Source organism: Mercurialis annua, linkage group LG4 (assembly GCF_937616625.2).
Source record: "Mercurialis annua linkage group LG4, ddMerAnnu1.2, whole genome shotgun sequence".
NCBI lineage: Eukaryota > Viridiplantae > Streptophyta > Magnoliopsida > Malpighiales > Euphorbiaceae > Mercurialis > Mercurialis annua.
In genome coordinates this window covers 27,420,563-27,478,340 of record NC_065573.1, presented here as the reverse complement: position 1 = coordinate 27,478,340, position 57,778 = coordinate 27,420,563, and the positions used below count along the sequence as shown (strand labels likewise).

The 57,778-nt window shown below is 31.4% G+C and overlaps 4 protein-coding genes across 7 annotated transcripts; 3 read left to right on the top strand and 1 right to left on the bottom strand.

The window, feature by feature from the left end:
- The first annotated feature begins 11,511 nt into the window (after positions 1–11,511).
- On the top strand, positions 11,512–15,348 carry LOC126677145 (zinc finger CCCH domain-containing protein 30). 3 transcript variants are annotated; one of them, XM_050371626.2, is made up of 2 exons: positions 11,512–11,730; positions 12,796–15,348. In XM_050371626.2, exon 2 carries the CDS (start codon positions 12,819–12,821, stop codon positions 14,985–14,987), a length of 2,169 nt encoding a protein of 722 aa, XP_050227583.1. In that variant the 5' UTR covers positions 11,512–11,730; positions 12,796–12,818; the 3' UTR covers positions 14,988–15,348. The 3 variants fall into 3 exon arrangements, with proteins under 3 accessions (XP_050227583.1, XP_050227584.1, XP_055961379.1); XM_050371627.2 differs by lacking the exon at positions 11,512–11,730 and adding an exon at positions 11,757–11,861; XM_056105404.1 differs by lacking the exon at positions 11,512–11,730 and adding an exon at positions 11,919–12,321.
- An 8,805-nt stretch (positions 15,349–24,153) lies between these two features.
- LOC126678522 (uncharacterized) lies at positions 24,154–31,933 on the bottom strand. Its single transcript, XM_050373416.2, has 16 exons — positions 29,987–31,933; positions 28,858–28,890; positions 28,639–28,726; positions 28,471–28,565; positions 28,047–28,168; positions 27,388–27,588; positions 27,029–27,204; positions 26,485–26,620; positions 26,197–26,293; positions 25,960–26,060; positions 25,671–25,834; positions 25,428–25,499; positions 25,233–25,349; positions 25,017–25,112; positions 24,751–24,872; positions 24,154–24,649 (listed from the first exon to the last, which is right to left on the bottom strand). The coding sequence occupies exons 1-16, from the start codon at positions 31,885–31,887 to the stop codon at positions 24,607–24,609; spliced, it is 3,564 nt and encodes a 1,187-aa protein (XP_050229373.1). The 5' UTR covers positions 31,888–31,933; the 3' UTR covers positions 24,154–24,606.
- Positions 31,934–33,447: 1,514 nt separating this feature from the next.
- Positions 33,448–46,876, top strand: LOC126677419 (uncharacterized). 2 transcript variants are annotated; one of them, XM_050372019.2, is made up of 23 exons: positions 33,448–33,841; positions 33,931–34,147; positions 34,250–34,331; positions 35,356–35,626; positions 36,425–36,527; positions 36,622–36,758; positions 37,558–37,599; positions 38,186–38,388; positions 38,497–38,640; positions 38,735–38,823; positions 40,091–40,238; positions 40,406–40,458; positions 41,309–41,364; positions 42,224–42,387; positions 43,152–43,342; positions 44,270–44,324; positions 44,402–44,474; positions 44,871–44,972; positions 45,108–45,204; positions 45,430–45,555; positions 45,870–46,093; positions 46,210–46,350; positions 46,574–46,876. In XM_050372019.2, the coding sequence occupies exons 1-23, from the start codon at positions 33,569–33,571 to the stop codon at positions 46,754–46,756; spliced, it is 3,174 nt and encodes a 1,057-aa protein (XP_050227976.1). In that variant the 5' UTR covers positions 33,448–33,568; the 3' UTR covers positions 46,757–46,876. The 2 variants fall into 2 exon arrangements, with proteins under 2 accessions (XP_050227976.1, XP_050227975.1); XM_050372018.2 differs by having other exon boundaries at positions 37,558–37,731.
- Positions 46,877–48,361: 1,485 nt separating this feature from the next.
- Positions 48,362–55,825, top strand: LOC126679347 (protein S-acyltransferase 10). Its single transcript, XM_050374361.2, has 12 exons — positions 48,362–48,594; positions 48,827–48,928; positions 49,043–49,157; positions 50,154–50,228; positions 50,312–50,374; positions 50,475–50,597; positions 51,015–51,048; positions 51,877–51,986; positions 52,647–52,733; positions 53,186–53,269; positions 55,194–55,259; positions 55,431–55,825. The coding sequence occupies exons 2-12, from the start codon at positions 48,838–48,840 to the stop codon at positions 55,594–55,596; spliced, it is 1,014 nt and encodes a 337-aa protein (XP_050230318.1). The 5' UTR covers positions 48,362–48,594; positions 48,827–48,837; the 3' UTR covers positions 55,597–55,825.
- The last annotated feature ends 1,953 nt before the right edge of the window (positions 55,826–57,778 follow it).

Genomic DNA, 57,778 nt, shown 5'->3' with positions numbered 1-57,778 from the left:
ATTCCCTGCGACATTATGCATATTGAATTGTCCATGTATATTCGTTTCACGGGTATGATGTTAAATTTTAAATAGAGTAGCTTTCAGTAATCAAAAGTGAGTAAAGAGAAAATTAGTTGAATTTTTTTTTATCAGTCAGTTCAATAAATGTTGCGTGTGTAAGTGTCATGGTTGGTGCTCGGAGGAGTTGCAGAAACTCTGTTAATGGATATAGCGGCTTGAGATTCCATTTGCTTCTTTATTTCTTGTCAGCCATTCCTTTTTTTAGGAAATAGTAAAAATGCTTCATAGAAGCTGGAGATTAAAAATTCAGGATTGTTTATAGAAGGGATGATGTTGAAAATTTGCTTACGCGATGGTGTATCATTCATCATTTGATGTTATATATATTTTGTATCAATCTAACTTGTCTAAGTACTAGCAGAAATCTGGAGGTAGAGACCATGTGATTTCCATGACGGATCCGAATGCTAGTACTCTGGAGGTAGAGACTATTGCATTGATTACTTCCCAAAAACAATAAAGCTAATTTAAGAATAAAAATATTATATAAAAGAAAGAAATAGTTAATTATTATAGAAGGGCAGTAATGTCTCAATTTTAAAAACTGCTCTGGCCGTATCAAAACTTGCTCTGGAAATATCGCCACCATTTTTATTTGTGTTAATGTATTCCTTCCTTCAATAAATTGATTGGAAGTAAACTTAAAAAAATAACAATTAATGTTCTCTTGGTATGATAAAGTGATAAATATTATGGATCATCAAATGCGATAAATATTATGAACCGGACTGGAAGAGTAATAGATAATTTATTTTTTATATATATAAATAATAATCAGTTATAAAATAAAAATGTATCACTTAATACATCATTTATATCGGAGTGAAAGTCTAAAATATGTTTATAATTAACATTTTGTTGTTTTTTTATGCAATTGATACTCTCAATTAGATAAAATAGCTAGGGAGCATTTATTAAAAAAATTAAATTAATTAGTTGTTAAAATTCAAACCATTTTTGCAGCATTTTTCACGAGAGACACTAACATCAATGAATAATCTTTTCATCCTAGATTGATAGATGATTTATGATAAATATAGATAGTAAAATAATAATTTATTTAAATAAACTGAGTAATTTTATCAAAATATATAATTATTAATAGTAATTTATATTTTAAGCAGTCTTTTATAAAATTTATTATAATTAATAATAAGAGATCTCTTATATTTAATAGCCAAATAATTAGTATATGTAATCTAGAATAAATTATTATGATTAATATTATTAATTTACTATGAAAAAAATTATAAATAAAGAAAATAATAAGATAATAGAGTTCTCCATCCACAAATTTTAAAAACTAGAATACAAAAATCTACATTTGAGAAGTATTTAAGATAATAAAACATTTTTAAAATATTAAGATTAATTTATTTTAATTTTATTATTTTTAAATATTGTACTTTTAAGGAAATCATGTATTATTTAATTTTATTATTTTGGTTTTCAAAAATTGAATTGAATTAAAATAAGGCCAAATGTGTTAAAAAAGGCCAAACCTTTCATAAAAGTTTCACAAAAATCCTGATCTTTCAATTTTATCGATTTTGGCCAAAAATAAATGATTTGGTTTCAATTGTGGCCAACTCTCAGATTGATTTCAATTTGCCTATGTGGCGCCTATGTGACGCCTACGTGGCATGCTAAATATTGAAAGGTCAGGACTTTTGTGAAACCAAATAATTCATTTTTGGCCAAAATCGACAAAATTGAAAGGTCAGGACTTTTGTGAAACCAAATAATAAGTTTTTGGTCAAAATCAACAAAATTGAAGAGTCATGACTTTTGTGAAACTTTTGTGAAAAATCTGGCCTTTTTACAACATTTGGCCTAAAAATAATACATATTTCTAGAAAAATAGTTTTCTAATTTTTAATATAGAACACCTCCTTAATCAAGTTTTCTTTATTTTTTGTAATACAAAAGGACGGAAATTCTAATTTTAATTTTAGGAAAATTTCTGAAATTTAGGAAATTAACCATAGAAATTGTTTTTTAGTATATAATGTAAATAATTTAATTCAAACAAAATGACAAAAATAAAAATGCAAAGTTCCTATTTTTGGTGCGTCACGTTTTATTTCCCTCGTGATTTGACTATAAGTAATAAATTGGAATTAATTAGATCCTTCAATTCCGTTCTCGTACACTTACAAAACCCAGGCCATTTGCTTTTGTATTTTTTAATCTCTGCTTTTTATTGGCGGACCCCAACGCCCACATTCAAATCCAGTTTATTGAGCAAAGGACTAATTCACTCCCTCAACTTGGTATGAAATATAAAAATAATATTTTTAAATTTTTTATATCAACAGACCCCTAATTTAGCACTTTAGCAACAGTCACCCCTAGACACCAAAACACAAAAAGGAGAGTGAAATTGCCTAATTATAAATTTAAACCTAATTTAAGATTAATTAAACCTAATAAAAAATCTAATTAACAACCTAATTAAATCTAAAAAAACAAATGACCAACGCGCCTCCTGCACTTGTGACACGGGTTCATTTAATTCAATTTGTACTTTTTTTAGCAACTAACTCCAAAACTCTTTATTTTTGGGTTAGATTACCCGATAATTTATATTTTTGTTGCAAAAAATAGATTTAGGATAATTTTATCGAAACAATTAGAAAATTCTCTAATTTTTTTTTTGCATTCCTTGCCTCCGATTTGTATTTGACGAGTTATAAAAATATAATTTATGGGTAATTTGATCCAAAACTGAAAAAATTTGGGTTAGTTGCTTAAAAAAGTTTAAATTGAATTTAATGATCCCGTATTACAAATTTAGGGATCACGTTAATTTTTGTTCAAACCTAAAACCGCAACCGACCATCGTAATCCATCGCCGGATGCCTAATTGTCGGACACCACCTATTCTGGTAAGAAGGTGTTCATCTTCAAGGACAAACACTATTCACCCTCAAAGGATGAGCATATATGTTCGTCCATTGAGGATGAATCGTCTTCAATGGGATGAACAGACATTGTTCATCCCCTTGGATGGATTGTGTTCATCCTCGAGGATGAAGCTTCTCGCCGGAGTTGGTTTTTGAAGTTTAATGATATTATAAATGAATATTAAAAATTATTAGATGTCAATTTAATTTTTTATATATTTTAAAATGAAATTGTGTCTTGAGGGAGTAAGAGTGGGAGAGGGCCGGCCTATTTGATGATAAAATATAAATTACGGGTCTGTTTGATTCAAAAATTTTAAAAATATTTTTTTAATATTTCGTGCTAAATTGAAGAAGTAAATTGATCATTTATTCCCGGTTTATTCAACCCCACTGTATGCACCCTATGTCTTATCACCCGCTTTTCTTGTCACCTTTCTCAATTTTTGACATGATTGAATTAGGTGAATAAGAGTAATGGAAAACGGAGAGTTTTACATGAATACTGAAAAATTAAAAAATAATTATTAAAATATTATCTAAAAATTTTCTTTACAAACAGTGTTATTTTTTAAAAAATATTTATAAAAATACTACTCTCTATTCTATTTTATTTGTCCTATTTCTATTAATACATATTAAAAAAAATGAACATATTATTCCTTTTAGGCCAAATGTCGTAAAAAGGCCAAACCTTTCATAAAAGTTTCACAAAAGTCCCGACCTTTCAATTTTGTCGATTTTGGCCAAAAACAAATTATTTGGTTTCAATTGTGGCCAACTCTCAATTTGATTTCAATTTGCCTATGTGCCGCCTATGTGGCATGCCAAATATTGAAAGGTTAGGAATTTTGTGAAACTAAATAATCCATTTTTGGCCAAAATCGACAAAATTGAAAGGTCGGAACTTTTGTGAAACCAAATAATCAGTTTTTGGCCAAAATCGACAAAATTGAAAGGTCAGAATTTTTATGAAATTTTTGTGAAAGGTTTGATCTTTTTACAACATTTGGCCTTCCTTTTATACCTTTCATTATGTTTCTTGGTTATTGAGTTATGATTTAATATTATATATTAAAAAAAGACAAGTGTACTCAATGCAATAAAAATAGCACTAAATTATTTTTTATATAATAAAATACTTTAAATTTCTGCATTAAAAATATAAAATAATCAAACACACTTATTTACTATACACATTAATCAATAAACTCTATCCAAAACATGTCCAAGTCCACATTAACAGGCTTAATAACATAAATACAACATCAGTTGCAACTATTGTTGCAACTGATATTGCTCGGAGAAAAGGGTGTCACTCGTTATGGCTCGAGTGCGCTTCAACAACATGATGCGACTTGTTTCTTTCCAAAGTCAAAACGAGTTCATCGAGAGTTTATACGTGGATTAATGTCAAAAAAAATCACGAACTTTACACGTTTTCTCATTTTAATCACGAAGTTTGAATTTTCTCATTTTCATACACGAACTACCACTTTTTCCCAAATTCATACACGGTGCTGTGGTGGCACTCATTCATTGGTGTAAAATGACCTCCACCTCATCGAATTACACCAATGGAGCCGTGACACCTCAGCACTGTGTATGAATTTGAAAAAAAGTGGTAGTTCGTGCATGAAAATGAGAAAATTTAAAGTGCATGATTTTTTTTATGAATATTATGTATTACAATGAGAAAACGTGTAAAGGTCGTAAATTTTTATGACATTACCCCTTTATATATAAATGATCCATTTATTTTCGTCAAGTTTTTGTATGATTTTTCAAGTGTCTCATATTTATAGAGAAGGGAATCATGATGAAAATATGCTACCCAGATACATAATTTATGTTATATCGCATATTTGTTGGCGTTCAGCTCCAACTTTATGTAATTATGTTATCTATCATAATTTTAGTAGACAGACTTCCTATAAATTCTGCTACTTTGTTTTATGTTTTTTGTTGGTATAATTTTTTTATTTTTTTAATTAATAATACTTTTGGATATTAGAACTGTGATGCAAACACTGAGAGGATGTCAGCCATGTTGAGACATTTAGGTACATTTTTCAATTTTTATTTTCCAGCATTATACTTTAAAAATTAATATCATTTAAGTTACTGTAAACGTGGATTGTCTAAAATTATTTTTGATATAAAAAAATTGAGATCATAAAAAATATTATCTTATACTTTTATATATTCTTTATTTATTAATTAAATGTGAAATGTTTATCTGTCTTCTAACTGGGTTTAAGAAATTCTGCAGTACTAAAGACGCATCTCATTATTTTTTTAATAATTTTGAAAGGGTTATTTATGTAAGAAAATTCAAATTTCTTATATTCGTAGCGATTTAAACACAACGTTTAAAAATTGACATAACAATCTAATTTTTAAATTTTTAGCGTGGTACAGTCCAAAATAATTATGTAGTTTAAGTCATTAAATACCGCCAAAACAACATTGTTTGGTAAAAAATGGTTTGTGCTTTAAAACGTTAAAGAAAAAAACGTTAGATTTTTGTGTTAAACTTTAAACGTTATGGTTAAATCAGTACAAACATAAAAGGTTGAAATTTTATATGAAAATAACTTTATTTAATAGTGGTTCATTTGAGTTATACCTACTTATTTTATACCATTTTTAAAAAACTATTTTTAAAATAAAATTAAAAAATATAGCTCAAAGAATATTAAAATTAATGAGAAAAATCTTATAGAGGGTCGCCTATATAAAAATACATAGACATAATCACTCAAAACCCTCCACCTTTATTTTTTTTTAATTGCACCTTGACGTTGAAAAACTCTCTCAAAACCTCTCCTTTAAATTCAATTCCAATTTCACTCTGATGTAGGAAAATCCTCTCAAACACCATCTTCAGATTTTTTTTTCTATTGTATTCTAAATTGAAATTTTTTATGGTTTTGATTTTAAAAAGTCATTGGATATAATTTTAGGAAGAATGATTTTTTATATTATTAATAATATTAGTGTTTAATTAGAATCTGGATTAAAAATGAAAAAATATTTTAAATTTTTTTCATATGAAAAAAGAACAATTTAATACTTTAGGAATTAAAAAAGAATCTAAAGGTGGGAAGGTTTTGAGAGAATTTTCCTACGTCAGGATACAATTGAAAAAAAATAAAGCTGGGAGGCTTTTGAGTGATTAAGCCGAATATTTATAAACCAACTTTATTTATCATCTTTATATTCTCTTAATCCTTTTATCTTATTCTTCTTTTATTCACCATATAGTGATTTGATTGTTGGAGTTCACTATTAATCATGCATTTTACAGTATTCGATCCTTTGAAGTTTGTTCTTATTTTGCAGGATCCAGACACATGTTAGTCATCCAAATTATTATTCAGGTATTTTCTTTTGAATAATATACGAAAAATAACAAAAAAAAGTAGAGTTTCTAGCAAATTCTCGAGAAACAAACAAGAAAAGTAACATTTTTGATTATAGCCGTCTGGACAACAAGAGAGTAACAAGTGTGCAAAATGAAAAATTAATGATGGGATCCACAATTTAGTGTCCATGGTAGGGAGCCAATATAAGCCGGCCATACACATTTCCATGTCATTTATGCATCCATCAATTTACACATATGTTAGATAATCTGTCCATTATATTTTTTCATAAGGAATAAAAAAGAAATAAAAGTCACTTTCTCTCTTTCTTATGGGTCTTTTTATTTTTTATTTTTGATGATATGGGTTTTGTCTTAAAATACTTTTATATGAGTGTATAAATTTTCTTGAAATAGTATATAAGTCCAAGAAAAGTTGTTTTAAGAGAAATTGAAAAGAGTGCAATCCCATCCCTACATAGGACCAAATCTTTCAAAGTTAAGAGTATTGGGGACCATATTCTTATCTTAATACATTGCAAAGTGAACGTGTTTGTCAATGTAGAACTTGTTCTTCTTCTTGTCTACGTCCTTAGCCTTTGAAATTGATAGATTGTGAAAGCAAATATAATAAAACCAACAATTATTTTAAAGAAAATTTTTATTTCTTTTTTAGGGCTATGATCTTTTAGGTTAAATGTTAATATCAAATTTTAAGTCCTTGAGATTTGAATTTTTTTTAGTGCCATACCGCTAGACATCGAGAGTTATTGTCTTGACTAATTCAGATATAAAATTGTCTACTTTCAATCAAACAAAGAATCAGTTTACCCCCTCAACTTGTAACAGAGTATCAAAACAGTCTAAATTGGTAAAACCGTATCACTTATATCTCAAACTTGTCAAGACTTCCTATGCTGATGTGGCACCATAATTGAAAAGTGAAGTTTATAAAACTTATAAATTATTCTAATTAAACTAACCTAACCCTAAATCTTAATTATTTTCCTCCACTACCACCATCGTCCCTCCTTCTCCTTCTCCACCACCACCAACCACCGCCCAAAGTCTACTGCCCGATCTTCTACCTCAGTCTGTTGTTCTTCAGGAATAGATGCAGGGGGTTTGTATTTGAAGAAGAAAAGACATGCCAGTTTGTTCTTCAACGAGGAACGATCTGCTTAAGATGATGCTGCTCCTCACCGGAGCATCAACTATTTCTCATGCGAGTCTCCTCGCCTGAGAACAACATCTTGGTGTGTAAAACGTACAATTTTCTTTTTTATAATTTTTTATCTATTCCTATTACTATACTAATTTATTGAACGAAACAAAATGTGAAACAATAATGTTCATTGGCATTTCTTCCCGTTCATATATTCATATCGATTTCGATTCCCAATATTGGACCAAACGTCCCCTAAGTATATTCCTATCCAATTGATACAAATTTTCTCTTTAAATATTTCATTTGAATTTTTTATCTCAATTAATATTGTATTTTTAGTTAGGTTCTTTTTTTATTATACACATTAAATAATCATTTTGATACGGTAAAATATATTTTAAATGTAATATAAGAATATATAAATACTAACAGAATGCTATTTTTAGGGTTAATTACTTAAAAAAACCCACCTTTTAATATTTTTTCGTTTATACCCCGACATAGGAAAAAATTCATTTGTACCCTTTTTTTGATTTTTCGTTTTCAACTGTACCCCAAAATTTAATTTTTTGACAATTTAAATAATTAAAGGATGCAAATATTAAAAACAATAAAATAGAAGGGTTATATTATACTTTTTTCAATTTGTACAAATACAAATAAGTCCTTTAACTTTAAAACTATTCAAATAAATCCTAAAAATTTAATCATTTTAAATTCTTTTTATTTAAAAAACTTTCGACCTACCATTGTATTTCTTCGATTTACAAATCCGCTACCAAAACCCGATGATTTTTTTACAAAAAATAAATATATTTTTTTAAATTTTTTTCGGGAGGGATATCTGCTCCTCCTCACATGAAGGAGGAGCAGATCTGCTGATCCTCCTCATGGAGGAGGAAGAGCAGCAGAATAGAGGAGGAGCAACGGGCTCTTTCTTCGGAGATGCAGCACAATGAAGGGCAGTGCTCTTATCAAGACCACAACAACGGTTAACATCAGCATCTGTTTGAGAAAAAATTAGCTTTATAACATCAATGCTACCATAAGCAGCGACAACCATTAACGGGGTCCTATGTTCATTAACCATATGCTTTGACCCTTTCTTACGACCATTCCAAAGTCCAACCTCATCAACACATGAAGGGTTGCGTTCAAGTGATTGTTTGAAGTCTTTAACATCATTGTTAGCAGCAAGCTCAAGAAGGCTACCAAAATTGTCTGTAGTCTCAATGGTTAAGTGATTCATTTTTGCACTGATTTGTAAACTTTCTTTATGAGGAGAAATCAGAGGCACCGTCGGAGATGGTGTATGATTCAATTGCTCCAACTCAAAGCACATATTTTACTTGCAACAAGTACAGCCAAAACTGTGAACCGATCCCATTAAAATCAACCTGCACATACATACATCAGTTATATCCTGATTACGTAATCAAACCACAGAGCAACAAAAACTAAAAACATAGGAACAAGAACACTTTAATGGACCAAATTGCACAGTTAAAAAGTTCGAAAATTTTCCCGAGAAAATTTTGTCTCACTGAGAAAATGAAAGCCAGAGTCTTCACATATAGAGAAGGAAAGAGAAAGAAAAAAGCTTTTTGCTCTTCCTTCTCCCATTTCTATGCTTTCTCTTTTTTTTTTAATTCAAAAATTAATACTAATATTTTTCAGAAAATTTAGAATATGTCTAGAAAATATTTAAATACTAAATGGAAAAAGGAAATTAAAAAAAGGCTTAATTTCTTAAAAAACCCCCACCTTGCATTTTTTTTTCGTTTATACCCTGACCTTGTAAAAACACCATTTGTACCCAATTTTGAGTTTTTATGTTTCATCTCTACCCAAAAGCATTAAATTGTACTCTTTTCATTTGAAAAAAAGTTTAAAACAATCCTTCATTTTTAACTTATATACGAATTAGATATTAATGTTATTAATAGTACAAAAATACCATTTTTTTCAAAAAATTAAAAATAATAATAATTTTTTTTAGTTTTTTTAGAAAATATTTCGAATTTTTTTTAATTTTTTCAACTTTTTTAAAAATATTTCCGACAAAAAAAATTAAAAATAATAATAATTTTTTTGAGTTTTTTTAAAAAATATTTCGAATTTTTTTTTAATTTTTTCAACTTTTTTAAAAATATTTCCGACAAAAAAAACTAAAAATAATAATATTTTTTTAATTTTTTATTATTTTATCAAATTAAAAAAATTAATTAATTATTTGGATGTATTTGATTATTTTTTAAGTTTAAGGATTTATTTGTATATTTTAAAATAGAAAAAAGTATATTTTAAACTCTTTTCCAAATGAAAAAAGTACAATTTAATGCTTTTGGGTAGAGATGAAACATAAAAACCCAAAATTGGGTACAAATGGTGTTTTTACAAGGTCAGGGTATAAACGAAGAAAAAGTGCAAGGTGGGGTTTTTTTTAAGGAATTAAGCCTTAAAAAAATTAAATAAGTAATGGGGTTTAATGAATATTCATATGATATATACTTACCTTTTTAAATTTTTAACATACCAATAGTATTCTGATAGAAACCCACTTAGGGTTAGAATGGTAATTTCAGGAGTCAACCACTGACATATTAGTGGATAAGAAGGTAATGATATTTTACTTCATAATTAAATAGGTAAAGTAAAATGAAAGATAAATACTATCATTAAAAAAAATACTGATCAATTATATAAATAAATATGTATACAAAGACTATGTAAATATGCAACTTGGATATCTTTTTCAAAAATAAATCTATTAACTTGGATGTTGTAATAATTTAGGTTTTTTTTTCTTCTCAGTCCCTCATAATTTCAAGGTTTATGTTTTATTAATTTCTTAATATATGCGAAATAGGTAAATGCGACAAATATTATGTATCGAAGGGAGTACTATATTACATTTAGAAATAGAATTGGCTAAAGTTATTTTAGGGTCTTTAAACTATACGATTTTGGTTAATTAGCTTCATCAACTTTTACTTGACTTCCTCAGATCCTTAAACTTTCGTTTTTGGCCTATCGGGTCATTTAATTTTTGTTTTTTGATTCTTTGGGTGTTTAAATTTTTGTTTTTCTGATTCATTTGGTCCTTAAACGGATTTCCGTTTAAGGATTTAAAGGATCTAATAAACCAGAAAATTAAAATTTAAAGATCTAATAAACCTAAATAAAAATTGAGGGATCTATGAATCAAAAGAGTATAATTTAAGAATCTCAAAATGGGTTTATATCCAATGGTTTTTTTTTTTGAATCAACTACTCCTATGGGTTAACATTAAATTATGACATAAGATAACTAATCAAATGGTTACACCTCAGCTCATATGTATGAATGTATTTGTCATTTTGCAGGGGGAGAAGATACACAACACTACACACAACTGGACAAACAGTCAAAATTATCCTTCATTTCTTCCTATTTCATGTGAGGTGAATTTAGTTTCAATTTCTATACCATTTTGACCCTATCACGCCATTTGTAATAAAACTACAGGAAAAGTAAACAAAATTCGAATTTCAATCATCACTGGCCAATAATATTTTGCCACCTAACACATACTTTCAGTGTATTCAGACATTTTTTTACCCCTTAAATAGGGGGTATATGAATGACGTGGCAGAAAATTTAGGATGCGAGTAAAAGAAAAAAATATCCAATTTTAATAGTAGTATTATTTTCTAAATATTGATACAGATTTAATGTTACTCCATATTTAAATAAAAAATCAAATACATATATTATTATTTAAAATTAAATTATAAATTTTACGAGCTTGTGATGATTTATTCGAACTCCATAATAACTTTACTTAGGATTTCACTTTAATATTTTTATATTGTAACTATTTTGTATTTATTAATTTTAAATTAAATTAAAAATATCTATAGAAGACTTCTCAATTTTTCTGGTATTTGTTAATTAAAATAAAATCAATTTAATTAATCGGAAAAATTAAATTTCTTTTTATAATTTCGAGGAAAGAAAGAAGAAAATGTATAGAAATTGGAGAGGCAAAAAGCAGCAACAGCTGAGGAAATCTCTCTCTGTATTTTCTTTCTCTCTCTCTCTCTCAATTTTCTTGGAAAACAAAATTTTCCCGAGAAAATTGTTTACTCCGTGAAGTTAAAAACAGTGGTCAAATAAGTAGTAGATCTGTAAAACTTGAGTTTGTCGTTTTAACTACCTTGTAAAACTGGAAGTTTGTGAAACGGTAAGATGGATTCTCCCTCTTCTCTCTCTTTGTAAACCTTAAAAACCAACTCACATACATTTGTTGTACTTTTGATGTCTCTGCAATTATTTATATATTTTGATCACATGAACTCAATATCTTTGTCACGGGTCTGTTTTATGTTTATTTTTCTTAGTTTTCTTTTGGGTTTTTTTTAAAGTTTTTTTTCCCACCAAAGATTGGATCTTTATATTTGTTGATCTTTGTTGAAATTACTTGTGTTTTACTATACTGTTTAGTCTTTGGATCCTTGTTTTGGGTTTTCTATATTTGGAAATTTGGTCTTTTTTTGACTTAATTTTCTTTTTCTTGTTTGGCGGCTGGGAAAATTGATACATGTGAAGTTGATCTATGAATAGATCGCTCATTTCTTACTTGACTTAGCTCAGTCAGTTCTTTTTAGGTGGTTTGATTTCAGATTTTTAAAAAAACTCATAATAAAAAATAAATTCAAAGCTGTTGAACTCTTTATATTTGTAAAGTTTGAGTCTTTGTTTTGGATATGAGATTAGTTATTGTTGCAACAAGTTAAATTTGTTTTGATCAGTTATAGACAAAGTAAAGAGTACTGTAAGTATGAGTTATTTTTAGGATTTTCTTCATTCAGTATATTTGTGGCCAAATCTATGAACAATTTTATCCTTGTAATGAAAATAAGTTCTTTATCTGGATTTTCCTTTGGTTTGTTTACCTTGACTTTGATTTGTTCTTGTGTCATGTAGGATCGTATGTGGCAAAGTTGTGCTATTGCCAAAATTTGTTAATACCTTGTACTATGGTTTTTATCCTAATAGTTCAATAGATATGCTTCATGACTTACTTTTATTGTGTGTTTCTTGTGGTTGTAGTTACCATTTGTTTTGATTGTGTGAATTAGTTGGAAAATAATTGATCGGTTGTTTAAATTGTGTAATATGGTCGGCCGTAATATGTGTCCTTTGCTGTTGTGGTTGTTAGAAATTTGGTCTTTGATTGTGTAAAAATATTAGTATTCTTGTATATATCTGCAGGTTGATTCTAATGGGGGTTGGTTTTCAATTTCAGTTGTGTTTCTAGCAAATGAAAGTATGTACTGTGGATTGGAGCGGTTGAAAACACTTCCTCGGATTTCTCTCTATGATAGTAGATCTGCCAACATAGATATGAATCACTTGACAGTTGAGACAGAAGATACTTTTGCAAGCTTGCTTGAGTTTGCAGCTAATAACGATGTTGAGGGTTTCAAGCATACAATTGAGCGTGACCCTTCTTGTGTTGATGAGATTGGACTATGGTATGGTCGTCAGAAAGGCTCTAAACAGATGGTTAATGAACATAGAACTCCATTGATGGTTGCTGCTACTTATGGCAGTATCGACGTTATAAAGTTGATTCTTTCTTCGTCAGATGCTGATGTTAATCGTTCTTGTGGCCTAGACAAGAGCACCGCCCTTCATTGTGCTGCCTCCGGTGGGGCAGTAAATGCTGTTGATGTTGTGAAACTTCTTTTAGCTGCAGGTGCTGATCCTAATTTGATAGATGCTGACGGTCTTCGGCCGGTTGATGTCATCATTGTTCCGCTAAAGCTCCAATATGTGAAATTTAGTCTTGAAGAACTTCTCCGCAATGACGGGTCTCTTGCTGAGTGTCATTTGAGGGTTTCTACAGCCACATCAAATTCAACTTCTCCACCGCTTTCACCATCTGTAGAGAATGGCTCGCCACTGTCTTCGTCAGATTCCCCAGTAAAACTAAAGCTAAATGATGCAACTCTATCTACTACTTCAGAGAAAAGGGAATATCCCGTTGATCCATCTTTGCCGGACATCAAAAACAGTATATATTCAACTGATGAATTCCGAATGTACTCATTCAAGGTCCGGCCTTGTTCTCGTGCCTATTCTCATGATTGGACTGAATGCCCATTTGTTCACCCTGGTGAAAATGCTAGAAGAAGGGATCCTAGGAAGTTCCATTACAGTTGTGTTCCATGTCCCGACTTTCGTAAAGGGGCTTGCAGACGAGGGGATATGTGTGAATACGCTCATGGAGTTTTTGAGTGCTGGCTTCATCCAGCACAATATCGAACTCGGCTTTGCAAAGATGGTACAAGTTGTGCCAGGAGAGTTTGCTTCTTTGCCCACACAGTGGAGGAACTCCGTCCATTATATGTATCTACAGGCTCTGCTGTTCCTTCCCCGCGCTCCAGCACTTCTGGTGCTAGTGCTATGGATTTTGCTGCAGCTATGAGCCTCTTGCCAGGATCCCCTTCGTCGGTATCCATTATGTCTCCGACACCATTCACTCCACCAATGTCTCCATCAGCTAACGGCATGTCCAATTCTTCTGTAGCGTGGCCCCAACCAAATGTTCCAGCCTTACATTTGCCTGGAAGCAACTTCCAGTCAAGTCGCTTGAGATCTTCCCTTAATGCAAGAGACATTCATGCTGACGATTACTGTATGCTGCCAGATTTTGACGCGCAGCATCAGCAGCTTTTAAACGAGTTATCTGGTCTTACTCAACCACCTTTGAGTAACAACTCATTAAACCGTTCTGGTCGTATGAAACTAGCTCCTTCAAATCTTGATGATCTGTTTTCTGCGGAGAGCTTTTCTCCTCGGTTCTCTGATCAAGCACTGGCCTCTGCTGTTTTCTCTCCAACACACAAGTCTGCTGTTCTCAATCAATTCCAGCAGCAGCAAAACATGTTATCACCAGTCAACACAACTTTTTCTTCTATGAATGCTGACCACTCTCTGTTGCAGGCCTCTTTTGCATCAGGCCGGATGTCTCCTCGAAACATGGAACCTATCTCGCCTATGAGCTCCCGGATGAATATTTTGGCTCAACGCGATCACCAACAGAAGCTTCGCAGCCTAAGTTCTCGGGAACTAGGCTCCAACTCTGCCGCCTTTGTTGGCTCCCCAACAAACTCTTGGTCAAAATGGGGCTCTTCAAACGGGAAACCGGACTGGACTGTTAGCACCGATGAACTTGGTAAGCTTCGCAGGTCAAACTCATTTGAGCTTGGCAACGGAGAGGAGCCCGATCTATCATGGGTGCAATCCCTCGTTAAAGAATCTCCCACCGAGACGAAAGAAAAAGTTGCAACTCCTGTTTCGAGTAAGATTGCAGCTAGTGCCTCATCAAGTGAGAGTTCAAATACGAGCTCCCAAATCGATTCAGTTGATCATTTGTTGGGGGCATGGATGGAGCAGTTCCAGATTGATCAGCTTGTGGCTCAGCAAAACTGAAACCAAATTTTCAAAATGCAGAGATAGAGCAAACAGGCAAGGTTTTTGGTAAATATTTTCATCTTCTTTTTGGAGTTATCTTGTTAGTGGTGTTGATGGTAACAGTTACAGAAGACTAGAAAAAGTGAACAAATTCACTTCGGAAAAGGGAAAAACATTCATTTTCACCATTTTTATTGTTACAAAACACAAGTTAGAGAACAAAAAAGGGAAAAGGGTGAGATAACATTTGGTCTAGAATCAAAAGAATTGAGCCCTGGCTAGGTCTATTAATTCTTTACCAATATTTTCCAATTTTTAAATTTCTATTATTATTGTCATTTTTTTAACATTCTATGAAGAATATGTTATTGTAACTAAATTGCTATGTTTGTCAACTCTTAATATGTCACCATGACCATGAGACTAGACTTTTCTTGAAGGTTTATACTTATGCAACACTTCTTTGATGTACTACTTAGAATAAGGCAAAAGGTGACTGCAAAATCGAACTCGAGACTGAACCGAAATGCTATAGCACGTTTCGGTGCGATAATAAAAGTTAATAAATAATATAATTAGTCTATTGTTGATATCATTTTCATTACCTTTATTTGATGCATTAGCTAGTTATGCTGTATTTTGTTTAATCTCTTATCTCTTGTTAGTGGGTCTTTTGGAGATGGATTTGGAAGCTTTTGTGCTGTTTGTTGGATTCCAAACCCAAGTAGTGGGATTTGAGAATTTATGTGAAATTAGCACTTTAAATTTTTAAGTAGATTTTATCCACCACGTCATCGCATTTTCGGAAGATGGATTAAATATATGTTTATAAAAAGAATCTTTAATCCTTATAAAGCAGATTAGCATTGTTTTCTAAATGTAAAATTAAGAAACATTTTCACTATTACATTTTACTTGAGCAACAGAAAAGTAAAGTGAAAATGTAATAGTTAAAGTTGTTAGCACAAACCTTCTATTTCAAAGACATTTTTCTAGCTATGTGAAAGAACTTGAAGTTAATGATTCTTGATATATTTCTTTTTCTTTTATGGGTTTGATTGGTACAAGTGACTTTCATTTAAAAGTGCGAAACTAATTTATTTATAAATAATTATGATATTCATGTTTGATGTGTTCAAATTAATTAAAATATTATAGAATTGATTCAAATAGATTTTTTTTATATTAAAATATTTCTGAACCAAAAAAATTAGGTGTTTCGTTTTGTTGGTCTTAACTTTTAAGTACTGGATTCAATTAATTTGAACTGAAATTTGATTATTTTAGAAGGAATTATTGGTTGATTTTGTTGATTTGATTTGTATAAAAGTTGAATTTATTTTTGTCCTGAAAATTAAATCAACTTGAATTGACAAATTAATTTTTTTAAATTATGTCAAATCGAATTGAATTTGTTGATTTTAATTTGATTTGATTTTTGCACTCTCTATTCTACACACATAATCTTCTTTTCCTATAAAAATAATACATCAACAAGATGATAAAAGAAAAAGCACTATTAAGGTGGCTTTCACCTTTCGGTGGCATGGTTGATAAGTAAACTTCAGTTGTCATCTTTTTATTGCTCTTTTTTACACTAGCTAATTAATAAATACTAAAACAAATTAAATGTGTCAATGCCTAGTCTTTAAAGCAGAAGAAATTACTTGTGTTTTTCCTTTTGTTGAGTTTTAAATAATGAAGAGCAAGAAAAAAGTGTCTAGAAAAGCACAAAAGATGAAGTAGTGCATGAAATAGACATAAAGAAATCAAACAAAAGAAAAAACAAGAAATGTATAGAGAGGATGTTTTTGATGAAATACTTTCTTTTAGAACAGACTGGTAATTTTGCTTCTACCAATGGTACCTATAAGATGTTGACTCATTTAGGTTTTGAAAATGAGTTTTATAGGTTGTATCATCACTACTTTTGTTTGATTGTTACAAAAGTTTGATTTGGACTCATGACATTATAATTTAATAATATAAAACTCAATAAGCCCGTGCGGATTTGATCTATTGGTCTAAGTCTCAGCCATCTGACACCAAAAGTTGCGGATTCAGCCCCGCGCGGCTTTACTCTTTCTTAATATAAAGTGGTTGGGGTTGGATTGATAGTCATTATAGTCCGAAATTATTAGACATGTGTTTGCGGGCGGTGGAATGACTATAATATTGAATCTCGGCTCAGTAAAATGAGTTCTCGTCATTAAAAAAAATTCAATAGCAAAGAGTGAAAAAGTTGGGATATTTGCGTTTTATTAATCCCCTTCCAAGAAGAAAGTTATGGAAAAAGTTGATTACATCCCCATTATTATTCTTTTGTGCTTATTCCTCCACTTGTTTTTACTACTTCTATTCTTTCTTCTTTTGATGCTCATATTTTATTTTCTTATTGGAAACTTTTTTTAGGTCAAGTTCTCTAAACACTCATTGCACATAAATTTTAATATCCATAACTTATAACGTGGCGAATGTATTTATTGTACAGGAGTGAGTAAAAATTTGGTTAAATCAATATCGAATTGATTTATTTCGCTTAAATTTGATTAGAAATTTATAAATTTTGATTTTAGGTTCATTCAATTCGAAAAATGATAAGTTTTAGTTCGATGCTGTTTTAGGATTTTTGAGTGGCTAATTATCTATTTATTTTAGTTCATATTCTTTATAATTTTATCCATTTTAGCCAAATTGACTGGATATATGGATTAATCCGATTGATTATACTTTGTACTTTTAAAGTTTTGGTTCTTCGACTAATTAGGTTCAGTTAGAAATACACAATTTAATGGTCTTGATTAAAATATCAAATATGTCGGGGGTCTAGATGTACCCTTTATTTTGTTATTGTATAATCTTCCAAATAGGTCCATCCAAGTTTAATTAAAGTAGTGGATGCATATTTTAATCAAGTCTTTAAATACCTACCTCTTGTTGAATTGAATGCCATTATGCTATCATTATCATTTTATTTATTTAATGTAATGCTGTGTTGGTTTTTGTACATCTTAATTTTGTTTAGAAATTGGAGGTTAGATTTTGGTGAGCATCATGGGAGGTAGTTTTGGTTTAATTAATTTACTGGTTAGTGGTTAGAAAATTTCCTAATTGGAAAATCATTATTACAGTTCAATGCAATCAACTAATTTCTCTGTCAAATGTAGAATTAGGATTAGTTTAAGTGAGGTCGCGGGTTCGAACCGTACTCATGTATGCAGCCGTTTAAAATTTGGGGTCAGAGCTTTGCCTCCCGTAAAGGACCTACCCGACTCGAGTGGGGATTAGTCTGAATGTGAAAGGTTTAAAGGTGCCGTTTCATAATTGAAACCCGTTCAGGACACCTCATGATCAGATAAAAAAAAATATAGAATTAGGATTGTGAAATTTAATAAATTCCTTGGACATGATCTTTACTATGCTTGGTGTGGTAGCTCAGAGTCATGTTGTTATTTTAAGGTATTCTGATTTTTATAGATAAGTTTTATTATACATATAAATTTGGACAATTACAGAATAACCATAAATTTTAGCACATTTTGTAATTTTTAGGCCAAATCTATTTTTGGCTCTTGACTTCTACAGTCTTATATATTTGGTTTGTTTTTAATTTTTGTTTTTATTTAGTCTTTGTATTTAATTTAAAATTTTATATCATGGTTTGGACCAAAAAAAAAGGAGTGTGTATTACGCTCTCTGTGAAATGCACGTGAGACTGAATTTGAATGTTCACCTAACTCAATATATTGGTAAGTCCGGTCGCATTCAACTTAAAAAAGAATCGGATAAATAAAAATGTACAAGTACTACTGTCTATTAATTAAAAAAATTAAAGAATGGACAATACAAACAAAAACATAGAATTATTAGAATTTTTTGATATTTTTGATGAAGAAATTGTTAATCATCAACGGCGATTGAACCATGTGCTCACAATTTATGTACATAAAATGATCCATTAAATAGAAAACAAATATTCTATGTATTTGTTGAATATCTAACTTTTAAAAAGAGACCATATAAATGAAAAATTTAAAACACAAGAGTCTTATGATAGGTTAAATTTAAATTTTATAACAACTTTCAATTTTAATAATTAAATCGACAAATTGCTAATATTTTTAAGATTCGATATACAATGGTATGGTAATATATTTTAGCATCGACATTAGTATTTTATTATCAAAAAAATTACATAGTATTTTCAATTATAAACAAAAATAAAAGTTCGTATTTGAAATTACCGAAATTAAAAACTTATATTGAAGTGCAAAACACGTAAAACTTTCTAATTTGTTGTAATAAATTATGTAAATTTTCACCCTCCTTTTTATAGGTAATCTACAATAAGAGTTTATGAGCTATAGTCTCGTTTTTCCTACCGTTTTTAAACTTTAATTCTAATTCCAATTATTCTTAAATTTTTATTTAATACCTTGATTGCTCTTGCCATTATTCCTATGCCGTTTTCGTCGATTGTAATGAAATGGAGTGCCAACTTGAGTCTTATGAATGTCTAAAGCTGCCACATGACGCTTCGCGGAAAATCTAAAAAATTTAGACGTTTATAGAGGAAAATAATTCCCACATCTCATTATTAAAAATTGACAGAAAATATCGATGAATAACTATAAGAATAATTAAATAATTAAATAAAAGTTTTAAAACAATTAAAATATAAATTAAATTTAAAGAACAATTAGGTAGAGAGACGATAGTAAAAAAAATACAATTGATGTAAATTACCATATCTTTTGTTTGCTCTTTAAGTACTAAAAGAAAAAAAATGTATTATCAATGAAATTTCAACATTAGCATCCATTTCAGTTAAACTTTGAAGGCTATATTTAAGTTTTTTTTTTCTTTTTTTTTATATTTTGTTAAATGATAATCATCATTGAGTGGGTGAGAACTGAAAAGATAATTATTGAGTGTAAGAGGTAAAGAAAAACACACTAGATTTCATGAGTCATAATATGAGTGGGTGACTATCTTTATCTCAAAACTAGACCTACCAAAGAGTACTCTTTAAAACGATTTTAGATTTTTGCAAGAATTGTGCAACTCAGTGGAATTGCCAGCACTGTAAATTAAAGAAGCAGATCTCCATTTTATATTGAACCATTTGGTATCATATCATTATATTATATGTATATTAACATAATTTAAATTACACAATAAATGTTCTTCTAATACCCAATTAAAAGAGCTTTATGACATTATATAAAGAGAGGAAATTGCGTAAAAAAGGATCGTTAAACAAAAAAGGAGGCCGGACGAGATGATTGAAGAGAGAAAATAATGTCGAAAAAGGTGAGAAATAACTAAAAGTAATTGTTGAATGACGGCTATATAAATATTTTATTTCTCCTTTATTTATATAAATATCTTATTTCTCAATTATAAAGTGGAATTATGCTTTGCCAAAGGAAAAAATAGTAAAAAATGGTAGTACATTAGTCAATGGAACCCAATTAATGTATATACTTATATCTATGTTTTTAGGCTTAATTCCTTAAAAAAACCCCACCTTGTACTTTTTTTCGTTTATACCCTGACCTTGTAAAAACACTATTTGTACCCAATTTTGGATTTTTATGTTTCATCTCTACCCAAAAGCATTAAATTGTACTTTTTTCATTTGGAAAAGAGTTTAAAACATACTTTTTTCTATTTTAAAATATACAAATAAATCCTTAAACTTAAAAAATAATCTAATATATCCAAATAATTAATTAATTTTTTTAATTTGATAAAATAATAAAAATTTAAAAAAAGTATTATTATTTTTAATTTTTTTTGTCGGAAATATTTTTTAAAAAGTTGAAAAAATTAAAAAAAATTCGAAATATTTTTTAAAAAAATTTAAAAAAAATTATTATTATTTTTAATTTTTTGAAAAAGATGGTATTTTTGTACTATTAATAACATTAATATCTAATTCGTATATAAGTTAAAAATGAAGGATTGTTTTAAACTTTTTTTCAAATGATAAGAGTACAATTTAATGTTTTTGGGTAGAGATGAAACATAAAAACTCAAAATTGGGTACAAATGGTGTTTTTACAAGGTCATGGTATAAACGAAAAAAAAATGCAAGGTGAGGTTTTTTTAAGAAATTAAGCCATGTTTTTATAATGAATACATGAATATTTATGTACAAATTTGAAACAAAAAATAGTAATAGTAATAATGAAGAGTGAGGGTGGGTGGGTGGGAGGTTGGTATGGTGTTAGCCATATAACCTAACAAATTTTCACATTTGATAGTCATTAATAAAATCCAGAGATTAGGTTTTGGTAACCAAATAAATGCCCTGCTATTGGGAGACCTGTCCTCATGAGACTTGGAATTATGTTCAAATAACATCTTATTTTGAGACATGCCCTATTTTCATGATAGGGATGTTTCATCTTATTATATCAGTGAATAAGGATAGATTGCTGAATATAGATTTTCATTTTTCTATCTCCCAAACTTAAAACATTTTAATTTTACTCTTATAATTAGAAGTAATGAGTGGCATTTACGTCGACTTCCAACATGTGCATTCGTCTAAGGTTAAATGTTTACAAATATTACGTCTTAACACTCTATTATTTTGTTCGGAGGTGTACCAACGAGCGTTTTTAGGATACATTGCTCACATCGGCATAGTAAATCTAAAAAATGAAAAAAAATCTTAGATAGACCGAGTTTATCACGTCATCCGTAAATTAATCCAATCATATGATAGCACCTCATTAAAATGATAGCAAATTGAAATATTATCATTAAAATCTGAACATATTTATTACAATTTTGCCATTATTTTAATGCGATGTTACCATGTGATTAGTTTATTTTACAGATGACGTGATAGATTCAGCCTCCTTAAAAATTTCTGCTAAAAAAATATGTATAATTTTAGTATTCATAAATCATCAAAGACGAAATGGATTGTCAAGTTTGATTCATATAACATACAGGCCAGTGGTGTAGCCAGAATCCGAAAATAAGGGGGACAAAATAGAAAAGAAATTCATAAAATATATACAATCTAATTTCTTTTATAACTTCAATATGTAGTAATTATCTACATCACAGGTTAAATTTAGAAAAAAAATTACTTTAAAAATTTGTAATTTTGAAAAAATAAGAGGGGCAAATGCCCCTCTTATCTACGACGTGTCTCCGCCACTGATGATACAGGCTATGTTTAGTTCATGCAATAGATCCCGAAATAGAATAACTATTCCGTATTGAATAGTTATTTCTCAATTTAATATGGAATAGTAACTCCATGCAATTGCTATTTAATGATTTTATGGAATAACTACTCCTCTCAAAAAGTAAAAAATAGCTATTTTTTTTAATAGAGATAGATATTACATACTACTACTACAAACAAAGTTACAAATCTACAAAGCTACAAACAAAGCTATATATATATACATACTACCCTTTTTATAAATATGTGCAAATCCGCCATTCACGTCATCCACACCGTTTACGTTGAATGTATCTCCGAGCTCGCCAATATGACGGAATGATGCCGCAGCCGCTGCTTCTGACGTGTGAGCCTTCTCCAGATGTCTTCTCCATAAATCTTCTTCTTTTTTGTTTCTTTTTGCAAGGAGGTTTGAACGCAGGATTCTTGGGACTTATACCTCACTCCTTAGCCAACTGAGCTAGAGATCATTGGCAAAAAAAAAAAAAATAGCTATTCCATTTCTCATGGAATAACTATTTTATTTCATATTATTCCATTTTATAAACCAAGCATGGCCAAAGAGTAACAAACACTAAAAGAGCACCAACAATGAATTTTCAAAAGTCCATTTGGGGAGTTAATTCGATCAGGGGCGGAACCTGGCTATATGCCTGAGGGGGCATCCGCCCCTGCAATTTTTTTAATAAAAATACTTTTCAACTTTTTTATTTTTCAAAAAAATATAGTTATCGTTATATATTTCACTCCCTAAATTTTCTTTGTATAATTTCGTCCTTCTATTTTACAAAAAATAGTTCCGCCCCTGAATTTGATAATATGTAAGTAGAGAACGATAAAAATGGGACAGTAAAGAAGTATGGAATAGAGAATAATAAAAGATAATGTTTAGAGTTTGTTTATAAATATACAATTGATGTTATTTAACTGTTCTCTTTGTCCCTCTTTGTTATACTGCTTGATATGATATTAAATAATAAAGTGATTCAATTTCTTATTTAGACTATACATTTTGGCAAATGAAAAATTGAAACATAAATAAGAATGGATTTGTGGTACAAAAATTAAGGGTTAAATAGTGTTTTTCTAAATGTATTTAATATCCTTTGCTCGAGCAGAAACACTTACGAGTAATAAAGGGAACCTACCACATTCTCTTAATGTTTTTTTTGGATAATTGGGGAGGGGGAGCGCTTGTGGGAGGATATGAACCCACGACCTTGGCATTTGCTGCCGAGCGCTTATACCATTTGAGCTACAGGTCGTTGGTACATTCTCTTAATGTTAGTTCAGTTTGATTATGATTAATAATTTTAATTTTTTTAGTTAATTTAGTTAAGTCTGGTATTTAATACCATATTTTTAAATTAACTGAATCAATCGAATTAATCGAATCATATATATACATACATAACGTTATTTATTAAATAAATTAGAAATTTAAGATATTTTGTAATTTTTTAGAGGACTTTAACATAAAAATTAATTATGTTATTTCATTTTTTTCATTTTTCATTTTTAATAATTAATATTAATGAAATTCAATTGCTCGGTTAACCAAAATAAACAAATCAAATAATTAATTTAGTTCGGTTATAATTTGGTTATCTATTTACAGTTATGAATTTTTATTTTTATTTCTATTGGATAAAGTGTATGCTTTTTAGATTGTTTTGTCTCCACCCAAGGAAATAAATTTGCACATGTGACCCCTGTCTACCTCATATATTAAAATGCACTAAAATTCAGTTAAATGAAGGTAAAAACAAGGTTGTAGCCATGTCATACTAACAAGAAGTCAATGCGCATCCGCAATAGAAAATCTTTCAATTATTATTTATTTTTTAATCATTAAAAATTCCATATGGATAACACAATTAAATTGTTGCACAAATGATATAACACAATGGTTGTATACTTGTATTGGATAATGTTCCAAAAACAAGCCCTAATACAGCAACACAACACCAACTATTACAGTGGTAACACAGTAACTCCTTGTATACATATATTATGCACTCAGTTTACAATTTTAAATAATTTCTATAGCTATTTTGCTGTCAAATGCAGCTTTTCTCAGATGGAACAAAGTTTGTAAAGAAGTTCAATATTTACATAGTATTAGCTAGTGAGGATCAAATACATGTAGGGGTAACCACTGGCTTAATAGTCAACAATGGAGTGCTCGATTGCATCGCATAATGCATGAGGTCGGATGTATAAAATTTGTAATTTCTCTAATCGTGTAGAAACGAGCCCAGACTCATTGATGATGCCGGGCTGCATAACATTTTGTATTATGTACCTTTTGGGACTCGAACTGCATAAGCGATGTGCAGTCATTGCTTCTACAATTAAAGCCTCTTTGATATGCAAGTAAATATCATGTCAAATCATATGGATGAAAAAAACAAGGAGGAAGTTAGCTTAGTTCTTAAGAAACGTCCACGGTCCCATTCCAGTTCCTATCCTGCATATATATATATATAAATAAAAACCTCAGATAATGATCATTGATCAAATGCACCAAACTAAGATCTCCTCAGGATTGCTAAGTTATATTTTAGTTACCTCAAAAAGCCAGCGAATGCACGTAAAGCCATAAAAATGGTTAATGCAACCCAGATGCCAACAAAGCCATAATGTGAAGATAGTGTAAATAAGCATGCAATGCTTGCTATTGCCACCAAAACCTGGATAAGATTTGAAGAAAATTTACTCGTGATTACATATATTTAGTTCAGTGATGCCTGGAAGATCATGAAGCTTGCTTAAACATTTCAAAAAGAATTGCTAAGCTGAAGAACAATTTCAGTATGGTAAAAGTTAAACAATACCATTGAGTATGCAGAATATGCAAAGTCGGATGCCCCATAGTTAATTCCGTCAAAGACGAAGGCTAACACATTAATGGGTTGAGTTGCTGTAACAAACTAATTAGCAAACAGGAAAATAGAAAAAGAAGTGTTAATCCCAACTTGGTCAAGAATCCAAGCCATGAAAGAGCAAATACCCTATCCTTAGGAGGAAATGAGAACAGGGGCGGGATTTACCGGTATGCCCACACTGATAAGGTTCAGCACATTGACGTCTTCTGTAAAAAATGCTGAAGCAAACTGTAATCCTACTAAAATGATAATTGAAAGCAGTAGCCCAAGGACCAAACCTAACTGCGTTTAAGAAGGTAGCGGATAATTACATTATTTAAAAGAGAGGTAAGTAATTCCATTGATAAGTAATTATCGTACCTGCAATACGCGAGTAGCTGTGGCTTTAGCCTTTTCATAGTCATTTTTTGCAAATGCACTAGCAAGGATTGCCTGGAAAATGTGGAAATAGGTTTAGAGGACGATTATTATGTTTATTTATTATAACAAACAGAGCCGAAATGAATTAGCACACGCGACAACTGCTAAAACTCAGGACACGATGGAGATGACGTTGTTATGGCTAATGCAGATACATTCTCTTTAAAATAAAAGATTTCTTACTTGTCCAGCAACAGCCAGCCCATCTGCAAGCAAAGAAGTTGACATGCCCATCTGCAAGCAAACTTGAAATGCAGCCATTGTAGTAGATCCATGTCTTGCAGCAAGTGATGTTGCCAGGGTGACACAGAATGTTGCAGCAATTACCCTCATCAACAGCAAAAATCCTTGATGGAAGCACATACATTGTCTACTATAGTTAATGCTAGTACCGCATAGAAAGAGGAAGCTACAAGTTCACATTCATAATCATAGACGTAGAGAAGTGAGCAAAAAAGAAAACATGGCCTACCATTTTTAAGAAATCGACTAAATTGTAGATCTTTAATGCTCGGAGGCAGTAGGTCAACATGTTCAAGTAACTTCAACAGCAATATCAATGAGATCAAGTACCTGAAACGTCCATTTAGAACGGTGAACTTTTGAGCCTAACCAATTAATTCTCATATACGAATATATGCACAGGCAAGAGACCAGAATTAGAAAAAAATGCAATTTCATAACAAAAATATAGTGCATAAGAGCTTACTGAGAAATAACATGAGCAATGGCTGCACCACTGACGCCAAGCCGGAATAAGAATATAAAAATTGGGTCTAATACAATGTTTGCTAAGTCTCCCACAACTACATCAATGCCAACAGAAATAATTCATAAGAACTACAACCATGATTTTGAACTAGTAAAACAGCAGATATAATGTGATGTTTTTCTCTATTTTTACAAAACTAAGCATGTGCTGGTGATGTGAAGACTGAAGACCTTATTTGCAGAGAACAACTTAATAAGAGAATGCATCAGATTAAGTTTCTCTCACCAGTTGCATACAATGGAGTTTTTGTGTCTTTAATTCCTCGAAAAACCCCTTGCATGGCTAAAGAAAGAAGAACAGCAGGAGCACCTAGCGATCTCAATACCAAGTATTGTTGTGCTGGTATTAACATGGGGGAATCCTGCATAGTGGAAATTCTTGTCCTTAGAGAACTTGTCTTTTGAGTTTTAAACAGCACTGAATACCGGAGCTATATGTACATTTCTAGTTTTTGACAAGTAATGAGGTGTAAAGCAAGCCACAAATGGACAATAGAAGACAATCTATCACTACTTAAAAGAAGCTCCTAGCTGCATGGAAACAGGAAAAGCTGAAACGGAAAACAGCGAAAAGACATTTTTTACAAGAATTGGTTATAAATATAAATTATGGAGTTTCAAAAGTGTTTCTGGATACGGAAACAAGACGGCGACACATAGAGCCCGATAAGTTTTCGTGCAACATATAGGCTCCAACCCAAAAAGGCTTACCAGGTTACTATATTGCTAGATTAAAATGATGCAAGAAACAGCACAAGAAGAACACTTACAGAATATATACCCATGTAGCTCAAGATGGGTTTAGCAGCAAAAATGAGCAATAAAGCTTGGATTATGCCAAGCACACAACCAACAATCAATGCTGAAGAAGCAGATGGTATATGCCTTCTTACAGAATCCCCTTTGTTGAAAGTACTGCTTACCGGGGATGATTTGTTTGTGGACTCTAAATTAAGACAAAAACAAAGAACATGTTATGTCTGGCAAGACTATTCAGAAATTCAAAAGACAGTCTGAACAAGGACATGCACAACGGTGCACTATGAGCATAGAAGCAAACTATCTAATGATTTACAAAGGAGCATCCCTTCTTCAACATACAGTAAGTGAGATAATAGGAGGAACCTACCAGCTTTCGGTAATAGCTCTTCCATTTCCGTAGCGACAGAACCATCTTCAAGTGATGCATTTTCATCTGTGCTTAACTTTCCGGTAGTATCTTCTTCGGCAACAAAAGAAGTTGTAACACTTACAAGTGGGAATATTGCAATTTTTGATACTTGATTGAAAATAGCAATCGCAACACCCACAGCAGCAAGCTCCACGGGTCCTATAAATAAGAATTTTTTTGAGCACTGACAACAACAAAAAGGAATACTAAGAGAGAAATGTCAGATTTGAAATGGCCAGGTTCCATTTGATCGAATTCATGTGGTAGAATTCTACTCAAAGCTTTTATACATTTTAACCATACTCCAAAAAACATCAACCAAAGATTGTTGAAGTTCCCTAATTCTATTGTTGCCAATGTACTCGATAGAGCAAAATACAATATGTCCAAATCCATTTTAAACATAACGGCGATAGGATAATAGAGTTTAATTTCAAGCTAGGACTTGAAGCAGTTAGCGAAATGGAGAAATATATTAAATATCTTAAATGAAGTAAACGTCCCCATCAGTTTGCATTAGAATTTGTCACTAAAAACTTAAAACTACAGAAACGTCAAATAGCGTCCTTAGAGCATACTATTTTTGACAAGAAGGACGAAGGACTATGACTACAAACCTATATGGCCGATGAATGCTGTGTCGATCAGAGAAGCAACAGGATCTGCTGCTAAAGCAAGCGCTGCAGGAACTGCAATTTGTGCTATTTCTATCCCTAATTCATCCTTCCTGAACACGTTCCTGGCAAAACCATTCCAGAGTTGCAAATCAGATTTAATGTAGTCAGTCATGCTGTTTTAAAATCATTCATTATGAAAACTTAACTTGCTTACAGAAACAGCACGGAAACCTACTAACCAAGAACTAAAGAAACTCTAAAGTCACACAACTTTATTTTTGCAGTTGCACATACTCATAGGGGTTAAAGTCCAAAATTACTTAGCATCAATATTAAAACAAATTTATAAAGACATTTATCATTGATAATAATCTCATAACCAAACATCAAATAAGCCCAGAATTCTAATGAACTTCAAAAATACCTTGTGTCTTTGAAGAACATAAAAAGAGGCATATTAGCAAAATTCTTCCACAAATTAACAAAAGCATCTATGGCCATCAATATTAAAAAAAATACAAATTAAGAAAAACAAACTGCAATTACACCACCCCAAAAAAAGCAACAGCATAAATTCAAAGATTATTCCAACATGGAATAAATTCCAACAAGATAAAGAAAATGAAAGTAGAAAGAATCCATTAAGAATCAAGATTGAAGAACCAATATTTCCAAGAAATCTGTTGCACTCAAGAAATGTACACCAGAGAAAAACCCCACAAGAAAAAAATGAAAAAAAATGGCAGTATGATTAATTAGAAAGAAATGAGTGAAAATGATTGTTGAAAAAGAAAAGAAAAGAGAATCTAACCTCCCTTGGTTAATGAAACCCCAGAAGAGTGCACTAAATATAGGGATGAAGTGTATATGTCATAAATAGTAAAATAGTGGCAAACTCAAAAATCTAGGCTTATATATGTATCTACATTATTATTTTTTAGCTCTTACCATTGGTTACTTTCTTTCAACAGAAACAAAGTTTGTTTTCTTCAACTGTTTACCCAAAAATACGGGTTGTTACTGTCTATGGCTGCTGTGCTGTTGGGTTATAAACTCCTTGCATTACTCAATTATTTAAACTTTCATTTCTTTATTTTGTAAATAAAACATCATATCAATCTTGCTGATATAGTCATCTGAGAATATGCTAAAATCTTTAATCGTATTACTAATTCATTCAGATATTATGTACATTTATTTTTAAAATAAAATGAATAGTTAATAATAGTATGATGATTTTTTTATAGAAATTATAATATTTTATAACAAATAATTCTAATAATTTTTTAATAAATCAATAAATAATTAAAAAAATTCAAATAAATAAAATATAATTAAAATTATCAATGACATTGTCAATTAAATATTCTAAAACTTCATTTATACTTAACTAAAATTGTAGTATTATCTTTAATTTTTAATGCATGACGTTGTCATGATTCAGTTTTTTATTTAATGTTACATAATTAAAATTTTACTATTTCTTTTAGCACTATAATGATAGATTTGAATATGAATTTTTAAATCTAGATATTACATGTGCAAGCTAGTTAGTGACTTTGGTATCTTTTAAAACATAAGCTTTAAGTTATAAAATGTAATAATCTGGACTGATGAGATTTACAGAGTTAAGAAAAGCTCATTCTGATAATTAAAACTTAGATGCAAAAACCGAATACTCGAACCAAATTAATCAGTTCGATTCGGATTAATATTATAAAAGAATTTACAACGCAGCTCGGATCAAGTTTGAAAAAAAAAATCAGTTTATCTTTAGTACAAACCAAACCAAAACTACAAAACCACCCGAAAATGAACGGTTCAATTTGGTTTGAAATATTTTAGCCCTGGTAATTTAGCTCCTTGTTAAAGAAAAAATCAAAATTTCTGAACCGAATGCACATCCTTACCTCACAATGTCTCATTTATAGATGCATCACCAATAATCACCACATGAGCATTTTCCATGTTCAAACCGATGAAACCTGTTATTATCCCTAACAATTATTACTCTCCCAGAGCATTGTGACATAAATTTGATTGCAGTATGGCAATCTCCACATATACGCAAATTCTTCATAACTCTAATAGGCCTATTTGGAGGTAAAGCAATAAATCCAAATGCAATGGCTAGCCTTTCACTGTGATACCTAATGGTCTGTCTTTTTTCTTCACCATCAACTTTTCGCAGCACGAAACTCGTGTCTGCAACATAACCGGCTTTCTCCATTTGCTCTTCCAATTCCTCCAATTTCTGATAAATTTCTTTGGTTTTCTCGTGACGCCTTTCGCCTGCTGTAAACCTGTGAACTCTGTTACCTTCCTCGATCCAACTCAATCCCGTCTCCTTTTTTACGCCTCTGTCCCTAAGCATTTTTCTAGCATTAGCTGCATCTTCATATCTCCCAGCTGCTGCATAAGCGTTGGCTAATAGCACATTCATACCTGAGCTCACCGGACCTAACTCGAAAACTTTATCAGCTGCAAAGGCTGCCAGCTCGGTGTCCTTGTGAAGATGGCACCCTGTTAGAAAAGCTCCCCAAACGGATTCCGTTGGCTTTATTGGCATTGCGTCAATGATTTCAAGTGCTTTCTGTAATTTTCCGGCACGACCAAGCAAGTCCACCAAGGTAGCATAATGTTGAGCCCCTGGTTCAATATCATATACCTTCATAAGCTCAAAATAACTCTGTCCTTTCTCGATTAGTCCTGCATGACTACAAGCATACAGCAAACATAAAAAGGTAATAAAATTGGGCTTCATCCCGACATTTTTCATCTCTTCAAACAGATCAAACGCTCTCTCTGTATGTGCATGTTGAGCACAAGCAATCAACAAAGAATTCCACATACCAAGATTCTTAACAGGCACCTCATCAAAGACCTTAAAAGCCGCTTCCACAACACCGCATCTCGAATACAAAGAAACCAAAGAACTACCAACAAAACTCGACGAATCATAACTCGATTTCAAACACAAACCATGTATCTGCCTACCCAATTCAAGGAATGTAGAATTACCACAAACTCTAAGAGCACTAGAATAAGTAAAATCATTCACTTCCAAATCCTCAAACAAAGCCTCTTTAAACAGCCTCAACGCCTCCTCATCTTCCCCCACTTGAGCATACCCATAAATCAACCCACTCCAAGAAACCACATTTCTCTCGGGCATTTCATCGAACATCTTCCTCGCATCCCCTAATTCCCCGCACTTCGCATACATATCAACCAAAGAACTCCCAACAAACATATCAAAATCAAACCCAGTTTTAACCACAAAACCATGTAACGATTTCCCAACATCATACCTCCCTAAAAAGGCGCAAGCCTTAGTAGCACTAGGGAAAATTCGATCGTCAGGCCTTACATGCTCACAAAGCATTCGACGAAAGTACTGAATGGCAAGTTCAGGAAGCTCATTCTGAGTCAAAGACGATATAACAGAGCTCCAAGTAGTGGATGATTTCAAATGGGTCTCTTCAAAAACTTGAAGGGACAAAATTGGCAACTGGGTCTTTGAGTAAAAGTTGATAAGATAGTGGGAGACAAGTGGGATTGCTTGAAAACCTGATTTAATGATATGGGTATGGAGTTGAAGGCCATTTAGAAGTGATCTTGATTGGGTTTGAGATAGAAGAAGGTTACAAATGTATCTATATTTTTCTTGAAAAGCTAAGCTGTTCACTGCTTCATTGGGCGAGGATTGTTGAGAAGATGAGTGATTTGAAGTGGGGTTTTGTTCTTGATTGCTGAAATTGGGTTTAGTTAAGAGGTTTTGTAGGATTTTTGAGAGTGTGGGTTGGGTTTCTACGATTCTTTTAGGAACTTGGTGAAGCATTTAGATTTTTTGTTGTTGCTGTTTTTTTGCAGTTTGCATTTCTGCGGTTTTGGCGGGAGAAAACCTCAACTTTATTTTACAGGCTTAATTTTTTAAAAAACCCCACCTTACATTTTTTTTTCGTTTATACCCTGAACTTGTAAAAACACCATTTGTACCCAATTTTGAGTTTTTATGTTTCATCTCTACCCAAAAGCATTAAATTGTACTCTTTTCATATGAAAAAAAGTTTAAAACAATCCTTCATTTTTAACTTATATACGAATTAGATATTAATGTTATTAATAGTACAAAAATACCATCTTTTTCAAAAAATTAAAAATAATAATAATTTTTTTAAATTTTTTTTAAAAATATTTCGAATTTTTTTTAATTGTTTCAACTTTTTTTAAAAATATTTCCGACAAAAAAAATTAAAAATAATAATATTATTTTATCAAATTAAAAAAATTATTTAATTATTTGGATGTATTTGATTATTTTTTAAGTTTAAGGATTTATTTGTATATTTTAAAATAGAAAAAAGTATGTTTTAAACTCTTTTCCAAATAAAAAAAGTACAATTTAATGCTTTTGGGTAGAGATGAAACATAAAAACCCAAAATTGGGTACAAATGATGTTTTTACAAGGTCAGAGTATAAACGGAAAAAAAGTGCAAGGTGGGGTTTTTTTTAAGGAATTAAGCCTATTTTACAAAGAACTTGCAATGAAAAACGCAGCGTTTTAAGTAAATAGAAAATTGAACAAAGGATTAAACAGGCTCTCCAATTTGTATCTTGAGGTCAAATAAATTCATTTTAGTTTTACCTTTTGAACTTAGCACAAAAGCTTAATTAAAGCCAAGTTCATGATTTTGAAGGAAAAAACACACCTTAAATTTGACAAATTGGCTTGTTTTATCTTTAAATAATTATACAACGCAACGGTTCATTTGTGCAAATAAATTAGTGAGACATCAGCCATGTATAAATATTCATTAATAAAAAATAAACAAATATTAAAGATTTTTTTTAGCGTAAATGCTCATTAGCTTGTTGTAAAAATGACATGGCACAACCGTCGCATAAAATAAACATTTTTATCTTTTTATATTCAAATTGTTTATAGAATTATGTCACATTAGTTCAAATATGCATATAATATACCAATCATTTTTTGACAATTCATTTAAGGTGTTAAAATGAGCAATAAAACCATATATTTAGTCTTAATTGATCTTTTATGTCAATTTTAGAGGGTACATTGAAATATTATTGTCAATTAAATTCTCAAAATTGTATTTTTAATTGAATAAGTCATTTTAATCTTATTAATCACGTAGATCTAAAACTTTTTTAATTTAAGTCAAGTGAATTTTAATCTGTATACTTTAAACGCGTAACTTATTTAAATTTAAGACACAAGTTTAAGGATATAATTGACTAAAGTAATTTTTTTTACTCCAAAATGTGATTTAATTGATTAAGAAAAAGTTAAAAGTGATTTATTTGATCTTAATTTACAAACTTGAGGGCCGGATTGATCTTTTGCTCATAAAAAATTACGTTCTCATATGAGAAAACTCCAGAACCTACAATCCCTATTTTCTTCTCCATTTTTTTTTTCTTTTTTGCCACAATTCAACAAGAGTCTGATTAAATTCTGCTCAAAACTAATTAAAGTTATCAACTTTACCCAAAAATGGAGCAAAAAGAAGAGTTAATATGGAAATCAGAGTCCACAGAGTTGCCAGAATCAATGATTACAGCGAGTATAGGCAGAGCTATAACCACTCTACTCGGAGCTCGCACCAGAAAGCTTACGGACGCAATTTCTCGCCTCTCTCTCGACTCCAACAAAAGACCTGCGCTTGGGTCATTAGAAGATTCCTTATGGTTTTTGCACAACTTTGTCAAAGATGCAGTTCAAAAAGACCTCAATTTGGATGATATTCTCAATCCCATTGTTCAACAAGTAATACCCTTTTCAAATTTTTTGTTACTTTTTTACTGAATCCAAGGAAAGTTTTGATTTTTGTTCTTTTGTGTGTGTGGATATTGTAGTCATTGATGAGTAAAAAAGACTTGAAGCATGGTGGTGGTCAAGCAATGATACTTATAAATTGGCTGTTTCAAGATGGGTTTCTTTTCCAAGGTGTTGCTAGGAATCTCTGTGATGTTATTGTCAGAAAAGATGACCGTTTTATAGCTCTTGCTTGGTGTGTTCTTATTCGTAGTCTGGTGGAGTTTGAGAATTTTGTGGATCATTATGCTTTAAATGGTGAGGAGATGGTTTGTGCTAAGCTCTTTTTTATAATTGATTTTTCTTTTTCTGTTTGTATTGAAGATTGTTGTGAATGGGATTTTTTGTTTCTTATGGTAGGAATACGAGACAATTACAGTGCTTTCTTGAACATAGTTTGCTCGTATATCCCACATTTGTTGCAGATAGTACGCAATGGAAGGTAGATAGCTCCTCTCATATTGTGTTATTAGTGTGATTTGTGGCAGTCTTTTGATGAACTTGGTGCAACTTTATGGAGAAATATTTACTGATTTATCTTTGGTTTGTGAAGTTGCTCAGTAGACAGTAGTATTACTCGTACTTAGCCTACTATATAAATTAGTGGCTTGTCTGGGTTTATTGAATGTGGCCATGGGGTGTATGCTGTCCATAATCCTTTTTATGCTTTTGTAGATTAAATTTTGTAATTGCTGCTACGGATGGATACTACACACTATGTCGTTGATTTTTTTTCAACTTTCATCAAGTTCTCAGGTCTGCTGTTGTTATTGCCGGGTTTGAGGTTTTTCCAGTGATATTTCTTTTAAAAATTTGGATTTTAAAGTTTTTTTCTAAATGCACCAAGTGCATTTTATTTCGTCTAGTTTGTATTTGTAGCTTTTATTTGGTTGCTGCATGATTTAAATGTTTATATGTTGTAATGCGTTGTCAATCAATGTAGCTTACATGGTCATTAAATTCTAAATTTTTGAGGAATTGTTGCAAGTCATTGTTCACCTGAACAAATATGTGATACGGAAAATCCAATTTCCGTATAGTGTTTTTCATATTCTTTATAGTATCATGATGTACTCTCTCAGTTTCATAAGGATTGTCTTCTTTGGATGTCTCACTATATATGCCTCTTTCTATTTATACTGATGTAATTCTAGAATTAGCTTTTTATGTTTTACTCCTTATGTCTTGTAAAGATTGTCCATTATTCCTTTTCTGGATGTCTCAGAATGCATGTCTCTTTTAATTTATAACATACCTTAAAATTAGTTTTTTTTTATCCCTCATTAGATGTTCTCTTTCAACTAAACACAATTTTCAAAGTACAATTTTATTGTAACTTTAAGGATATACAAGGACAAATAAGTTAAAAGTACGAGTGTTGGCATCTCATTTATTGTTTTTTTCTGAAAATGTGTGGAAATAGAGCAAATTTTTTGGAACTGAGGGAGTTGCAATTTTCTTTCTAGCATATTGCAGGATGGATATGAGTTGCCCTCTCGTCTCTCAATGTCTGCTGCTGATTGTATTTTAGCCATCAGTGGAGCATTATCAAAGAAGCCTAAGTCTTTGAGTGACAAGCCAAAGTCAGACCGTCCTATTAGTCTTGTACCGGCTTCTATGGGAGAGAGGAAAGTGAAACAAACTTGTAAATCATCTGATGACTCAAACTTTTCTATGGCATACTTGCTTTGGGACATGATAGAGGACCTTATTACTCTAATGCAGATACTCCTTGCTGTATGTTCTCTACATATTGACCTGCATCTTTTTCTTATTTATTCCCATACTAGGCTATAATTGATGGTATTTAACTTCCTTAAATTTGCTTTCTCTTTTTCTTATATTTTATGATTTATGTGACTCAGTTATTTGCCAGAATAGTTTACTTAGGTTTTGTTTGGTGGCATAGACAGGACAGGACTGAACAAGACAAGATAAATCTTTATTCCGTACCATGTTTTGTGCGATAAGGACATGTGTGCTGTTTTATGTTTGGTTTTGCAAGAACAAGACTGAACAATACGAATAAATGACATAATGCCCATGTCTTGTATAGTGTTTGAGATTAGTAATGGGCAAGACAAAACAATATAGAAATTAAAAAAATAAGTAATCTTTCTAACAAAATCTATTTATTTACTTTTAATTATAACATTTAATAAAAAAAAGCTTTTGAATAATGTTTTCGGAATTAACCTAACAAAAAAGTGGAGACACTTGCAGCTATTTTTTTTGATTTGTGGATCTTAAGGGTTGATTTCTTGCTGCTGTATTGTCTGTGTATGCTTTCTTTCATTCATGAAGTCAAACGTCTCCAATCTTTTAGGCTAATAATTTTTTCAGACTGAATTGAATGGCGTTATCTCTGTTATTATTTTGGACGTTATGCATATCCGTGTCTCACTTGTTATAAGCAAGATCTTCTCTGATTTGAATTTTCTAAGTGTTTGCTTCGAGCTCCTCTACAATTTCTGAGCATCAGCTTGTGTATTCACTTAGATATTCTAGTGCCGTTGACTTTTTGTATTTTCATAGTGGAGCAGGAAAAGTAGGCCCTTACATGCAAAAGGAGCGGTACAAGTGCTTAAATGGTTGCAAGAGATACAAAAGCAGTATGGCTGCATTCACGATGAGGCAGGTCCTCTACCCGCTTTGTTCCTTTAAATTTTATCTACGTTTATTGTCTAATTTTCCATGCATTATGATGTGTTCATCTGCAATATGGAAGACAGGTGCAAACATTTACAGAACTAGAGCCTTGCTACTATCTTCTTGTTGGCAACACTACAGCATTCTGTTGCATTTGGAAGATCATAAATTTTCTCAACGTTGCAAAGAATTGTTAGATCAATACGTGTCTGGCATCCAGGTTATTTTTTGTTCAAATCTCTGTTTTGACATTTTTTGTAACTTGCAACATTTCATGAGAATCTAGCTTTCAGTTTCATTCAATTATAATGGTGGGCTGCATTTGGTATTCTGGTAAAAAATAGTAAAAAGGACAAAAATGTATTATGTTAAGATAGTTGGTAGTTTTGTGCCAGTGCTAGTGTTTCTGGTGGTGTGAACCCTTTTTCCTTTTTTTTCCTTTCAAGTTTTATCAACCTAAATTCCTTTTTGTACCAAATGTCCTTGAAAGGGGTGTAAATGTTATTATACCATTTTTTTCTTTTCCACCCAATGCCAAATGCACCCTTCTGTCCAACTTTTAATACATTATTAGGTGGTTATCTGTAGCTCTGCCAATGAAATTTCTGCGTAGCACTATATATATTTCATCTTTTGCATTAAGAATTTGGATTACATTGCCCATCGAGTTCTAGAAAAGGCCACGTGGAAACGGGATAAATATTGTGAAAACGAGGGAAAAAAATTAAAATTAAAATTGGTGTAGTTAAAGAGTGATAAATGTTTTCCTTGTCTCATTTTCTTAGCTCTACGTAAGATTGAAAAAGTTCATCCCTTTCTGTGTTGTTTATGAACACATGAGGGCGGGTTATGGTTTTAATCGACAGAAAGAGGGAACGAAAAAAAATTTCCTTGCTTAAACAGATCTACTAGTATTTCATCCCAATTCACGTGCTCTCTCTCTTAGTAATTTATTATGTATCTTTTTATACTGATTAATTGACAAATTGCTAATTAGAGAGAGAAAATTTCAAATGCAGTACTATACAGAGAGCCATGCCAATGACTATTCAGAGGACAAGGTTAGCAGCCTGCAGACTGGAAAGTTTTTCTTGAACTGTCTATGCCTTCTCTTAGGCCGTTTTGACTGCAAGAAACTTGAAACAATAATGTCAGAATATGGGATGCAAATATCACAGATTCTTTTATCTCAGGTGTGTGTCATTGGGGTCATGTGGGAACATATCATTAAAGTTCTGGTGTGTAGATTAAGTAAAAAAATGGAAGAGTTACAGCATACTGCTTGTCAGATCCTCTCATTTTTCCTTTAAGTTCTACTTTGAATTTCCTTTACTAGGAACATGGATACTTCGATGTAGGAGGGATAGCTGATATTTTCATGAGTGACTATCAGCTGTTGAGTGGTAAACAAGTGATTATATTTTTAATTCTGTTCCAAATTACTAATAGTTTTAAAAATTTAATATCTGAGTAGAATGAATGACTATATTCTATTTGTTGTATTGATATGTCATTCGGAGTTCAGTTTATCAATGAATTATTGTTGGAGGCATTGATTTACCCTTTTTAAGAACACTTTAAAAGATCTTTCTTGCTGTACTTATCGTTCTTTTCTTTCCCCCTTCATCTGTTCTCTTTGAACTGTAGCTGCAATGTACTGATGAAGATTTAGCAGCTGGGGCTATTTGCATATTTAAGGAAGCCATCTTTATACCATGCTATTCATCTGAAGATTGCCTCGCTGACAACAGACAGATGGATGTGGTGTTACCTTTATTGTTGAACCTTCTAGATGAGCGGGATGGCATAGCTAAAGCCGTGATTCTGCTTATAGCAGAATATTGCACCATGTATTCACTCTATTCTATTTTTCCCACGAGTATGTTGTAGCATAAAAAAACAATTTGTATTTTGTATTTTGGGGCTCAAATTAACTTGATTAGTAAATGCTTGACCAGGAGCACAAGCAGTAACTGTCTTAACCAAATACTGAAGCGTCTTGCTTCTGGAAATGCTGCCCAGAGAAGGAATGCTATGGACGTCGTATCACAGCTGGTTTGCTCGTCGTCAAAGTCAGAAATTAAACTTTCCTATCTAGGATGGTATAGTATTGTTTGCAGCAGTATCTTTCTGTAATTTTTATTTTCATTCTCACATTTTTGGCTGTTATACAAATATTTAATGGAACCATTGCAGGCAAGATATTGCAAACAACTTGCTAGAGCGTCTTAATGATGAAGAAATCGCAATATGTCAACAAGCATCTAACTTGCTTTCATTGATAGGTCAGTTTGAACAGTGCAAACCGTTTTCTTTTCCCACCCTCTTTATGGTTGGCATGATCTAAATATCACTGTATTAGCTTCAGATATTTGAAAATTAAACTATTTCATTTTGAGGATTGACGAGTTGAATTGTTAGAGTTTGAAGTAGTGTTTAGAATTGGTACAATTATTACTGAACAAATATGAGTTATATATGGGGTAGCAGCAGAACTTGTTTGGTGTATCAATTAAGACGTTCTGGAAGATGCTGTTCTCCAGTCCAGCTGGGAACTGTGAAAAATTTCAGGCTTGTATATAATGCCAGTGTTTATCACTGTTATATTTAGTGATTGCTAAGAATAGTATGTTTTGCATATATGTATCACAGTTATAAACTATGTAATAATTTCCAAATTACATTTCATGTTTTGTATACATTTATGTGGTATTCTTCTGGAAGCTTATTACTCTAACCCAAGTATTCTGCATCTAACTGGAAATCAGTACTGGAATTGTCTATTATCTAAGAATTTTCCTGCTATCCAGCTTTTCTATGAGAATAACTTGATCCAAAAAATCTACTTGGTATTATTCTATCTCATCTTAATTTTTTGGTGATAACTTCTACTCATGGTTGGTGTCGCCCGACCTTATCCTTGATTTAAGCGTGTTTCATGCTTCTATTGATGCATTTGGCTTCACCTTGCTATCGTTGCTATATGAGAAACTGAACACTCGTCTCTGCCATTTCATAGAGGCATTTTTTGTTTGGTACAGGAAAACCATTTTTAAGCAAGATACCGGAAGACAATGTATTTAAGATCATATACTTTGTCATATTTGAGGAGCCGTGCATAGCACTGTAGTTGTTACTTTTGTGATTTTTGGTAGACATGAAACTCTGATTAGCATTCTCTATTTCTCTTAATGGCTTTGTGATTCTAAGGTTTTTAAGTTTGAAAGTTCATTTGGGTGCTCCTCATAGCTCCAGCTGAGCTAGGCATTTTGTGTCTTTTTTCTCGCTGGCATTCATGTTTAAATTTTAAAAAGCAATAATTGTACTATCTCATAATTTTTATAGACAGTTTCTACTCTCCCAAAGCTTTTATTTCTTTCCTGATAATGACCTAGCATGTCACTATATGGCCCTATTTGAAGGAATTCCTTTTGCATCTGTATAATTCTTTGTGATTTATGAGGATTTTTACGAGTTTTTGCTGTACTGTTTTTAGTAAATATGAAAATTGTGATCAACATGCTCATGCGAATTATTTCTTATGTTTTGCAGACCCATCATTGGTTATGCCAGCCCTAATACACCTTGTTTACTCATCAGATGAGGGACTGCAGTCAAATGCTAGTACCGCCTTTATTGGAATGCTCCAATATCATAACCAGAAACCTGAAATTATATGTTTACTACTGGACTGCCTTAGGTTTTAATTTCTTCCTTCTCTTATTGCTTGCTGTGCAGTTTAATGAGAATTAAATGAAAATATGAGTTTCCAAATGATTTCTGATTCTGAATTATATTGAATTGCAGTCTTGCATATCTACTGAACCTTTCTTATCCCTCTCTCTCTCTGTCTCTTTCTTTTTGCAGCAATCTAAACCAAGGCCCTGATCAATCAAAAACTAATGGAGGCCTAAGTGAAGGTGTTTTCTCTTCCTGTCTTGGAGTTATAATTTGTAAAGTCAATTTGATTATCATACATTTCTTTCTCAGTTTCACTTAGTAAAATTTTTCCTTGAATTTTGTGGCCAACTTGATATTCTTATTCTCAGATTGTGTCTTTGCCATGTAAATCTCATATTCTCTATCTAGATTTAGTTACTTAAGACACTCAAACTTTGATGTGAGATACTTATCAAAGTAAATTCCAGTATCATTGTGAAGGATATTTACAAAAGATAGTTTGGTATGACTATTCTTATGAAGGATGTTTTGATATAGTTATTGCTATTTGAGAATGCCAATTGCCGAGAGAAAATGTTGAAAGATACTGTATTTGATGTTAATTCCGAGTAACATAGCATCCAGGACTCTCACAAGTGCTGGGCTGATAATGGTGGGGCTACTGTTTTCTTCTTGATTGCCCCTTCTCCTCTTCCTCTCTCTTTTTTTCTTGCTCCTAAAAGATTTTTACATATAATTAATCTAAACCTTGTCCTGCCTGCTCAAAATTTGAGGCAAAATGGAGGGTTCAGTGGATCAATTCTTACAAGCAACGTTGAAAGATTTTTGATTTTGACCTGTTTCTATTTTCTTATTGTTAGATGGATTATTTACTTTTAAGCTAAATCTTTGTATTTTGTTTGTCATTTATTGCCTTACATTTTGATATTTTGGTTTTTGATGACGTGGAATGTTAAAATTTTCTTGTTTCTTTCATCATTCTTCTAGCAATTACTGGGATTTAGCTATTTATTTTTATTCATTTCATTCATAGGCGTGTTCTTTTACTGAACATTTTTGCATGTGAGCTTACCTTGTTGCAATTTGCAGGAAAAAAGATGGATATTGATCGAGTACTAAAGTTGATTCCAGAATGGTCTAAAAGTGTAAGATTAATGATTGATTTGGTCAATTTACTAATCGATTTACTTTCTCCATCCTTTTTATGTCCATTTCTCCATGTTAACGTTTCTGCATGTGAACCAGCATGATGCGCAACTCCTGACTTTTTTTTTTCAGATCGTTTTTCAATTTCCGGACTTCAATATAATAACAGGAATCTTTTTTCTTCATTTTTGTAATTGATTTTCCTTTTGAATTGATAATATTTTAATTGTGTTATTTATAGTTGGGAAAAAAATTGTGTCCCTGTAACTTATTATTTGCTTCACTTTTTATGTTGCTGAAGAGAAAATATAGTAATCCTAATGGTAGCGATTTGGAGTTTTACAATTCTCCAGGTCTATATTTTTTGTCGCATTGCTATCTTACTCTCATCCCTCCCTTCCAAACATCCCCTGAACCTTGACACTGATAGGAAGACAGTGGTTATTGCAGGGTCTTTTTATCCACTCAACATGGGAAATATATATATATAACATTATGGAGAATTAAGGATATTTAAAAAATTTACTTTGTATTTTTGCTTGATTTTGGTAAAAAGAACTTAAATTTAGTCACTTTGTAGCATGGTATAAAAAATATATCTAACTGACAAATTTTTATTTGTTAATTATTATTGTTTGAATAATTACTTTTAGCATTTTATCGATCGGATTATATGGGATATACTATCTTATTATATCATGTCTCTTTTTTTAAAAGTTGAAATGACTTTTACATTAATTTGCAAGTAACTGTTAATTTCTTTGTGAATTGCAGTTATAAATTGTGAGATAAAATTATTATATTGATCGTTTGTTTTTACCTATATACTCACCCTATAATTGTTATGGAATACTATAGGTTCAAAATTGGAACTCCATGATTATACCCTTGATTGATAAGATGTTTTCTGAGCCAGCAAATGCAATTATAGTCCGGTTTTTGAGTTGTATAAATGAACACCTAGCAGAAACTGCAGATACGGTACTCTATCATGTTCTGTCAAAGATAAAGCCGCAAAAAGGGTTTGTACACTACACGATAAGATTATGATTTCTCAGTTCTTTAATTTATAGACGTGTTTTTCTGTTATTTTTGGAAGCCGTTAACTGTTTTACATTCAAATTTTGTTAGAATTTGTTTCTGTTTTAATTCCATTAGTGCATCTGTCTAACATTTTGATCTAGTGATAGATAATTAAACATGTTTATGGTAGAGCTTGTCCAGGTTTAATGCATTTAAGGACGTTTCTTTCTGATCAATACTATAATTTCTTTTTTTAATTTGGGAAGAGGAGCTCTTGTGGGAGGAATTGAACCCACGACCTAAGTAGAATGCTGCCCAACGCTTATACCACTTGAGCTGTAGCTCGTTGCTTCTGATCAATCCTATTAACAGCATCTTTTAAAACATTTACTTCTGTGATTCATTATTTAGATGAGCACTGGCCGACCTGTCAAACAAATTACCTTCCTACATTCTACAGGGGCATTAAAGGTCAATTGCATATTTAACTAGGAACAGTTTACTGCATTCTCGGTACTATATTTGTATGGAAGAAAAGACATTTTTCGCCTAGTTTGAGCCACAAAAAACATGACACATTTATGGTTTTCATTTTGCTTTGTCATTGTAATGCGATTTGTTTTCTGCTTTCATCAATCAAGAATTGAAGTTGTTACTGAGAACAATCTTTATATTTTTGTAACTTAAATCTAAGAGAAGTAGCCGTTATGATGTTGGTATTATGTTCTCTTTTTTACAACATTTGACTGTTTTCCTTCTAAAGGATCACTGGAGGCATTTCATCGGGATGGAAGAGTGGATCCTGCATAAACGAGGACTCGATGGAAATGCAGCAAACTCTTTTTGCACGCCTTTGTCCTTTACTTATAATCCGGCTACTTCCGCTGAGCGTTTTTGATGACCCTGAATCCCATATTATGTATGGTCAACTTCCCAGTCAAGGCATTACTCATGGTGTGTCTATGCTACTTTCCTAATCAGGCACTTTTTTTTTCTTTTTATGATCTATTTTCCTTAGCTGTATGAGTTGATTTATAGTTTCTGTTTGCTGTAATTTGGAAGCTCATTTTCAGGTGCATAATTTTGCTTAGCCCTTTTTTTTTCAAGAGTTTTGTAGCTCTCAATTAAATATTTATTAATTTTTGACTATAGTTTCCTCGGAATTAATGTTATATTATTGAACTGTGAAACTATTTGTCTTTCCAAAATTGGCATGATAGGTAAAGCATTCTAATTTATTATCAATTGTCATTTGGTTCAACTTTTTTATGTGTATTTGATCATACTTTTAAGACTTAACACATTTCAATTTTTCTGTAAAGCATATGTAATAACTGGAAGATGCATATGTAAAAAAAATATCAAAGTTACTTGACATGAGAATGCAAACAGAAACTGTAACCATGAAAAGAATTAGACTTTAGGGAAAAGAAAAAATATTAATTTTTAGCAGAAGTACATAGAAAATGATTTATATATGTACCTTAGGATTATGAGGTGTTGATAGTGTCTGAATTGTGTATGCTTATGGATGTAACATTAGGAGATGACTTCAGCTTCTATCTATTTGTGAAAGTATAAGTCATTGCATATTCAGGCATGATAGTGTTTTAAAGTTGATATAGACAAAATTTTCTGTCGTGTGCCAAAAGAAGAATCTTTGAAACTAGGCTAAATTTCTTTTGTTCATCTACTTGAGATTGAACAACAACATATAATTTGGTGATTTCGTTTTTTGGTCTATGCTTTAGATCCCATATATACAAGTCATCTTTGGAGTTATTGGTTTTTAAGCATTAGCCAGAACTAGCTGCTTGACTCCATGATTAGTTTTGCATTCTCTCCTTGTAGTTTGATGTCGCTAACTTTAGTCTTGATCAGAATGCGGAGACATCAACATTGTGGGTGAATGTGTTGCTGCATTCCTCTTACAAAGGTAATTCAAAACTCTAAAGTACCTTCAACCGTCAGTATCATGAAAGTAACCTGATTTTTTTTTCATTGCCATTGCAGAGCCTTTAACCCGTGTGAATTTGATGATGTACGAAAACTTGCTGCTGAGCTCTGTGGCCGGATGCATCCGCAGGTACATTACATAGGAAAAAAATTGCTTTGGCTTATTTTCTGTTAATGTGTCTTTGACATTGAACTAGTCAATATCTGCAACTCTAGCATTTTACCTTAGTTATGGAAAAGATTTAGACAAATAAACCCACAGCTCGGTAAAATTGGATCATTTTATCCTGAACTTTCTAAAAGTGGATATTCTGAAATTATGTTTGTTGGGTCATTTTTAGAAAGTTGAGGGTAAAACGAGTAAAATCAACCTTTATTGAAAATTATTTTAACTTTATCATTTGTTAAAGTAACACTGTTAGAGTGTTTTGATTTTGCATTCTCACTTATGGACCTTTTTTTTCTCATTGTTTTCTCTCAGATATCATGAAAATTTATAATTGTCCCTGTTTTATTACATTTGTAGGTGCTCTTTCCAATTGTCTCCTCCCTACTAGAACATGCTGCAAGTTTTCACCATATACTGAAGATAAAAGCTTGTCTGTTTTCTATTTGCACTTCTCTTGTGGTAAACATCTTATCCTATCAATTCAATACTTATGAATTGTCATCTTTTGTAGTGAAGTCTGTTAGTTTTCATTTATCTCTTTCTTGTTTAGCGTTTCATATCCAACGGTAATCTGAATTATTGTCATGTTAATAGGTCAGAGGCAGAGATGCAGTATCTCATCCTGCTATTCTTCAAATTAGAAAAACAATAAAGGCAATATTGTTATGGCCATCTCTGGATGATGATGAAGGTGAATGTTTCTACTCTTTTTTGTTAATTTCTTGGCTGTGTTGTATAGAAACTTGTCCTGTCCTGCATTTCGGCGTTTCGTTTCCGGAAATGATTTTGTAATACTGAATCTTTATATTTATAATAAATTCTTGTAAAAAAATGTTGTTTTGTTATTTTCCGTTTCAGCGTTTTCCATTTTAGCGCGTATGTTTCGGTGCAACATTGTTTTCTTGGTCTATTTCAGTTTCTAAAGCACAACATGGCTGCATTGACTGCCTAGCACTAATGATATGTGCTGAATTGCATGCTCTTGGATCATTAAAGGACTCTGCAAAGAAGTTTAACATTTCGGGAAAGATCATTGATTCCGGTAGGTGTTTTCACGCCTAGTATAAGCAGTTTTGATCAGTGTTTGAAAGTCCGAACTAGTGAGGTCACCGGCTCTCGGATGAGTAAAACTATATAAAAAAAGGGACAGGGTTCATGATCCAACTGCCGGTTCAACTGTTGGTTCAAATAGTTGAACTGCCGGTCTTCGTCCAATCTGGTTGGACCGGTTTTAGGTTCAGTTGGACCAGACAGCTGGCGTTTCCCGTTTCATATTGCCGGTCCGATTTTTAATCATTGGTTTTGATGTTACTAATGATGATGGAATTTTTTACCACTTTCTTTATGACAATTCAGAAAACTCTGCTCTTGCTTATGTGGTCCATCAACTGACGAATGATGAAAATGAAGTACCTATCTCATCGTTAAGTATTGAGAACCGTGAACCTGAAGCTGCAATTCCTTGTTCTCTTCGTCTTTGTACGGCTAATGTTCTCATAAGTGCTTGCCAGAAGCTCTCGGACCCTGGCAAGAAACCTTTTGCTCGACGAACACTTCCAACTTTGATTCGTTCTGTAGAGGTGTCCTTTTCTTTTTGTTAATTAGTTGAGGTCTATTTGTTAAAAAAAAATATATTTATCTCCATGCATATCGTCCAAAGATTTGATTCTTTCATCTTCTTCTGTCCTTTATGTAGATGATAAGGCACCCGGAGATCAGAGCTGCTTGCATCCAGGTTATGTTTTCAGCTGTCTACCATCTAAAGTCTGCAGTCCGACGATATTCAGCCGACCTTCTCAAACTCTCCCTGAAATTTCTTAGAAAAGGTTCTGAGAAGGTAATAATTATCTCCTGTTTTTAGTGATTTTTTTTAGCATCGCGAAGTACATTCGGATTACTTTAGATTTTATGTTGCAAGTAAACAATTAAACCTATGTAAATCTACCGAGTCTTATGTTTCGGCATTCTGATTCTATTTCCAAAAATATTTATGAAACTCCGGGACTTTATATGCGACTTGCATTCTCATTGTATATTGATGGTTTTTCATTGTTCATTAGGAAAAAATGGCAAGTGCAAAACTAATGGCATCACTTATGGCGAGTGAAGACGCCATTTTGGAAAGCATATCAGAGGGATTGGTCGAAGCAAGAATTGTTCTCTCAGCTATATGTTCTTCAGATCCTTCACCAGATTTACGTTTAGTTTGTAAAAATCTACTGGCATGCATAACTTCTTTCTAAGTTTTTTCCTTTTTTTTTTAACCAAGTAGATAGCCTAACCTACAAAAATAGTAGGATTTTGAGTGTTGAATGCTTGTCATGACAATTTCTATATATTATATATATATATATTTATTTGAATCTCTTCTACAAATTCCAGCTCAATATAAAATGAAGTCTATATTTTGACAGCAACATAGCTATAAGAAATCAGTTTACTATAGTGTTAAATTAGCTAATAATTATTTCATCTTTATATACATAAATGATTTAAAAGGAAAAATAAAGTCACAAAATAAAAAATTATCAAAATTGATTTAACAAAGGAAAGAAATACTAAACTTCAAACAATAGGATCAAATATTTCATAGGTTATTTGTGAGATATTGATTTTGATATTAATTTTCGCATGTAATGTTCAAAATAATAAAATTTTCAACCAATGAGCTGTAATTCAAATGTATAACTGGACAGTGAACTGTCAAGGTCATGGATTCAAATTCTCCCACAAGCGTTCTCCCCTATTTAATTATCAAAAATAAAATAAAATTTTCACTATAAAATTGCTCAAAAAAAATGTGTTGATTCAGAACAAGTACATATACTACATCCTTCAAAATCAACATTACACATATAATGTTATTAGACCACCTCCAAGAGCATGATGTGCAAATCCTCTCCACTAATTTTATAGTATATTTTAATATTTTACTATATAGATATAGTTACTTTATTACGTTGTATATTAAAATAGAGTACTGTTGAAGATAAGGATAAAATAATTCTATTTTATTTTTGATTTTCTATTTTATTGTAAATTTTATTATCAAATATTTGTTATTTTTTATTATAGTATATTCCAAGTAAGCATATATTTTATTTAATCTAAAATTTAAATATGCAACATTAAATAAAATAGATTTTCATTAATTAATTCAACATTTTATAAATAGATTATATTTTAATGTCTTTTATTATTTAATATTTTTTAATTAAATATAATTTTTTTATATATTTTAAAATATATATACAAATTTAGAAAGTATATTATCAAGAGTAATAATATATTTTACTATAAATAAATTTATGGATGTATTTTGTAAGTATTTAATAATTAATGGGTGTAAGTGTAAAATATATAAAAATTTATTGGATAAGAACATGTTGAAAATATTCTTTGAGAGTAAAAAATTAAATTAATTGTTGGAGATAAAATATTGTACAGTGTAGTTTTAGTGTAACATTCACACGATTTTGTCTCATATTGTTGGAGATGCCTTTATATAGTTCACAATCAACAACTACACATGTTTTTTTTTTGTAGATTTATAAATATTATTTTGTGTAATTTTCTCAATTCTAAAACTCTTAAAAATTTGCATTTTATTATTAACTTTTGAATTTATGGGAAGAATAATTTTTTTTCTTTTTTTAATTTTAAACGTTTTTTAAAAATTATATCAAAAATAAAGGATTAAATTGTATAATTTTTATAAATGAAAAATGGTCAATTTAAATTTTAGGGTGGAATTGAAGACTATAGATGCGAATTTTTCAAAATTAAAAGTTTCGGATAGAAAACAAAACCAAATCCATAAAATACACAACCATATTATGTCAACAATGAGAAGATTAGGGACAAAAACATAAGTTTTCCTTGTCAGGATGCAAGCAGCTGGTTCAACTACAACTACTGCATCATTAACCACCGGAAACTAAAAAACCAAACTGAAACAGTAATCTCTCTCTTTCACTCTAAACCGAATTCTTCCGGTCACCGGAGCTTTTCAAATCCCTCAATTAGCTGCATTTCAGATTCTAATTCCCAATCAAAAATTTGATTGCCCTCGCAGCCACTGGTTAGTTTTCTTATGATTTCTCTTGTTTTTTTAACTAGGGTTTTTCGTTAGAATTTAACTCTCCCTTTTCCCTCTCTTTAACATGTTTTTAGCTCTTTTTTTAATCTTTTTTGAATTTATGTGTTTATCTATATGAGAACTTTTTTTTCTTTTTTTTATATATATAATGATAATCATACTTTGTTTTTAGCTCTCGTACGACAATAATTTGTTTTGTTTGTGTATGCAACAGATTGTGTTTCCATGCCAATTACTAGTAGTGGTGTGTTCCGTGACTCTTGCCATGGCGTCTTTGATCAATGCTACCGCCTTTTCCCTTGCCTCGCGGATCCTGGTACTTTTTATTTGTTTTTATTTGATGATTAAAAGAAATCATTTATGCATTATTATGTGAAGCTGAACTATTAACTTTGTTTTATTTTGTTTATCCCACTCTATCTATGCATAGCAAGGAGATCTTCGTTGGGGTTGAAGGCGGCATTTGTGATACTACATGTGATCTATGTTGGAATTCTCTTTCTCTTCGATAAATTTTTAATAGAGAAAGCAAGACAACAGCCTTGGTATCTTCTTTTACATTTCATTGATTTTCTTTTGTCCCCTTTATACAACGTCGTTATTCAAAGTAAAGGTTTACAGATGTGTTGGTGGAGTTTAGTGGTCTAGTGACTTATGACATTAGGTAGATGAGAAACCATCTGTTTTTTAACAATGAATTTTCAGTTAAGGTCGTTTAGCTTTTGTGATGAGGGTAATATGTATTTTCTTATGTTCGTTTTAGTGGGCGGAGGGAACAATGAAGTCTATACCCAACAGCATAATTTGCAAAATAGTTATGTGGAAACTTAATAAAGAAAAAAATAAGAAATTTATGCAATACTGAATTCAATTATACATTTTATTTTGTTATCTATGAGTTGAGTAGATTCAGGGGGGGGGGAGGGAGGCAGGAAAGGTGTTGAATTTTTGATGATTTGGATACAAGTTTTAGGTGGACATCAAACATTCTGCTTTAATTTTTAAACCGGTCATGTTGCTGGTGGATGACAGAAATAGTTTAGAATGTATGGCAATAATTTGCTTTACTTGTGCTATAGAGGATGAGTAGTGAATGCAAACTTTTTCACTGTTAGTTCATCCTAAAAATATAGACATTGTGATCCCCATCCCCCCTCCTACAAATCTAGCATGTAGCTTAAGATGTCTGAATGTTCCTTTGTCTTATTGCGATTCTACCCCTTCAATTTTTGGGAGGAAAAAGGAAGAGAAAATTTTTTGACTTTTAAATCTAATTCACTAAAATATTGTAGGTTTGTGTTTGGAAGAAAATGATACCTAAAAACATGTTATGTTTTGAATGTGGCAATGGTAAACTTTTATTTAAGCTCTAGGTTTAGATTTCAGAAACATTACTGGCATTAAGGAGTGCTGGGTATCTGTGTGAATGCTCTATTAGCATGGTTATTTTTTTTTTGAATCTTTCCCTTAATTCTTCAATCACAAATATCTTTATGAATTTTATTTGACTTTTTCCCCTTCTCTGGTGATTTTGTTCCCAGGTACATTGCTTTATATTTATTATTGTTTGTTGTAACATTGACTCAATACTTCGTCACTTCTTGTTCTTCTCCTGGGTAAGTTTAATAATTGCGATTTTAGTTGAGCATTTTTTTTTGGCATTAATGTTGTTGCTTTATCCCTTTATTTTTTCTTACAGCTATGTCCTTGATGCAATGAGAGCTCTGAATGAGAAAAATGCAAAAGCTTCAATCACCTCCAAGTAAAGCACCTATTTTAAACTTGTATATTGGTAGAGTTAAGCATTTTAATAAAATGAATATGCATTACTGACTATTAAATATTATAATGTTTAAGCAAAGACAACCTGCTTCAAGTAAAAATGGAAGCATGATTATCACCGTGGATGAGAGTCGCGCTGGAAGTCACGTAGTGTCTTGGACAAAGATTGTTTTGGACATGTACCCCCCTGGAACATCCATTAGGTATGCAAATACATAAGAATATTCTTAGATGTTGCTGTAAGAGAATTTGTGCACATATGTCATGCATATCTGTTGGATATTTTGAGCTCTAAACATATAATTATATTTAGTACAGTTGAAAGCTCCTTAGTAATGAGGTGCACTTTTATTTATTGACAAAAGTGATGGCATTTAGTAGAATTCATTTAGATGATGACAAAAACCAAACATGTCCTTCTATTTCTGTTTATCATGCTAACTAAACAAATTCTTTCGTCACAGCTACTCAGTGAGGTATTATGCAATTTAAACAAATGCTTAGGTTACTTGAAAATCATAATTCTCTGAAGTTAATGTAGGGGGAGGGGAGAGGGGATGAAGCTATTTAATGTTTGTGTTTTTGAAATTAATGTAGCTGCTTTGTTTTGGTCTTTACAGGACTTTGACATGTTCCTATTGCAATGTTGAGCAGGTATTGATATTTCAATATTAATTTTACTCCCTTTGTCCCATTTTAGAAGTCCCCTTGTGTTTGACACACATTATAAGAAAGCATTGATTTATTTTTCATTTGTTTGTAAAATGTATTTAATATATTAGCAATTTATCTGAAAAGTATAACAAGGGTAAAAAAATTAATTTAAAATGTGACTAAATATAGAAAAAAAAAATGTATGGAATCAGACATGACATTCAAAAAAAGGAAGAGTGTCTGAAATGGGGACAAAGGAGTACTCTCTGTCATTAGTTTGGTTACATTATTTGTTATTTTATTGCTCCTAAACACTACTACGCAAAAATCCTTATCAGGTTGCATAATAAAACTCTTATAAATCTAGATTGTTGTTTGTTATGTAATGAGGGAGGGAGTACTTCGTATGATTAGTTTGGCTATATTAATTGTTATTTTTTCACTTTTAAACTACTACGCATTAATCTTCATCTAGTGGCATAAGTAAACTTTTACGAATCTAGATTGTTGTTAGTTATGTGATGCTATTGTCAGATTATGCAAACCGCCCTAGAGATACCTATATATTTGCTGATAAATGATGGAAGTGGGAAGTTTGGATGCTAACAAATTCATTTCTTTGATTGATTGGGTTTTACAATCATAAAAAGCTTACCATTACTAGAAGGCCAATCATTATATGAGAGCTTAACCGTGTCTAACCTAGGTTATAGAATGATGACACTATACTTTGCTGGGTTATAAGTAGCTGGTCTAAACATGCTTTTTGTTCTTCTATTTTTATGTATCTTACATTTTTTGATTACCATACATATTTTGGTACTGCAGCCTCCGCGAGCAAAGCATTGCCATGATTGTGATAAATGCATTCTTCAGTTTGATCATCATTGTGTTTGGCTTGGAACATGCATTGGCCAGGGAAACCATTGTCGATTTTGGTGAGTTGGTATCACTCTGATAAATAGCGATTAATGTGTCCCAATCTCGTGTACTTATATTATTCTCCCGCACTGATCTAGATTTAGTGAAGTGTATCTGTTCATTACATAAATGCAGGTGTTGACACGGGAGGTTAATAGTGTTTGGGTTCAAAACTATGATGGCCTTAAGTGGAAGTCGATTGTAATTTAGTTGTTATAATTAGCGCAATTATCAGGTTTGATATCAACCATATGCCAATTGATATCATGGATATGGAAGTGATAGAAGAACTGAATGGAAGTCTTATGCTACTTTTAAATAATGTTTAGTTCAAAATGATATATAATTTGAGAAATGATAAATAAGTTGAAAAATAATAGAAAGTATTATGTAATTTGATAACGTTATGTAATTTAGAAATGCAAAAATTTCATTTAGCATTCATCATTTATGATCCTCTATGATTGGACAGCTCACAGCTAGTGTTCTCTTTGATGGTTTTTGAATTCATGGACAAAATACATTTTGTGGTTAAGGATAGTCTGAGCTGATGTTTTTATCTGGATAAGATATTGCTATTTGTACCTGTAAATGAAGTAGAATTACTAAACATGGCTTTTAGCATATAGTTATAATGTTTTTTTTTTTTTTGTATTTGGCGTTCCTGTTGGTCTTAGGTGGTATATATGTGAAGAAACAGCTCTGTGCCTATGGACCGAAATCTTGTATGTTATGTACTTGAAGGCTGACATCACAAGGGCTTGGTAAGACATGTCATCGTCGTTGTCGTATTTCTTTTTGATTTTTTCTTTTAATCTTTATTGGAACCTTTTTGTATCTTATGTTAGGACTTGTTTGGTGACACTAAATTTTCCAAAGAGGGAAAATATGGACAGAGAGAGAAAAAGATCTTTGGTTGGATCTCTTCAGTGTAGAATTTTATAATTCACGCTGTCCTTCCTTAAGTTTGCATAGACCTAAGTCACCTGTCACTTTTGACACTATTTGAGAGGGGGAAGTGGGTAATCAGCATGTGTAGAGTACTCTCTACTTGGAGACAATTATAACTGAATGACAATTTGTGGTTTGAATGTTAAAATTTTAAAAAATTGAGTGGAATATTACCTGGAAATGTCAAGACTCTAAAAGAGTTGTCCCAGTTCTCTTCCTATTTATATCTGATTGGATAGTAAATTTATTTTCCTACTATTTGCAGGTGGAAAGATGCAATTGTGATAATTCTGCTGGTTACCTTGTCAATTTCCTTGATCTTTCTGCTGCTGCTCTTACTTTTCCATAGGTATTTATATTGTCCCTGACCAACTTATTCATGGCATGTTATTTCTCGCATATTTTTCTCAAGCAGCTCCATATCTTTTTCTTTTTTTAGGCGGACTAAAATATTAGAGTGATAAGTTGACTTTTCTATCATAGTCGTAGTATGGTGTATTGAATTTTCTATCTAATAATTTAAAGCCGTGCTCTGTCATTTATTTATTAAGATTATTCACCAAAATATATTAGACATTTTCTGGGGACAAAAGGCCTATTTACCCCCTAAAACTATGGAATGACAGCCAAAGCGATCCTTCAGTTAAACTCAGAGTTAATTGGGTCTTCTTATTGCTAAGTTTCCTTAATTAAGTGTACTCAGTAAAACTGCTACATTCTATTGTTGTCAACTTTGACGATCAAACTCGTGTGTGGCTCCAATTTTTTTTTTAAAAAACATTGTAAAACTATTGAAGCAATGAATTGAATTTGAATCTATTAAAACAGAAATTAATTAAAAAAAGTACAAATTCGGTCCAGCGTAGATGCCCTTCAATGTTACTAACAGAGAGAAGGGAGCTTGTGAATATCAGATCTTAAACTCATATAACAATTGTTGAATACAAGTGAGCAATATAAAAGAGGCACGCATGATGAACATTTGCAAATAGGTTTTCCAATATAGGAATTATGCTAGAGTGAATATTGACAAGAGATGGATCAATATAGTTAAATTGGCTTTAAGCATGGTAAGGAATTGGAAGTAATATGTTGGTGTAGGTTGTGAATTTTGTTTGCAATTTCAATTTGCAAAGCGTCCAAGAAGGAAAACCAAATTCAAATAATTAGGAAATTTTAGAATTTTGGCCTAGAATATGCGATCTTAAAACTCAAAAGGGTATTTCTGTAAGTTCCAGATTTTCTGCAACAGTATTTTAAAGTCTATTTTATATTTAGAGTTTTATTTAGGAGTCTTGGCTGTGTTAGAATTTTCCTACTTAGTATTAGATTAACTTTTCTTTTTATAAATTATTACTAGTCCTAGTACGATTTGGTTCTATTTCCGCTCCATGAATCTATAGGCTTGCATTATTTTATTTTCGGCTCAGAATTTTCTGAGAATTACAGCAACACTGCTATTCAAATTGTATTGACTCAATTGATAGATCCTAGGTGTGATCGACTAAACTCTTTTATGTATGACTTCGGCCAAATGTACAGATTGGACCCTCACGTTTGGTTTGGTTTTGAATTTGGACCCTAATGAACTTTTTTTCGATGGAGGTACTTAACGTTATAAAAGAATTTCAAATCGGACCCTCCGAACCTAAAATGCCACGTGTCCGTTAGTGACTGACATACTTAGCGCTGACATATTAGGTTTGAGGGTTCACATCTGCCAATCATTAACGGACATGTGGCATTTTAGGTTCGAAGGGTCCAATTTGAAATTTTCTTATAACGTTGAGTACCTCCATCGAAAAAAAAGTTCATTATGGTCCAATTCAAAACCGAACCAAACGTGAGGGTCCAATCTGTACATTTAACCGTATGACTTCTATAGCTCATTTACCTTTCCTTTTTTCTGTTTTTTCTACCATTAAATATACCAGTAGGATGGCTTAGTTATTGGAAATGTTGCATTTCCCATCTAGAAATTACGGGTCTTCGTCATCACATTGTTATATATGTGGATATATTCCCACCATTGTGAATTGGTATTGAAATGTTTAGATTGTATACACTAGCTATTCCCATCATTGTGTGCCAGCATGGGAAATAAAGTCTGATGATAGATTTGACCTTTAAAGTTTAAATATTAGAAGTCCATCTAATATACAATAAAATAAAGGTCCAATTGAAAAAATTGTATTTTTTTCTTTCGAAAAGGAATCAATTGTAATTTAGTTTGGTGGAAATGCAAATTAATGAAGCTTACTGTTCTGGTGCAGCTATCTTATCTTGACAAATCAGACCACCTATGAACTTGTGAGACGCAGACGGATCCCATATTTGAGGTTTGTTTCTACTCTTGCAATGACATCTGACTAAAATTGATAAACAGATGATTAAAATAATACAACATAATCTAAACTTTATTTAATCTATATGATGATTTGCAAAAGTTCAAGTTTTTGAGAGTGTAGATTTGGTTAGATGGTAAGAATTTGGTAAACGTTGATATGCAGGGGGATTCCTGACAGAGTATATCCATTCAGCCAAGGAGGTTGCAAAAATGTATATGATTTTTGCTGCGCACAAAGCAGACTGGAAAGGTTGCCCTCGGCAATGGAACTTGAAATGAAATCAAGACCTTATACATGCTTAGATTTTTTGGCATGCCGATGCTGCTGAGTTAGCAAGATTAAGTTAAGTTTGACGGATGGTAGATCAATCCGTGAAAATGGTTTCGTTAAGTTTCAATCATGTTTTGCAGTGATTTAAATGTATGTTTTCCACAACAAACATAACCTGCCAAATATGTATTAACTGTTTTTATAACCAAAAGGAGGTCTAGTTTAGACAAATGTACTGCTAGAAAATCCACAATGAAAAGCAAGAGCATAAACAAAAATAACTTAAACATGCGATGTGGAGGATACAATTGATATATTTTATTTATTTAAGGCAAATTTTTGTATAGGAAGTCAGTAGTTTATCAAAGTAAACATTAGAGGTATAGTTGAACCATATTTAAAATTTGGAGGATGCATGTGAATCAAAAGAAATTAATTAGTAGTTAATGAGATATACATTAAATATACGTTTGCACCTTCTTGTGAATAAAAAAAAATGTAATTATCTAAATTTAAAGTAAAAAAAATCACAAACTTTTGTTTTTTTTTTGAGAAGAAAAAACTTTTGTTTAAGAAAATAATTTTTCGAACACCAGTAATAATTAAATGTGTTTGATTGAATATTACACAAGTATTTAAATAACTGCAAAAAATATTAGATTTTTTTATTGTTAATAATTAATGTGTCACTGTCAACTCCTTAAAAGTTATCCATTAATAAAACATACAATTAATTTATTGAATAATAATAAATGAAATGCACTCTTATAGGTTATAATCATTTTATAAACTAATGATTTTTAAATTAGATGATGAGCTTTTATGTAATATAAATTATTATTTGAAAATTATTGGTAAAGGAGGTCACGTATTAAAAATACTTTTACTTTATTATTATCTTTTAAATTTTACAAAATTATTACAAATGAAATGACCTTAAAAATATCTTTAGAAAGGCTAAAATGAATTTCTGAAATAATAAAAAAGAATGTAACGGTAATAACCAATTATATAAATGTTATGCTATAAATTCCCCACCTCATCTGTTTCTTTATTTCTCCAAAAGTATTATCCAAAACAAAAAGTAGAAAAGATTAACAAACAAACAAATGCTGCAACTGTTTTTCGCGGTGGCCTTCTCGGCCGTGCCATTGACTCTGTATGTACCGCCGATTCGTTCTCTAAACTTATTCGTTGAGACCGTCGAAGATTTGCTTCGGCACTCCACTTTTTACACCATTCGTGCCTATCCTCGCTTACGTGTCGCTTTCTCTCGCCTTTTTTCTAATCTCTTTCGCTTATCCAGGTAGAAATTACAGACCCCTTTTACAGAAATTGTATTCTTTTTCTTTTTTAATTGAAGGGTTTATTGTAAAGTTGTTGTTTTTGGTGGTGGTGGTGGGTGTCGGTGTGATTCTGGGAAATGTATATGTATTTTACAGCAGGAATAAATATTTTATTTCCAATTTCATTTTATTTGGGAGTTTCTTTTTATAATCATGTATTGAATTGGGTTTTCTTTATTTCTGTTGAAAGTCAACATCTTTGTGGAATTATGTTTTGGGTTTGAAATTTATGGTTCAGATATTTTTAGGAGTAATGGTAACTAAAGTTTAAGTTTTTCTGGCATTTTGATTGTTCAAACTTGATGATTGGCCGCTGCTGCTCTTGTTTATATCCTAAGGCAACATTAAGTCGCCATCTTTGACAGCTGATCTGATAATAAATCATATGTAAGTTAACAGATGATTGTGTTCTATAGAATTGATTCATTTCGGATTGTTATAGTTTGATTTCTAGCTAGCAGTTTACAAAATTGGATATGGTTTTGACTTTTTGCACTTGATTGTTTATTAATTGTTTCTCTTTTCGGAACTTATGGATGATCATAGCTACGCCTGGTTATGGATCATGTTTTGTTGCTATTTGAGTTCTAGTTGAGTAAAACTTCCAACAGTTAAGACATAGTATTCAGACTCTAAATTTTGTAAGATTAAATGGTATTAGAGATTAGATTGTAGAGCTCTTCTTCAAGTATGTGTCTTATCAATGTAACAGTAAATCAGATTCATAATACCAATTTCATATGGAACCAATTGGTGAGTTGGTCTTTGCCAGATATAGACATGGTACCGGAAAAATGTGCCAGTTTTATTTGGAAATGTTGATCAGTAGTAGTTTTTTTGGCAATAACAATAACTCAATATTACTAGTTTTAGTTTTTCCTTTTGAGATCTTTG

Bases quoted from the DNA above. Each gene is read 5' to 3' on its own strand.
- LOC126677145 (XM_050371626.2), top strand. From the start codon at position 12,819: ATGTACTGTGGATTGGAGCGGTTGAAAACACTTCCTCGGATTTCTCTC.
- LOC126678522 (XM_050373416.2), bottom strand. From the start codon at position 31,887: ATGCTTCACCAAGTTCCTAAAAGAATCGTAGAAACCCAACCCACACTC. The intron at 26,061-26,196 runs GTAAGCTCTTAT...TGGACGTTTCAG, and splicing joins ATTGCTCATGTTATTTCTCA to GTACTTGATCTCATTGATAT. The intron at 25,835-25,959 runs GTAGGCCATGTT...GCTTCCATCAAG, and splicing joins TAGTCGATTTCTTAAAAATG to GATTTTTGCTGTTGATGAGG.
- LOC126677419 (XM_050372018.2), top strand. From the start codon at position 33,569: ATGGAGCAAAAAGAAGAGTTAATATGGAAATCAGAGTCCACAGAGTTG. The intron at 40,239-40,405 runs GTTTTAATTTCT...TTCTTTTTGCAG, and splicing joins TTACTACTGGACTGCCTTAG to CAATCTAAACCAAGGCCCTG. The intron at 45,556-45,869 runs GTAGGTGTTTTC...ATGACAATTCAG, and splicing joins GGGAAAGATCATTGATTCCG to AAAACTCTGCTCTTGCTTAT.
- LOC126679347 (XM_050374361.2), top strand. From the start codon at position 48,838: ATGCCAATTACTAGTAGTGGTGTGTTCCGTGACTCTTGCCATGGCGTC. The intron at 50,229-50,311 runs GTAAGTTTAATA...TTTTTCTTACAG, and splicing joins ACTTCTTGTTCTTCTCCTGG to CTATGTCCTTGATGCAATGA. The intron at 55,260-55,430 runs GTTTGTTTCTAC...GTTGATATGCAG, and splicing joins AGACGGATCCCATATTTGAG to GGGGATTCCTGACAGAGTAT.